We start from the raw sequence: 72,089 nt of genomic DNA on the forward strand, positions 1-72,089 counted from the left end.
AGAGTAGCAGGGTTTAATATTAGAACAGATCATGTAATTCCTCCTGAATTTATTCAGTGAGTTTAGCCACTTTTCTCCCTGTTCATACAATGCACATGACCAGAGTGAGATTCTTCATTCATTCATTATTTGAAATTACTGCTAAGCATTTTTCACAGGTTTTGTTTACTCTATTACTTTTAATTTGATGCCTGCAATTCAACATTCAAGCTGTGTAGCTTAGTCATAAAACGGTATTGTCTCTCTTCAATGAAGGATAGTAACTTCTACAGTCCAGTTTTCAGAGTGAATGCTCACACAGTGTTTGAATGTGATAGTATCAAATTCATCTTCCATGAGTAAGAGCAAAAGCAGGAATGGTTGGGGGAAGTGAATACAAAAGGGACACAGATGTAATCTCAAATAAATTCTTATTTACATTCAAACGAATATTAACTCGCTATTATAACACCCACTCACTAATGTGGCGCCTCCTGCTGGTTGTCCTGGGAATTAGCTCGATTCCAGCCCGGAGCACTCTCTGCTGGCTGGTGGCTCACCTGTCTCTTGCCCCCGTGTCCCTCCCAGACTCTGGTGCCCCTTTACCTCAGGGTCCTGCCCCAGCAGTACCCCCATGCTCTAGGTCTCCCCTCCCTGGGGAACCCCCAACCCTCTAAATCCACCTTGCCTCAGTGGCTACTCCCAGTCATCATCTAGCCCCCACTCACTGGGGCAGACTGCAGTCTGTAATGGCCACTCATCATTGGCAACGGGTTAGGACCTGCTGTCTTTGCCTGTTCCCAGGCTATATCTCTGCAGCCCCAGTACCCCTGTAGACCTTCAACAAGGTCTGCAGCCTAGGGTTTTATCAGGCTGGAGCTCCCCAGCTCCCCTGTCCTATTCCCCAGCACTGCTCCAGTTTTGGTACCTTGCTCCCAGGCAGCTAGCCCTTCTCCCTCCAGGGCTGGGAAGAGATAGACTCCCTCAGCTCCTGGCCCACAGCCCTCTTATCAGGGCCAGCTGGGCCCCCTTCGAGCTGGCCCCAGCTGTGGCTGCTTCCCCAAACAGCCTAGCTTGGTTGCTTTTAACTCCTGTTCTACGGGAGTGGAGCAGTCACCCCACTACACTCCCCCATCCAAGAAGACTCCTGGAAACACCTGAGGAACAAAGTCTGAACTGGGGGAAGTGCTGGACCCAGGCTAAAGGAATGTTTAGCCTGTGACTAGATCACCTGGGGATTCCAAGCTGTAAGCAGAGGGTGAGTATTTGCTATTCATATCCAATCTATGTTGTATATTAAGCTTAAATTGCATTGTCTGGTTTATTTGCTAGGTAATCTGTTTTGATCAGTTTGCTATCCCTTATAATCACTTAAAATCTCTCTTTTGTAGTTAATAAACATGCTTTTGCTTTATCTAAAACTACTGAGTGGTAGTCGTAACAGCTTTCTGCCCCGAGTTATATATCTCTCTCCACATTGAGGGAGGGGGTGAATTTCATGAGGTTATGCTGTAGTTTCCTGTGCAGCACAAGATGCTATAATTTTGGGTTTACACACCAGAGGTGGTGGGTCCCAACCAGTTCCTAAGGCACACTAGCTGGAGCCTTCAAATGCAGGGACTGGTCAGAGCATCTGCATGTAACTGCAGCTGGGTGTGTTCCTACCTGTATGTATGCTGGGAAAAGTGCAGGCTGGAGCCTGAAGAGGGCTTGGCAGCTTACCACAGCAGTATAGTATAAAAGGGAGCCCAGGCTGGTGGATGAGGGGGGCTCAGTTGTGGCACCCCACGGGAAAATCATTACAGACGGCACCTCCAGCATGCACAGTGCTCCATAACAATGCTGGAACACAGGTTCACATACAGAAGGATGAGTATCCAAACAAAGTCACAACAACCAGCAATATTAGCAGTGTCCACTGGTATTTTTTTTAAGACTATGAAAAAATACATGATGATTCCATAGATTTAAATGTATACAGTGTTTGTGTGTGTGCACGTGCTCCTCCACAGAAATGGGGATATTGTGAACCTTTTAAAAGATAAATCCAACCAACCATTCAATGAGAAATATATAGGCTGAAAAGCGAGACTAGGCGAGAACGTTTTACAGGATGGAACAAGGGCTGCAACTGATGTGTGAAGTATGGTGGCAATAAGCTTCCAGAAACATCAGGCAACAGTCACACATTTGGGAGCTCTGAAGCATAAGCACATGTGACTGACTGTCAGGCTGAGGTGTTGCCACAAGTGTCAATTGATCAATGTAAGGGACAAGCAGGCATGCAACCTGCAGTGGTAGGAATGTGGCAGAGTCCTTGGAGAAGAGTGTTACAGATTTATAGTCATTTGAAGTGGTAAGGAGGAAAATGAATAAAAGGAAAGGAAGATAGAAAGGTGAATCTCTTCTTAGCAACTTGGATGCTCGTCTTAACTGAAAAATGTATTGACCCATGCCAGGACTCCCATCCTATCCAGTCTCAATTCTCAAAGCAAAAAGGTTACAGTAATACAACAGTAATGCAAAAGTTGCTTGTAATGCTATATGTTTTTAAACTAAAGTAGAGCCATCTGAGATTGTACTGGTGCCTTGATTACTTTGTACCAGAGGCCAGAATTCTCTTTTTTGGTGTCTATATTAACTGCTACAAATAAGGAGTAATTCTATGGAATCCTAAGGAGCCACACCAGGGAAAAACTGGTGTGATCATGGCATGTGTGTGCACATGCACATGGCCTGGGCAATGGCGTCTGACCGATATCTTCCAGGGCATCAGCGCAAGATTTCTCAGTGCTTCAAAAGAGACCTGGGATCCACTTCCCATTGCACCAATTTAAATCAAGAAGCCAGTGGGCAGTTGGAATCATTCCTTAGGAGTGAGAGAGGAATTCTCTCTCCTTCTGCATTCGATGCTTTGCCTACCTAAGATGGCTAACAAAGGCATCAATGTAGTCAGCTCTGAGGACAGTTTTTATAACATGGACATCTGTCTATTGTAAATGAGCCACCTGAACCCACCAATTTATTTCATCCAAGCCATCAAGCAGGAATGGCTTTGTTATTGCCCAGACTTGAACCAGTGACTGAAAACCTAAAAATTACATCCTGTCCCTGGTCCCCTGAGCCAGCCAGACACCTTGAACTTTTCTGATGTTAATTTTTAAAAAGCAAAGCTGGGATTATAAAAAGATGAAATACGTTGAACAACCCCACAACAGAAGTTATCTGGTCAATTTATGACCCATTTCCACCAATTATTGCCTCTTGTAATAAGACCTCAGTGACAAACAGAAGATTTTTGTCTTAAAATGACTATGCTTGTTTCTATAGGAAAGCCATATTTTTGTAGCTGAAAATTAGAAATCTATTATTGATATGAACATTAATTTTAGGATTCCTACCCAAGATTTGAAGGATGATGTAAAATGTGAACATATATAGCCATCATCATCCTGTAAAACCTCCTTTTTATTATACATGGAGCCTATTTCCTCCCTGCATGAATATTTTATTCTGAATATGTATTTCAAATTCTTATTTAGCACTTTCCCCACAAGCTTCATTTTTGTTCCCTTCCAGCCACACATTATTCAGAAAGAAGGTAAGTAAGAGGACTTCCCACTGATATAATCTACAGCCCTCATCTTACACTTAGCAATCCAATATAAATCAAAACATCCCAAACAATTAAAGGACTCAAACTACCTGTGCAAATTGGGTATAACTTCATATCTCACTTGATATCATTTTCCTGAGGCTCTACAATCCTAATTGTAAATCACAGCACATGGGTAGCGTTTTGAGGTCTTGTAAAACTACTGCTAGTCCAGCTGATATATATTTTGGAGAATTCTTACATGGCATTCTTGTGCACGGTAATTTGCACGGTTTGTCACATGTATTTCTCTGTATCAGTGGATTCACTTGGTACTTGTCACATGAAAAAAGCCTTACCACTAAGCAGTAATGCAGAAAGACACAGTGTGTGTAGACTTGGATATTACATGGTTTTCTTTACTCTAACTAAGTTTCTTGTTCTGTGCTAGAAGAAAGGAACCCCTTCTATGATTTTTCACTGGACACTTACTGAATGGTATCACAAATTATTCATCTAGGGGATAAGTTGTCATCCCAAGATCTTAATGTGCTCCTTAAAGATCCTGAGTCTAATTCACTTCTTGCTTACACCCTATGGAATAAGAAATGTGCTTGATTTTTTTTCCACATCAAATTCTAACACTCCCTCACTAAGGTGAAATACCGCAGCGATGAGTACAGTATAGATCGCTACAAGGGTGAAGGTTCACATTTTAATGTCTCCAGCTACTGAGCACTAAATATACAATTTTGCCATCAACATTTTGACAACAACTAATTTTCAGAACAAGAGGAGCGCTCCCGTGTGAGTCCCCAGGTGCAGCTGAGTGACTATTTCAGAGAAGGAGGGTGGCCCTTGAGTTCAGCTACTCACTTGGCCCCAGACTTCCTGTGCAACGCTGGACAAGTCACTGTGCCTCAGTTCCCCCATCTGTAATAGGAGACTAACATGATGCTATTTCATTGTCTCACAGCGGTGGCAGTGGGAAGCTACATAAGTACCCATGACAGCTAGAAAGAATATTTTAGGGCAAGGCTGTTTGTGGATAGCCTGCTACAGTAACTGTAAGTGGGAACAAGAAGCTGATTTCCCCCAATTTTGTATTTAATTTCTCTAGGTTAAGTACACTAACAGAAGAAATTTAATTTAATGGATCTGGGAAACAGAATCTTCATGCTCTTTTATGTTTGCTTTTTTCATACTGCAGATACTAAAATTCCCTTTTTAGAGACTGAAGATACAACTTTGTTATTAAAATATATGTGCATCATGGCCTTACAAATCTCTAATAAACTGGGGATTAATCTAGGAGTGGAACAGATAGACAGTATATTTCATTCAATCTCTTTAAAATAATGATGCATGCAACTTCAGGTCATTACTTTTTAATGGTCTTAAGCCTATTCAACAGCACAGTAATATTCCAGAAAAGGAACAGGGAATTATTTCCACATTTAATTTTCATCGCAAAAGTGAAAGTGGTTCTATGGCAGATAAGCAGCTAAAGCTGCTTGGTACTTTAACTGGGATATGACTGCATTAGCTCTGCTACATTACAGCAGAGCTAATGAAACAAAACAAAACGATCAGTTTCAGACTCCTTAAAGCATTACAAAGTAAGGTTTGGCTTGCTCCCAGGGATTTCCACACAGGTTCTAGTGGCAGCAGGCAGTGCACCTGATTGTGCTTAAAGTGTGAACAACTTCGGCCTATGTGAATGGGCTGATTCATTACCCCATCTTCAACAGCCTACACCAATCCTGATTTAGGACTCTGTTGCCCCTGAGAAGGGGGAGCACATAGACACACAGCCCCAGGACCAGACTAGGGACAAACTGATGGGTCATAATCCGGTTTCTGGTTCTCCTCTTGCTCAGAGGAAGGGGTGGGCAAAGGAGGGGAAGAACATTATCTGGACCATCCCTCTATTTACGGATATTGCCCTTGGCACGCTGGCTCAGCTGTACTGGCTGGTGCATTGGCTCTGCCTGTTTCTTGACCCTGCTTCCTCACCAGCAAAGAAGGGGAAGTAGCAGCCCCACGAATTCTATTTTTCTCCTCCTCTGTGACCTATATATGAACAGCCAGCACAAAAGAGTAAGGAGGTACCTGATATCCCCTTAGTCTCCTATGTGGGCGCATAGCCAAGGTCACAACCTGGTCCTGCATCTCCAAACTCTTCTTGGGGGTCAGCTTTACTGGTTACCCAAAATAAACTCAGGGAAAACCTCAGTCTAAATTTCTTTCTCTGAACTAGGCTGTTGATGTAGTGTTCTAATCCTCCTCTGGCTTAGCTCCCTAATTCCTTCTGCCTCAGACAGGTGCCCCTCACTTCCACCCCTCCATCCTAGTTGGAATTAAGGGCACTCACCTGCAAGAATGGCTCACTTGCAATTGCTCTGAAACTTAACAACACTTGAGATTTTAGTGACAACGCAAGAGCCCTGCATTCCCACATAGGGCTTTAGGGTACATCTGCACTGCAGTAAAAGACTAGGAATTATTTGGGGGAAGTTCTATGGCTTGTTATACAGGAGGCCATACTAGATCACAAAGGTCCCTCCTGGCCTTTAAATCTGTCAATGACAAGTCACATACTCCCCTGGGTCTCTCTTCTTTCCCTTCCAAATGCAGATCTAAACTTCCCAGCATGGTCCCATCTCTCACAATCAGATTGATTTTCACCGCCCTGGCCCAGCCACTCATTTAAATAACTGCATGGGTCTCCCTCAGATTTTCCATGCTCATGCCCTATTCTCTGCTCATTTTATATGATGTCCAAGATGAACAAATAGATTTTGAGTTAAGTCTCACTCATTTTTTGTTACTGTGTACAAGTTCCAGTGCCTCCAGCATAATACAGATGGGCACAAGTGGTGAAATACAAATCTGGATCCAGATGTTAGATGCACTAAAATACTTGAGGCTGTTCGGGTTTTGGTTTTGTTTCAACTCACTGTAAAAAGGTTCCAGTTATAAAACGTGGCTATGGATCCAAGTTTGGATTTCAAACACACTAGAAGTTTAGTACTGTTCACAACAGAAATCTGTTTCTATCTAGGAACTTACATGGCCTCTAGCTGACTTAGGTCCATGTAGGAGCTGTGGAGAAACAGTTCACCAAAGAGTAGTGGAAAACCTTCGCCTTTATCCTATTCTTGTCCATGCAGCCAAAGTGTTGGAAAGGGGCTCAATTCTGCAGTGTGCTATGCATTCTGGCCCCGATGCAACAAAACACTTAAACACATGCTTACTTTTAAATACACCACTGCCTCGATATAACGGCATTTCACTTATAACGTGGTAGGGATTTTTGGCTCCCCACAAGCACATTATATCGGGGTAGTGGTGTACTTCCATTTAAGCCTCCCGCTGGTGACTCTGGGAATTAGCTCTATCCAGTGGAGTGCCCCCTCCTGCTGGTGTCCCATCCATTGTTCTGCCCTCGGTTGGCATCTCTGGACCCATGTTGCTCCCTGCTTGGCGGCCTCCTCTTCGAAGCCACTGCCCTCTGGCAGCGCCTCTTAGTCCATCCACACCCCCTTCCGGGGGTGGGTGATCAGCAGTCCTACACCCCAGCCACCATGCCTAACCACACCCTCTGAGTCCAATCCCTCTTGTCAAGGATCTGGCGTAGTCTATAATGGCCGCTCTCTACGGCCAATGGCTGGGTGTACTGCAAGGGGGAAGAGGGAAATCTAGGCCCGCCCTCTACTCTGGGTCCCAGCCCAGGGACCCTCTGGCGGCAGCCTCACTGTCCTCCTTCTCTCCCCTCATCTGTCTGCTTCCCTGGGCCACTTCCCCTACAGCCTCTTGCACCAGCTAGGCCCTTCCCTTCAGGGTCAGCAGCAAGGCAGGCTATGGGCTAGAGCTCCCTTTTGCTCCCTGAGCCTGGCCAGCACTGCGCTGTCTGTGGTGCTAGTCTCCCACACTTGGAGACTGACCTTCCCCTCTTGAAGGCCTGGGACAGACTGACTGCTCCCTGCCTGAGCAGCCTTTTTATAGGGCTGAGCCTGGCCCTGATTGGCTGTCTCCAAACTGGGCCCTGATTGGCTCATAATAAGCAATTTTTTAATTGGCTCCCTGTCTGCACAGGCTCTCTGGACTGCAGCAGCCCGCAGTCACCCCACTACAATAACTGTTTTGCTGGATCAAGACCAGAGGGTTCAGTAACTTGCAGAAAGAAGCACTAAGCTGTGCTGAAAGTGGTCTGAAAAAGTGAGGGGGGGAGCGGCACTACCATTTTCTTCAGAAATGAAACCAAGATCCCATCTACCTGTCCCTCTGCTCCCCCGCAATCAGTTCTGTCCTCACATCTTTTGTTCTGCCCCCTCCTGCCTCACCTCCAGGGCTTGTCCACAACATTTTGGCACCTGAGGCATGGAGCTCAAATGATGCCCCCATGCCTCCTCGCTTGGGCCAAAACTTTGAAAGGTTTCAATTCTGCCTTCTTCTTGCTCTACTCCTCGCATGGTACTGCTCTGCTACCTACCCCAATAAAGGAGAACTAACAACTTAAAATGCCTTGTTCAGAAATTTTAAGTAACACTTAACTTTCAAACGCCTGAACAGCAAAAGTAACTTTTCTTGTCTCATAGTAAACACTGGCATTTTTATATGTTTGAATACTCAAAGTGGCACTTTCTATGCCTTCTTGGTTGTAAAGATTTGCACTGCTTCCTTAAGGTCCACATTCTGGACCAGCTCGTGCTCTATTGAGATGGTTGCAAGGCCGACCAGCTTCTCCTGTGTCATTGTGGAGTGTAGATGTGTTTTTATTAACTTCAGCTTGGAAAAGCTGCGTTCTCCACTGGCAACTGTTACAAGAAGTGTTAGAAGTATGCGCAGAGCAACAAAACCATTTGGAAAGAGGGTGGTTATCTTATTTGTGCACATATATTCCAGAACAGCCTTTGGAGTTGATCCTGCTGAAATGTATCTTGAAAGGGCTTTCAGTTCATCACCTAAATCACTCGCATCAATATCACACATGTCATCATGTGTCCACACTGTCTCTAGTGCCCTGCATTGCTGGTGTAGGTCTTCTTCAGGTATAGTGAGGAGTTCTGGAATATCATACAACATCCCAAATATACTGCTGTGTTCCTTGAGCTGCATGAAACGTTCTTCAGCTGACTGTATTGCACAATCTAGCACCTGGTTAAAGAATTCACCTTTGAATTATTGTTTGGGGTCTCTTATGGGATTATTCTGTGCCTCATAATCAAAATGTCTTCTTCGGTGACTCTTGAATGGGTGGGAAAATAGCTTCAGTGTGAAGTTCCTCTGCCAATTTCTGTGCACTCTTCAGAATGTTTTGAAATCCCTCATCTGACCAGTAAGACTGTAGGGGTATGTCTACACTACAAAATTAGGTCGATTTTATAGAAGTTGATTTTTAGAAACCAATTTTATACAGTCAATTGCGTATGTCCACACTAAATGCATTAAGTCGACTCACTACCATGGCTAGCATCGAATTACAGAGTGGTGCACTGTGGGTAGCTATCCCACAGTTCCCGCAGTCTCCGCTGCCCGCTGGAATTCTGAGTTAAGCCCCCAATACCTGATGGGGCAAAAACATTGTCACAAGTGGTTTTGGGTACATCTTGTCAGGCTTCTCTCCCTCCCTGAAAGCAATGGCAGACAATCGTTTTGCGCCTTTTTTCCTGGGTTACCCATGCAGACCCCATACCATGGCAAGCATGAAGCCCGCTCAGCTCACCATCACTGTACATCCCTGGGTGCTGCTGGCAGATGCAGTACTGCATTGCTACACAGCAGCAGCTCCTTGCCTTCGTGGCAGACGGTGCTGTAGAACTGATAGCCATTGTACGTGTCATAAACAGATAGCTAAGGGTTAATGTCTCTTTCACCTGAAGCACCTGACCAAAGGACCAATCAGAAAACCGGATTTTTTCAACTTTGGGTGAAGGGAATTGAGTGTCTAAGTCTTTTGTGAGTCTGCCTGCTTTCTCTGAGCTTTGGAGAAGTACTTTCTACTTTCTAGTCTTCTGTTTCTAAGTGTAAGGACAAAGAGATCAGATAGTAAGTTCTATGGTTTCTTTTCTTTGGTATTTGCATGAATATAAGTGTTGGAGTGCTTTGATTTGTATTCTTTTTAAATAAGGCTGTTTATTCAATATTCTTTTAAGCAATTGACCCTGTATTGTATCATCTTAATATAGAGAGACATTTGGATGTATTTTTCTTTCTTTTTATATAAAGCTTTCTTTTAAGACCTGTTGGAGTTTTTCTTTACTTCAGGGAAATTGAGTCTGTACTCACCAGGGAATTGGTGGGAGGAAGAAGTCAAGGGGAGATCTGTGTGTTGGATTGCTAGCCTGATTTTGCATTCCCTCTGGGGGAATAGGAAAGTACTTTTTGTTTTATTTCCAGTTGTCGCCTGTGTTCAGCTTCTTTGATTTGTCCTTCGGCGTCAATTTTTGCCTTAGAAGTCATGGTTCCTGTTTTCTTGTGTTGGGGTGCCCTCCGGTGTTTATCTTCTGAACTGCAGGCTCTGTTCCCTCCTGGAGTCTGCCTAGCAACAGTGCTTTTTTCCTTTTCTCTCTCTAGCTAATGTTCAATGAAGGGAAACCAGAAAAACCACTTTATTTGCATGCATATAAGTGCTGGTACTTGCCTCCTAATGGGAGGGCTATTGCATGACAAAAGACCCTCAACAGTCTCTTAATGGCTTCTCGCTTAACATGCAAGCCACAAACTGCCAGAGAGAGCAGAAAAAAAAATTCTCTCTGGTTCCCTTTTAAAACCAACTGTTTCTCTCTGCTAAAAAGCCCTTAGCAGAGAAAAGAAAAATATAATATTCCTACTGGCTTCTGGATTCTGTCTATATCCCACCTGCTGCCACCATGTTATTACCTTAGTCCCAGATTTGGACCTTAGCGTCCAAAATATGGGGGTTAGCATGAAAACCTCCAAGCTTAGCCACCAGCCTGGACCTGGTACCTGCTGCCACCACCCAAAATATTAGAGTGTTTTGGGGCACTCTGGTCCCTCTGAAAAACCTTCCCTGGGGACCCCAAGACCCAAATCCCTTGAGTCTCACAACAAAGGGAAATAATCCTTTTTCCCTTCCCCCCCCTCCAGGTGCTCCTAGAGAGATACACAGACACAAGCTCTGTGAAACTACACAGAGAGACTCCCCCTCTCTGTTCCCAATCCTGAAAACAAAAAGTACTTTCCTATTCCCCCAGAGGGAATGCAAAATCAGGCTAGCAATCCAACACACAGATCTCCCCTTGACTTCTTCCTCCCACCAATTCCCTGGTGAGTACAGACTCAATTTCCCTGAAGTAAAGAAAAACTCCAACAGGTCTTAAAAGAAAGCTTTATATAAAAAGAAAGAAAAATACATCCAAATGTCTCTCTATATTAAGATGATACAATACAGGGTCAATTGCTTAAAAGAATATTGAATAAACAGCCTTATTTAAAAAGAATACAAATCAAAGCACTCCAGCACTTATATTCATGCAAATACCAAAGAAAAGAAACCATAGAACTTACTATCTGATCTCTTTGTCCTTACACTTAGAAACAGAAGACTAGAAAGTAGAAAGTACTTCTCCAAAGCTCAGAGAAAGCAGGCAGACTCACAAAAGACTTAGACACTCAATTCCCTTCACCCAAAGTTGAAAAAATCCGGTTTTCTGATTGGTCCTTTGGTCAGGTGCTTCAGGTGAAAGAGACATTAACCCTTAGCTATCTGTTTATGACAGTACGTCTCTTGGTGCTCCTGGCAGGCCTAGGTGAGGTCGAACAGGGGCGCCTGGACAGACATGGCTATCCTCCTCTTAGAGCACTGAATGGGAGCCAGAGATTCCAGGTAATTCTCTTCTTTAAGTTTTATCTCATGGAAATTCAGTTCTTCCTGGAATATCAAGTGAGCTGAGGTTTCTGCCTCAGGCTGCTCTGCCAGCTGGCAGCACCACGCGGTCGCACCTACCCCAGCCTGCCCCTTGTTCCCATGGCTCATGAAGCCTAGACAGCAGGCTGTGTACCTGGCCAGTGCATCGGAGTTCAAAGTAATGTCCAGAGTAGTCACAATGGAGCACTCTGGGATAGCTCCCAGAGGCCAATGCCATCGATTTGCATCCACACTACCCCAAATTCGACCAAACAAGGTCAATTTTAGCGCTACTCCCCTCACCGGGGAGGAGTACAGAAGTCAATTTTAAGAGCTCTAAGTCGATGGAACGGGGTTGGTTGTGTGGACGCAGTCATTTTAAAAATTGACCTAACACGGCTAAATTCGACCTAACCCCGTAGTGCAGACCAGGGCTAGGTATGACTTTGCTTTGTCCAGTTGTTCCATTGCTACAGATATTCAAGGTCAACACCTTGGAGCCTCTTGCTTATGACATTTATTTCAAACAGTACCTCATGCCACAACACTAAGCCACACAGAAATTTGAAGTTATGTATGTTTCTGGTGATTCCATTTCCGTCTGCCACTGTTCTCCCATGAACAGTTCCCGTCATAGCATTATCCTCCATAATGGCAACTAGGGCATCATCTATCTTCCCAATTTGGTGTTTTGAGTGGAGGCAATAAAGCCTATCACTTTCCCATCATGTGGCACTCAGTGGTTTCAGTGTCAGAGAGGATATTCCCAGATGTTGCCTCAAAATTTGCCATCCATGAGTTGATGCAGAGAAAAATACATAGATGCTTTGAATTACATTAAAAAATTCAGCAGCCTCACTAGAAGCTGATGCTGCATCACTGACCACCAAGTTCAATGAATGAGAACTGCATGGGACAAAAAAAAAGCTCAAAGGTTTAACTCTCAGATCCATGTCTGCACTCCTCTGTTCTTTCCTCTCATGTTGGCACCATTATTGTAGCCCTGACCTCTCACGTCAGCTATCGCAAGTCCCATATCTTCCAGCTTTATAGGAAGCACATTTGTCATACCAGCCCCTGTAGTATCATCCATGTCAATAAATTCTAGAAAATGCTCTCTGACAGTCACCATTGCAGGGACATTTTCACTAGGTTCTGTTGTTACAAAATGCACCATTAAAGTCGTTTGTTCCATATGGCTGATGTCAGGTGTGCAGTCCAGAACAACAGAGTAATATCTTGCTGACTTCAGATCAGCCACAATCGTCTGTTTGACTTTTGTTGCCTTTAACTGTATGATCTCATTTCAAATTGTTTTTCCAAGGTAGTGGTGTGTGTACATTTCTTGAGTGGTGACTCTTCTTAGATGCACCTGGAATACAGCATCAAACAGCCATCAGCTCCACAATTTTAAGGAAGTTTCCATTGTTTGGCACATATAGCTGACCTGAAGTGCCACGCAGTGATAGGTTTAGGTTAGCAAGCATTCTCACAATGGCAATGAGCCTTTTCAGAACATTTTGTGTCCGAGTCTCTTTACTGGCAATCTCCTCTTGATGCTGATAATCTATGGTGGCCTTTAACCTTAGCCTCATCTCAAGCTCTTTCCACCTATGGAATGCTCTCTGGTGATTTGCTGCCTTCTCATGGCATGCCAGATTTCTAGCCAGATTTTTCCAGTCCTTTGTTCCTGTAGAACCTAATGTGGCTGGAACATTAGACTGGAAGAGTTTGCAACAAAAACAATATTCTGCATTCTGGGTTTTTGAGTACATAAGCCATCACCTCTCCACTTTGTCACCATTGGGGATTTCATGCCAGTAACGTGTTGGATGGAAACTTCTATTTTCATTGTCTTTGGGGAACATGAAGATTTTCACTTGCTGTGGCCCTTGCAGTACAAGGAAGTCCCTCAGGCTACTGCTCAAATGGGTCCACAGTCCTGGACCATCTAGACTTAAGGAACTAAACTCAGGAGCAGCTGTTTCTTGAGCCTCCACCACACTCTTCTCTGATCTACACTTTTCTTCAGGAATGTGCATGGTTACCTCCATTTGAGATGGAGATATGGATGTTGCAGTAACTGCCAGGTCACCTGCACTCTGACTAACTGGAAGATCGGGCATCTCCTCACCACTCACATCCTCACTGGGGCCAGAAGGCTCACCGTGAACATTTGTGTCTATGTATCGCAGGAGAGCTCCTTCCTACTTAGATAGAAAAGCTTCCTTTGCTTTCTTTCTTTTTCTGAATGCTGCCCCAGAGGGGTGTTTTCTTCTTTCACTCATGACTGCTGTTCTGTGCCAGATATAGTGGTTCTCAACACTCAATTGAAGGGGACAAATAAGCAGGCTGGTAGCAGGGCCTGAGTGAGGAAAGATACCAGCATCTTAAGGGCCTAATTGGCTCCTACTGCTTCAGTTGACTGCCTGTTCTCCTCAAATGGGTTCAAGGAAGCAGCAGGAAACAGGAAGCTCCCTGAGAAGCTGGTGTTAATCAGTCCAGGCTCCTGGAGGTGCTAGAGAGGTACGTAAGAGTCTCCTCCTTCTCTTCTCTCCCCCTGAAGCTCCTGCTGCTTTCTCATATTCTCTCTCAGCTTTTCTCCTGCCTGCCTGTTATGTCTCTTGTGCCCTCCTTCCTCCAGCACAGCACTCCACCATCTCTGTGCATCGTGAGCAGAGAGAATACAGATGCACCAGCAGCAGACACAATTTTCTACACTCTGGGTCCTAGTGTTGCCCCCCCCCCCCCCACAGTCTGGCACCTGAGGCGGCCGCCTCAGTTTGCCTCATGGTAAGGCCAGCCCTGCTCAACCCTCTGCTCCTGGGGTTCTTCACCCTTCCCAGGCTTGAGGGTGGCAGCAGCAGAGTCCCCTCTCCTCCCTCCCAGGCTTGGAGTTGCGGGGAGGAACCATCCACTTGCTTACAGGTGCTCTGAGCTGCTGGCCTCCCTTCTTTCTGTTCCGGCCTTCCCACCTCTGAGAACAGCATCAGCATCATTTCCAGAGGAGATGGGAAAGAGCTCTGCTTATACCCCAGGAGATGGGGAAGTAGGAAAAGCAGCCAAAAGAGGTTTCCCCAAGGCAGGGCTGAAAATGTGCATCTCATAGCAATTTTATTTGCCTGAGAGCACTTTAACCACTGGCACTAATCCAGAGCTAGTTTAGTTGACATTTTATAGACAGGAAAAGCTTGGTATTAACACAGGAAGATTTTGCATTTGACCTCTGTGGGCCTGCTTCTCTTCTCATTTACTCTCAAGTACTGGAAATTCTTCTGGGTTCAATTGAGCTACTCCTGATTTACACTAGTAGAGAGGAGGAATCAGGTCTTTTAGCTTTTCTGCTAAAACATATACACTTCTCCTTTTCATAAAAAAAAATCCCACTGCAACATAATCCTGGCATTCTATGGACACACTCTTGCAGCTAATTTGACTTCGGGAAAAAAATCAGATTTAAGCAAAGATCACGTACCTTAGCAAACAAGGAGTATTTCTTTGGCTGAGGTTTAGAATCTTTTCCCCTTTACTATTATAACATGGTCAAAGTTCAAGCCATTTTTTTCTGGTAGACTCATAGACTCATAGGTCAGAAGGGACCAATATGATCATCTAGTCTGACCTTCTGCACAAGGCAGGCCACAGAACCCTACCTATCCACTTTTATAACAACCCCTAACCCAGGACTGAGTTATTGAAATCCTCATAATTGGTTTGAAGACCTCAAGCTGCAGAGAATCCACCAGCAAGCGACCCATGCCCCACGCTGCAGGGGAAGGCGAAAAACCTCCAGGGCCCCTGCCAATCCGCCCTGGAGGAAAATTCCTTCCCGACCCCAAATATGGCGATCAGCTAAACCCTGAGCATGTGGGCAAGACTCACCAGCCAGCACCCAAGAAGGAATTCTCTGCAGTAACTCAGTTCCCATCCCATCCAACATCTCCCCGCAGACCATTGAGCAGACTTATCTGGTGATAATCCAAGATCAATTGCCCAAATTAAACTATGCTATCATAACATCCCCTCCATATACTTATCAAGCTTAGTCTTAAAGCCAGATAAGTCTTTTGCCCCCACTACTTCCCTCGGAAGGCTGTTCCAGAACTTCACTCCCCTAATGGTTAGAAACCTTCATCTAATTTCAAGTCTAAACTTCCTAATATCCAGTTTGTACCCATTCGTCCTCGTGCCTACATTAGTACTAAACTTAAATAATTCCTCTCCCTCCCTAACGTTAACCCCCCTGATATATTTATATAGAGCAAGCATATCCCCACGCAGCCTTCTTTTGGCCAGGCTAAACAAGCCAAGCTCTTTGAGTCTCCTTTCATAAGGCAGGTTTTCCATTCCTCGGATCATCCTAGTAGCCCGTCTCTGGACCTGGACATTCCCATAGCCAGTGTTTCACCAATAATTGGTTTCTCCAGGACAGTCACTATTTCTGCAAGATCCCACTTTCAACGGTGTAATTACAGACTAGAATATCCTAGTGTTTGGAGATCTTTTACACTAGCACTTCAGTTTCATGCACAGAAAAATACTGGGGGGATAGCGAAGGAGTACATATCAAGCACTTAAATGGCGCACAGCAGCATCATGCCTCTCCAGTGCTTCTGTTCTAGAACACGCACATTCCTCTAGAGAAATTTACCTGTGCAGTAGAAAATAACCTGCTTATATTTTGAAGTAGTTACTTTAACCTGGCAAACCTCTGTCTAGTATTCAGCAGGGAAGTTATACATTTTCCTTAAAGCTTGTTAATAACACAAGAACCTACACTTCTCAGTGCTGTAGTCTGAGCCATCTGAGAATACAACACATGGAGATACCAAACATGGAGATTTTGGCTCCTTGGGTCTCACCAGCCACATGATGCAGAAGAGAACAAAGAAGTAAAGAGAAGGAGAGGGAGTAAATTTGTAAATTTACTCTTTACAATGGAATAAAATTCATGCTGGAGGAGAGGGAGTCGAGGGATACAAAGCACTCTAAGCCCCTTGAAGGAGAGGAACAGGACACACACAATTGGGCCTCTGTGGATTGTAGTGAAGAATGCTGAAAGCGCTAAGCTGTTCTGTGCATAATGCTTTCAGTTGGATTATTAGCTTGCAATTTGTGCTCTCTATTCCCCCCCCATTCAATAGTTAGCTCCCATTCCCTTTCTTCACGTTTTTTCTGAAGCAGGTTTTCTTATTGTCTTCTATCTGGTTCTCTTCAGAAAATGGAAACATATCAAAAAGCATTGGACAGTTCAAGGCTCCTCTTTTGGACTGCCATTGAGTGGGACAAAGGACTCTAGAGGACATCTGAGAAGAACCATGCATACTAACTGGATACGATGTTACAGGATGGAAAAAGGAGAAGATTTAGAGAAGCACAATTGAGGGCTGATACATGAGGGAAGCCTGGTTATGCTATTCCTCTCTCTCCATAATTTTACTCATTCTCCTTTCACATCAGTCCTTCAGCTAGCATTCCAAAATGGCAGCTACTCTACATTATTCTATAAGATGACTTCCATGGCACCTATCAATCATGGAGTGGTGTGTGTGTGTGTGTGTGTGTGTGTGTGTGTGTGTGTGTGTGTGTGTGTGTGTGTGTGTGTGTGTGTGTGTGTAAAATAGGGCTAAATCGTGAGCTGGTGTACATAGACTTCAGTGGAGTTCTGATTTACACTAACTGAGGAGATAGCCCTCAAAATATCACACACACACACACCACAGTCAAACCTTTTCCAATTTTGAGTAGGTAATGAAATAACATTGCCAGAGTATTTCCCTATGTTCCCTACTTGTAATTAGCTATACTTAAACAACACTACAAATAATGAAGTAATGTTATTTGTTGACTGGGGAAGGGATTTTCAAGAGTGCCTAAGGTGTTTGGAACCCAAGTTCCATTGACTGACAATGAGATTTGTGCTGCTACATTACAAAGGTGTTTTTGAAAGTCTTCCTTAAGCCATTATAAAGTTTTCCACAGTGATTACTGTGTATACATACACGCCTTAAAGCTGACCAATCATCTCTGTTGCTTCCTTGCTGTACCTGTTACTCTTTAAGTAATACAGAAATTTACTCTTTACAATGGAATAAAATTCATCTCACTCACTCATTAATGAATGAGGTTGGAATGGTCTGAGTGATTAGCAGTAAGGAGCTAAGACAATTTATACATGGTGAGTAATGCTATGTCAGACTGATATTTATATTCAGGTGAATGTCACATAATGAGTTACACATGCTAAAGATGAACATAAATATTTAGTATTCTAAGCTAAGTCTACTGGCATGATTAATTTGGTCTTAATTTTATATCTCACCATAGTCTTGCCTACCAGCTATTCATTTAAAGGAGTATTTCCTCCTTAATTTAAACACTTGAACAAATATTTGTATGAATTTTATTTTGCATTATTCACCCATGGGGGAAACAATGGATGGGAGCAATTTAGAAAGCAGCAATAATTGTTGCTTTAAATTTACTAAGTGGCTAAATCTTATTCTATATGGCATGCATCATGGGCTCTCAACAGGGGAATCAAAAATAGATGAGTCACCCATCCCTTTCAACTCTGCTAAATTGGAGGGGTATTGTGGTTAGGTCATGGCAGAGGAGACACATGGGGAGGGGGTCAAGTAGGGTCACGTCTCCCTCCCCCGATTTGTTGCTCTGTTTGGACGGAGCATGCTCACACAGAAGGAAGCTGCCCTCACTCTGTCCCTCCCCACACTCTACTATTAGCAGACATGCTTCATCTCTGCCTCATGGGTAGATGGAAAAGGAGATCCTGGGATGGAAAATGTTGAGAACTATTGGCTTATTTTACATGGTCCCTTCCACTAGTGTGAATGGGGAGGGGAGGGCGGACAGCACAGGGTTCGCACAAGTGGTAGAGGAGAGAGGGCTCCTGCTCCTTTAGCTAACAGTCTCCTCTGCCAAAAAATCTGTTTTGGAGTTGGGGCAGGGAGGGGAAGAGGAGAAGCTAGTCTTCAAATCATATTCTCCTCTAAGTCCAGTGGATAGCCTCAAAGAAGTTAAGGACTCTGTGTTTGTACCTCTCGAAGGTGGGAATAGGAGTTTGTGCAGGTGTGTGGGGAAAGCCAATGGCAGTTCAACTCCTAATTCAGCATGGGGCTGATAACGGTGGACTTTGAAAGAACTGATGAATCTATCTTTCTTCCAATTAAACCAGTTCCCTGAAAGGCTGGTACATGTTTATTCTAAAGCAAATTGAACAGTATAGGACGAGATCTTAAAGTATAACTTAACAAGATGTTGTCAGATAGCTGCAAACTAGCCAGCCAGGATCTTGTTAACTGATATGACTAGAGTTTACCACTCTAGGAAAGCACCAAGAGCTGCCATTATAGGGAGGACTTCCAAATTCATGTGATAAGGGTTTTCTGGAAATGGTCCTTTAAGCAAATAGCTGGTAGGCAAGACTGAGTGAGATGCATAGTTAAGCCCAAATTAATCATGGCAGTAGATTTATCTCTGAATACTAAATATTTATGTGCATATATATTTACTTTCCTCTAATGTCTGAATGGTTGAGCTTTACCAATAAAGCTCATAGAAAGCAAAATATTAAAGTCTCTGGGAGGTTATTTGCAGAAAATACATTTAAAAGGTGCACTCACTTTTGCTCTGGAAGTCCAATCCTACCGCTGCTGTGTGCACACAATTACAATGAGAGCCAGTAAGACAAGCACATGTGCAACAGAAAACACTATGATCAGGCCCTGGAGGTGTTCATGCCCTCACCCGGGTCACAAACTGAAACTATTCCATACAACTGATCTAACCAATTACAACAAACGAACACAGCTCAAACTTTGGAACACTCAGGTCAGCACCTTGCACTGGTGAATTTGGAATGATACGCTGAAACAACAAAGTCAAGGAAAACACAATCCACTTGTGTATAATGGGTGAGCAGAAGGGGCTAAATCAATTGAACGAAAATTTCATTGAGAACTACTCTTCTCTAACATTTTCCAACCTGAATCTCATTTAGTTACTTTCTGCCCCTATTTCACTGTCACTCTCCCTAGGTCCCTAAACAATTTACAAACTCTTTGCAATTTAGAATCATAGGGGTGAAATTGACCACTGGCAGAGGGCCAGCAGAGCAATGCATAAACCCCTCTGATCTTTAGCTAGTTTCCTTTGAATTCACACTGACCACATTTTGTCCCTTACATTCTTCATTTTTCAGAGACAGCTGCACATTGTGCTGCACATGTTTTTTTTTGTTTTGTTTTTTGTAAAAAGCATTCCTCACGTGGCTGGATTTTAATATTTCACCTGATTGCACCTCACTCACTAGATTTCTTATTTTCCTAAAATTTGCTTCTCTGAATACCTTTGTACTGCTACATTCTACAAGACCATTTCTTACTCTTCACATGGTCATTGACTCCAGGCTTCCTTGTAACTTTCATGTTCTCATTCGATTCCTTGCTGTAGATCCAGGGTGATTATGGTTAGATCTCCGCTGTGGATCATGTAACTCAGTTACCTCCTTAATGCATAGTTAGCAATCTTTTGACATTCAAGTGAAGTTGGAATAGTTACGTTTCTTCAATTAAAATTGTGTCTTGCTGCTTTGATAAATTGTCAGGATTCTCTATCTTGCTCTCTTCTTGTCCCACTAGTCTCTAGCAGATGCTCACTGTCCTTATCTTTTTTGTTTTTCCACTGTCTGCATCTTTCCCTGCCGATAGAATTTCATCGTCAAGTTCTTTCTTGTCAAATTACAGATTACTGGCGTTGGACATATTTTAAATAGACAGTGCTATTCCTCCACCTATTCTTCCCTTTCCATAAGCTCACACTATTGCAATCCAAAGAAGTTTTCCTCCTATGTCGCATCCATGGCGATACAGTACAAAAACAAAGTAAAAATGGATGTGCTGTACGGAAAAAGCAGCATGATGCAAGTAGTACATACACCTCTGACCCACATTAAGGTTGGTTGCCATGGGAGACTGAGATTTTCTGTGAAATCTTGAACCCTATTAAAAGGGAGACACACATGGGAATTTCATAACTGTGAAATTACTGTCATTAGCTTATTATTTACCTTGAAAGAGGCTGCTAGCTGAGATGTTTTGGTCACACTAACATGGTGGGGGGGTATGCTTAAAAAGAGAGCATCCAAGAACACATAACAAAACACAAACATACAAACACCTTACTGATTTTAGCATGTTCAAAAAAAAGATCTCTACAGAGGGGAAAAGCCCCTTCCTAAAAAATTCATGCCTGCAAACAAAGATACAAGAGTATCACCCTTATTGGCAATGGCAAATTAGTAGACATACATTAGCACACAGCTTTGGGAGTCTCTGTCTACCTATCATTATTTACAAGGGATACAGATAAGGAAATAACAGTTTATTCTATTCAAGCCTTCATTGCAACGGATAATGGAAAGAGAATAGCTCCTAAAGCGATCTGTTAACGTACATGAGTAAATATAATAGAAAGTTCAATCAAAGCAAAACTGGAATACATTATTCATACTCACATTCCTCCCTCTAAGGTCTAAAGAAACAGGAAGTTAGAGACAAAGGCAGCAAGACTATTATCTCGGTTTGATTAATTATCACGAATGCAGGTTAATTTGTTTTATATACTAGAACCACATTATGAGATTTTTCTCAGAAAATCCAGAATCAAAGAAATTGAGGCCCAATCCAACACATTTTGAAAGCAAGGCAGGGTGTCTTGACTTCAGTGGGCATCAAGGGAGGCCTTAAGTAGGGAAAAAGTAGCACTTATCTGAAAACCATAAGTGGGGAAATTAGTCCTTTATGACAATATACTGGCCTGTTCATCTTGTGCAGAGCTGTTTGTGAGCTATTTTTCTATAAGACGTGGACAAAATGGTTTAGACAAAATAATGACCCAACCTGACTGGGAACCAAACAAATACGAGGTACATAAATACTTGGATAATATGTTTTCCTCTTATTCTTCATTTTCATGGACCTCAGCCTTTCTGCCATTTCAGGCAGGGATTTGTAGGAGAAATGCTGTACTGTAAAAGGGTTCCTCTTGTAGAATTTCCAGCACAATTGAAGACAAAGTCCCAGAAATCTCTCAGGAAAACTTGCTCTAATGGAGGTTGCAGCTCAGTTTTGCAAAGCAAGACAGTGTGGGTTCATAGCCAAACTGTCTGAGGTTCATCCATCACTAGTTTCTACTTATAGGATTTTCCCAAACACAGCCTGTGCTTACTTTGTACCTGCATCTACTCCTACAGGTGCTCAACACGTTTACTCTCTACTGCCATCCAAGTCAAAGAGAACTGAGGTGCTAAGCACCTTGCAGAATCAGGACTACAAGGATTTCTTTTTTGGTATCTGATTGTGTGCGCCCATCTTGGGCAAAAACTCCCCTCTATGTTAATTTATGCACTTTGTCCTTGTCCTAAAAAGACATGCACAACCTCACTCTTTTTTGCCTCCCTGGTGCAGATCTTCCATCCTGCACCACCCCTCAGATCATGGCCCCTCTTCGTCTTTCTCTCCCACTCATCTTCATATCTCTGTCTATGGATTCCACTTCCTAGCCCGGTTTGCTGTCTTCTTCACTCTCTTTTCAAACAACTCCTCAAAATTCTCGTCTTCTATGAAGCCTATTAATCCCCCCATCTCCCATCCCCTCAAAAATAAAAAGTGTGTGTATTTTTAAAAAGTTTTCAACAAACCCATAAGGGAGTACAAGACACTTACAGCTCTTACCCCATCTAGCTGCTGTTTCTAGAGATCATATAGTCAAAGAAGCAAAGACTTTTTCCTTTTTGTTTATAAGATACCCAGCATCCTTTAGAAGTTATATAAAAGATATATTACTTATCAATATTATTAACACTGCGAGCTTTTACTGAGTAAGAAGTGTGGGACTAGGCCATTTGTGCAGAGGTTTATCATTCCTATCATATGCCTTATTTTCCTGTTCAATCAAGCACAAATTTTCTTGTCCATTGATTTTGCAGAAATACCACACTCGCATAGAGATTAAGATTACAGCAGAGCAGCAGGGATGAGCAGGGTGGAAAGGAAGGGGTCAGACCTGTGCAGTGGGGGTTGTTAGGGGGACTTCAGCTCTGTCGTCCCCCTCTAAAAAAATCCAAACCCATGGCTCCTGTCTGTCCTTCCCATCTCCTATATCCCCTCCCCAGATCCTCAATCTGTGGGTCCCATGCCAATGCCCACTTCTCCACGGGGAGCAGGGTGACGGAGGTAGAACTGGGCGGTGCTGGACAGGCAGGGAAACAGGAAAAGATGTGAGGCAGTGAAGGACCAATATGCAGTCAGTGCATTCTGTGGCTAGGTAACAACTGCCATAAGCAGTGGAGGTGGAGAGCTGGAGATGCTGAGAAGTTATGTTTAAAACCAAGCAAATTAAATGCTCCAGAACGTCATTAATACACAGTTAAGGTATCTCAGTGTTGTCTTGTGACCTTCCAGAACTCTGTCTTCTGCTACACTCAGTGACAGAGACAAGAAATACAACTTTTATGAACATGCCATTCCTGCACCACAACCTTAACTCAGACATCTGGAGCTGGCAGTAGCCACTGGGAATGGTTCAGTAAAGATGGTGCCATAAGGAGTGGATCTGAAGAAGGACCGGCAGTGCACAGGCACTAGTCAGGAGGATTGTCAGCAGTCTGGAGGCATACTTGACAGTGGTCTCTGGGGCTAACTGAGGTGAAAATGCCTCTGAGGGACTCATCAGGGCAAGAGGGAACGGGTAGAGTAGACTCAGTTGGAGTGTAGGCCAGGTGTAGATAGCTCTTGCTTGCTATGCTTGATCTAAACCCACATTTTACCTTGGAAAGAGAAGTTGTTAGTCTGTGTTCCACAATGCTTGCGTGTTCTGTTCCCAAAGCATTTTGTAGCGTCTGTATAGGCAGAGTGCTAGTAGGCACGTTATCAGCACATTGGGGCATCATGCAAAAAAGGCAATGATAAGGTTGTGTTGTAGGGGTGATATATGCCTTAACTTTGTGTTTCCTGGCTTTGAGGTTAGCTGAATTCCATGTTCTGAAAGGGTACAAGGCAGCTCTGGGCAATCTTAAGTCTACATTAAGCTTTTGCACATGTAATCAACATTACATGACCAATGCAAAATCTTTGGCTGCACTGCAGGCTACAAACAATTTAGCTAACATACATCAGAAGGACATACAATATATACATTTCCCAACATCTCTTATTATTTGTATTAAAGTACTGCCTAGAGAGCTCAGGTGGGATCAGGGCCTTACTGTGCCAGATGCTGTACAAACATAATGAAAGACAACCCCACTCTGAATATAATACAATCTAAATGGTCAAGACAGATAAACAAAGGCAAAATATATATTCCTTATACCCCATCTGCAGTATTTGCAACTACCAATTTTATATAGGAAGTCAGCAATTAGCTTTATCAATACAGTATGTATTGTCCTTCTGTTAGGTTTTTGGCATATCTTGGCTGTGACATGCTCAGACAAGCCAGAAGGACATGCTTTCAATTCACTGACAGGGGTGAGACATCACAGAAGTTTGCAAATACCTCACATTTGAATGAGCAATTTCCATTCAGTTGTGTTCTCACTTATAGGGTTTGTGAAGGTCTGAAACAGTTAAATAAAATAAAAAGACAATTTCACATATTTGTTGCTTATCCTGATTACTGGAGAGGTTTTTATTTTAGAGCGATGGTTCAAATTATGAAGATTGTTCATCCTTACGCTTCTATATATTCTTTGTTTAGATTTCAGATGCTTTAGATATTTTAGTATTGGAATTTTTGATGTTTATACTTACTTGTATTTGAAGAAGAAGTCAAGTCAAGGTCACAGACAACTTCCAATCAAATAATAGCCTCAGGATAGGACCGAAAGGAATAGAGGTGGTTTCCCCCGCTCCAAATGTGGTCTCATATTGGGAAGTGCACTAATGTCGGTGCTCTTTGGCTTAGGTTACACTGTTTTCTTCTTGCCAATACAGTTGTATAGCAGAATGAAACAAATTTAATACAGAGTCTTGACTTCAGTCCTGATTCAGCAAAGCTTTCAAGCACATTAAACTGAAACTCATGCTTAGTCTAGTTGATTTCAGTGAGATTATACAGGTACTTAAAGCTGCTGAATCAGAGCCCAATGTAGCTACTTAGCACAGAGTAACTGAAGAGGCCTCTGTGGGAAACAAAGTAAAAGATTGCTGCAAATTGGTGTGTGTCAACTCATCAACAGATTTTAAATGCAAATAAACTTTGATATTCATCAGAAGATCTGTTTACCTGGTTTCTTTTTGGCACATGCACCATAGCTGAAAGAGCCCCGTGTGATAACAAGGCTTTGCACCAGCTTTTTTATACTGTTTCTGAGCAATCCTCAGAGTTAGCCTTAAGCACAGGTATGCTTAGGGCCTTCACTTTTTGCAGCTTCCACACAGATTTGCAATTCATGGGCTCATCTGCTCCTCCCTTGCAAATCCATGTCCAATTCCACCCCATCTACAACAGCAGCTTAGGCTCACTACAAATCATAAAAGTCTTTCTGCGTGTGAAAAATGGATACTAGACTTATATAGTGGTGCAAATGAAGGCCTACAGATCCTTAATCATGTACCACAAATGCAGAATGTGTTCTGACAACGAATAATCTCTGTACTGAATGACTTGTAATTGTTGATATTATGCATCACAACTTCTGCTCAAGTGGCTTTTAGATCAGTTATTTGTCCATATGCACTGGTGAGCACACTCAGATCCAGCGCACTCACCAAAAACCACAACAATTTAGAGTTACTGTGACAGGGCTAAAGTGGAGACTGCGGTGTCTCAGTAAAAACAAGATGATTTGGTTCCTAGTTTCCTACTGTTAAGGTAAACACAACTCCAGCACATAAGAACTCCTTTGTATATTAGGAAATACACTAGATAGTCACATACAAAAGACAAGATATAAAACACAGAAAATAAAATTGGCTCAGTATTTAAAGAGATAGCAAGTCAATTTCCTCCTTCTGATGGCTTGATTTTGAAATAAGATAATTTGCAGTTTATGGCAGGATCACCCCCAAAGTAGCTTGTCTGAATTAAAAGAGTGAAAAAAATATATATTCTGAAAAAGAGAATTTTACATCCAGCCAAACACCTGCTCTGTTTTAATGGAATTTGGATATTTAAATACAAAGTAATGTCATTTAGGGACAGCAATGAATTACAGACGTTATAAATGAAAAAGAGCTATTGCTCTATGCAGTGCTGTTGTAGCCCTGTCGGTCCCAGGATATTAGAGAAATAAGATAGGCGAGGTAACACCTTTTATTGGACCAACTTCTGTTGGTGAGAGACGGGCGGCTCTTGCTTTTTTGCTGCCCCAAACACGGCAGTCAAGCCACCTTCAGCTGAGCTATACAATAGTCACACCCTGAAAATAAAGGACAACCAGTAAGTCACTTCTTGAAAAGTATGATTTCACAAATTAAGAGGAACTACAAAAGATATCCCTACCCTTTGTCTTCCTAGCAGTGATTCTCAAGGAAACTGGAAGACAGACAGAGATATGGGTTTATTTTAAAACATAGTACTCAGTGGCCACTTCTTTTCGCAGGAAAAATGAAAATGTGTTTATTCACACTCTTACCTGCTTATTACCTTTAATGTGCTGTGACTAATTCACCTAAACACAGGGTACCATAGCAATCATGCTCATCCTGAGGAGGTGCACTGTGCTAACACTAAAAATATGTATTTGTCAAATGCTGTAAATGTGATTTTATTTCACGGAAACTAAACATATCCACCTATGATATACGATTACCCTTTTGTAATTGTATTTGGACAAGTAAAATGAGTTTCCTGTAACCTTTGTGCTTTCAGTTTTAAAGGATCCTAGAAAAAGGCTAGTAAAATATAGTCCTGTACAGTTTTATCATTTTGAATATCCTTTTTAAAATTTACTCATAGCAGCATATTTCTGTGTTTATCCATTACTAATCCATAATTCTTTATGAACTGAACTCTCTCTCTCTCTCTTCATTAAGACTTTGTCATTCTAGTTGTCATGCCAATAGAGGGAAAAGTCATGTCATACATATGCATGAATAAACAAAGTAGGTGCTCATTTACTCATAACACATATTGAGCTAATATTTTGTTTCTGTTGATAAGTGTTTCCAGTTTTGTCTGCTATTAAATATTCCATTAAAATGAGTGGTCTAGTGTATCCTACTCTTTAGAAGATGATTTACAACACGAGATCTAAAGAAATGTGCAACATGATGTGGGGTTCATAGAAATCTAACATTTATTAAAACCCTTCCCACTCTATATTGTAAACATTTCTCAAAGTGAGGTTTCCTAATAATTTTGCCTACTAGCATTTCATATGAAAATAGCTTACAGTAAGAGATTTAAGGAACTCAATCTGTTTAGCTTACTGCAAAGGAAAATCAGGTGGTGACTTGATTGTGGGAGAAATTACCAACTCGCAAAGAGCTGTTTAATCTAGCAAGGGCAAGGCATAACAAGAACTATAGGCTTTTTGAGGCAAGGAACATCTCTTTGTTCTGTGTTTGTACAGCCTCTAGCACACCAATGACTAGCACTCCTCATCACTAGCATACTCCTCCTCCTCACCAGCATCATCAGTGGCAGGAAATTACACCCAGACAAAGTCAACCTAGAAATAAGAGACAGATTTTCAGAACAAAGAGTGATTACTTTTGGAACTAGCTACCCAAGCAAGTGGTGGATTCTCCATCTCTCAAACTACTGGCCCTGCAAACTCAACCTGGGATGTGTAAGTCAAGCTGCATTCCTCCCTTCTCATATTTCAATATTAGGAATGAGACCCTTGGAAGCTAAATTGGCTCCTCATTGACACCAATGCACTATTGTACCTTCGGTGAGTTTGCACAAGTGTAACAAACAGATTAGACAATTCTGTTGATGACACGCATGAATGAAAGAATCCAGCGACCTCTTTCATAACCGTGCTGGATCAATAGCAGTAACAAGGATACAGCCAGACCGACTTGCATGCTCTGGCTGCTTTGCAATGCTGGTGAATCTGGCCCTTACTTTGTTGTTGAAGTCAGCAGATATAATACACTCACAGAGCAAGTCTGTTGAGTAAAAAGGGGCCATTTTTCCCCCTACTCATCTTCCATGGCATAACCATACAAACACAGAGAGGATCTAACTGTGATCAAAGAGGAAGTAATTTCATAACATAAATGATAGTGGCAATACATACTTGTGTGAGTGATATCAGAATTTGTCATTACATCTACAGTCAATGAAAGTTTTCCTGTGTTCTTACCTGGCACTCACTCATGCCCTTAATGTAGGATAAAGTTTGCAAACGGTTATTACTCTTGTCAAAGATGGTCAGATACCAATATTTGTCTGTAGCAAGAGACAATTAAGGAAAAAGTGAATACAATTCTGAAACAAGTCCCTTTCATCCTTGAAATACATCCATAACACGACTATTATTAGTGACCAGGCTCAAAAATGTGCCACCTTGTATGATCCGAATGGGTCCAGTAAAGAATTCTTTGAAAAATACCATTAAGATGATTTATAGCCTAATTTTGGTTGCTATTGCATTTAGAGAGTCAGACTCATGACTGGGATGCGGGAGGGAAGAGTCTCCCACTCACTTGAAATTCAGGAAAAGATTTCAGTATTGTGAGAGAAGCTCGAATGGCTGAAAAGTCATATTTTTAAGTTTACAGCAGTTACTCCTAGTTTGGTGTTGCTATGGTGACAAAGACAACCTATAGTGGTTTTGCAGCTGTGAGGTTATGGAGCTCCAAATGATACCTCTCAAGAATGCAGTTTTAGCCAGTTTAGTCCAACATCCATCTCACAGGAGTTTATATTGCCACTTGCACTTCTCTGCACAGTTTTAAAAGCGGATTATTATAATAGCCATTTACTCTGCAAAATTAACTAATGTGGATTAACAGCATGCAAACAATGAATATATAATGCAAGAAAGCTGTGTACACCTTAGAGGCAGGTAATCTTCATTATTGCTATCAACCCTTTCTATTGCTAAAGTTTAAAAGATAGTGATCTAGACCACTCCATCTTAGCATTTCAAACTCTGATCCAAAGAAGCACAGAGATCCATTGGATCATAAAAACACAAGTCAGGTCATAAAAACACAAGTCAGGTCAGAATTCAAAGCAGATGGAGAACGAGGATAAATCTAGTTGATCCTCACTCTCCATTTTAATACTTTAATTGTAATATCTTAATTTATGTAGCAGCTTTTAACAGAGGTTCTCAAAGCACCATATTTGTGAGGTGAGGTGTGTACACACCCCAACTCCCAGCCGTCCCTCTCAATTTCACCACGTGACCTCATGAGGTGCGTAATTTTTATCCTCACTTTATGATGAGGAAAGTCTCAAATTCCAAAGGTTTCAGTTTTGGGGTTCTGAATCCAACATACCTTAAATGTTATTTTCTAAATGCTGAGCCTCAACATGGGCCATCATTCAGCACCTCTGAAAAATGACTCTAGTTATTGAAGTGTCTAAATATGAGGCCAGCACTCAGGTTTTTGATACTCGGTTTCAACATTACCAACCCAAGTGTTTAAAAATCATGAGTCATGAGCCCCAAAATCATGAGTTTTAAAAAATAAAATAAAACGGATTCTTTTTGTTTGCTTTGTTATGTTTAAGCCTTTCAGATACACGTGTGTACATTTCCAAGGTTTCCTCTGCTACGATGAGGGCTAGAAACTTAAGGCTTCTCTACACCCTCCCTCTCAACTCCCCACTCCTTTCCCCAGAATGGATACAATTATATAGGTATAAATGTGCTTTATACTGGTTGGGGACATACCAGCTCAGAAAGGGGTAGACAGCATCTTTATACTGGTAGAATGCAGGGCCGGTGCAACCATTTAGGCAAACTAGACGGCCCCTAAAAGCCCCCTCAGGCAAGGAGGTGGAGGTGAGCTGGGTGGGTGGGCGCGCGGAGAGGGTTGCCCACAATAACGAGAGGAGGGCGCACAGGGGAACTGCTCTCTGCCCCAGCTCACCTTCGCTCTGCCTCCTCCACTGAGCACACAGCCCCCGCTTTAAGTCTATTCCAATCAGCGCCGCAAGCCTGGGTGGGCAGGAGAATTAGAGCAGTGACTACGTGCTCAGTGGAGGAGGTGGAGCTGAGGTGAGCTGGGGCGGGCTACTCAGGCAGGCTTAGTTTCTGCAGGAGGTCTCCCCTGGCAGGGTTAGCTGCCAGAGGAAGGGGAGAAGTCTCCCCAGGCAGGGTTAGTTGCCATGGGAGGATGGAGGGGAGAGGGGTTAGCTGTTGCGGTGGGGGCTCCCTGGGTGGGGGGCTGAGTTAGCTGCCATGGGAGGGGCGGGGTTAGCTGGGGGGGGTGCAAGGTGGAAGTTTCGCCTAGGGCGCAAAAATTCCTTGCACTGGCCCTGGTAGAACAGCATCCACACAGCATCCACAGTATAATTATGTCAGTTAAAAAAAAAAAAGTCATACCCCTCACAGACCTATACTTTTTATAGATCAGATCTAATTTTTTTTCATTAAAAATAAGATTCTCAAATTAATCTTATGACTTCAGGACCTTGGGATTTAAAAAACACAGCAAATATCCACCTGAAATTTGCACACGCACACACACACAAAGTCATGAGAGCTGGTAACTGCAATTTTGGGTCATAAAGTCAAATCCTGTCTTGCCCAATCTCTACACATTTAAACATCTCCATTTTCTTCAGGTCTGCAGGATTTATCCCAGAATGATTTGATGATACATGTTTGGAAACCATACTAACGGATTAGTCTTTCAAATGAAATGCAGTGCCATAACCCCACTCCCACCGCAGACACAGATGCAGACGCCCTAGCCAGTTCAGCATAACTGTATGTGAAATATTGTTCTCTCTAGCAATGCTTCTTTGAAATATGTCTCTTGCAGATCAGTTCACTTTGCGACTTCCTGTACCAGACTTCTTCCTTTCTACCACCTTGCTGCCCCAATATCAGCCTGAAAACCATTCTCACAACTGTATTTCAAATAGAACCACAGTATCATCCAGTGGCCATTTAAGCTAATTCATACTGCATAACTCCTCTGAATGTTTCCAAGAACCATCAGCTCCTACACTCTGACTTACTCATAGACTCATAGACTCCAGGACTGGAAGGGACCTCGAGAGGTCAGCGAGTCCAGTCCCCTGCCCTCATGGCAGGACCAAATATTGTCTAGACCATCCCTAATAGCCATTTATCTAACCTACTCTTAAATATCTCCAGAGATGGAGATTCCACAACTTCCCTAGGCAATCTATTCCAGTGTTTAACTACCCTGACAGTTAGGAACTTTTTCCTAATGTCCAACCTAAATCTCTCTTGCTGCAGTTTAAGCCCATTGCTTCTTGTTCTATCATTGGAGGCTAAGGTGAACAAGTTTTTTCCCTCCTCCTGATGACACCCTTTTAGATACCTGAAAACTGCTATCATGTCCCCTCTCAGTCTTCTCTTTTCCAAACTAAACAAACCCAATTCCTTCAGCCTTCCTTCATAGGTCATGTTCTCAAGACCTTTAATCATTCTTGTAGCTCTTCTCTGGACCCTCTCCAATTTTTCCACATCTTTCTTGAAATGCGGTGCCCAGAACTGGACACAATACTCCAGCTGAGGCCTGACCAGTGCAGAGTAAAGCGGAAGAATGACTTCTCATGTCTTGTTTACAACACACCTGTTAATGCATCCTAGAATCATGTTTGCTTTTTTTGCAACAGTATCACACTGTTGACTCATATTAAGCTTGTGGTCTACTATGACCCCTAGATCTTTTTCTGCCATACTCCTTCCTAGACAGTCTCTTCCCATTCTGTATGTGTGAAACTGATGGTTCCTTCCTAAGTGGAGCACTTTGCATTTATCTTTATTGAACTTCATCCTGTTTACCTCAGACCATTTCTCCAATTTGTCCAGATCAGTTTGAATTTTGACCCTGTCCTCCAAAGCAGTTGCAATCCCTCCCAGTTTGGTATTGTCCGCAAACTTAATAAGCGTACTTTCTATGCCAACATCTAAATCGTTGATGAAGATATTGAACAGAACCGGTCCCAAAACAGACCCCTGCGGAACCCCACTTGTTATACCTTTCCAGCAGGATTGGGAGCCATTAACAACTACTCTCTGAGTACGGTTATCCAGCCAGTTATGCACCCACCTTATAGTAGCCCCATCTAAATTGTACTTTCCTAGTTTATCTATAAGAATATCATGCGAGACCGTATCAATTATTGACCCTGCTAGACTCATTGGTGGGATTCCACCCCCACCACTTTCTCCTTTTTAATTTCCATGGGATTCTACTTTTTCCTCTTTTGCAGAAGTCCTAGAACTAGATTTCAATCTAGCCTCAAGTCAATATATAGTTTATAGATCTATGTCTGACAGCAAGATTTTATTGCAAAGAATAGGCACATGTTGTTTGAATGTACCAAATATGGTTGTGTATTTGCATCCACAAAGTGGACTGGCCCAGCAAACACAAGTGCGTATGTCTGCTACCATTCCTCAATGTAGGCAGAGCAACACGATCATAATTCTGCTATGATACCAATGGTTCTGTATTATGCCTCACAGATGTCGTACATGGATGCAAGGATGTGCGTTCCTTGATGATGAAACATTTCATCACAGTAGAATATCTACAAAGCTGTATTCTCTGCAATCACTGTAAATACTGTTAATACTCTTCCATCTCATCTCTAAATCCCCCTTAGACTCCTCATAAAAGAGCAGAGGTAATAGTGGGTTCAGTTATTCTCGGGGTTGGTTTGATTTTTTTGGTCAAATCCTTATGTGAAAAACCCACTCCTCTTCTGAATCTAAAAAGGAAGAGCCTTAATTACCAACCCTGTTACAGTAATACCCTCCATGAGCCTTTTTCTCTACCTCCACTGCAAAGTATTATTTTTCTCTGCGATACCAGCTGCACCCTTACTTTTAAGCTCTAAATTGAGCAAATCAAATCAACCTAACAATTGCTTAGGCATGTGTCAAATACATCTAACATTATTCACAATTACTCTCATGTGATCTCAATGAAAATTCACAATGCTAATTTCACATAGTTTAGCATCATGTGTTCCTAGCATTTTTTTTGTTCTGTTTTGGCCCAGCAAAATAACCAATGTGTTTAAACATATGCCTAATTGTCGCTGGTTTTAAATTAGTATATGTCTCTTGCTGTATTTTTGGTTTTCTAAACTTGCACCTGTGGATGAAATGCCTGTGGTTTACAGCATGCATATGGCATACAATTAGTCCCTGGCATTTTTCTCATTCCACAGAAGCTTGTAATAAATGCCTATTAACATTACTATAATGAAAGATGACTTTCTGACCCTAAATGCTGGACCCTAGGAAGCACGGTGAAGAACAGAAGTGTCCCATAGAGAGCAAAAGTTGGGGATAAAAGGACTGCTGGTGAACTTTTCATTTTCCCCCCATTCGGATTGTACAGTACCATGGGATTTCAAATATTCGAACATATCGAATTAAAATGTACAGTTACAAAGTTCTTATCAAAGAGAATTATGCTCTTATTTCAAATTTACCTTAGAACCACCAAGCATGGCACATGAATTCTCTCAATAGGACACTTCCCTTGACTCACGTCATCCTCTTTATTGCCTCCTTCCCCATCCCACACAACTCTTTACCGCTGCATAAGTGCTCATGTTCCTAGCACTTAAGTGTTACCAACCAATGCATCTAAATATAACACAGTTTCCAGCACAGTGCTCAAATGGTAAACAGAGAATTTAGAATCCTGAGGTTTGGTGCAAACCCGCATTTACAGTACACATGCAAGGAAATTTTGTTTTGTAAGCTATCTATAAATTTGGAAAAGAAAACTATTATTGGATTACTGTAAGTTTTTTGCTTGGTTTTGTTTCTAAAATAGATTTTTGGAAATCCTGATCTGTTTCCCAGCACTTGTTTCAGAAAGCGTATTTTGGCAGAACATGACATGATCCATAGGAGTCTAATATAGGGTAGCCAATTTTGGTTGGACATATTCCTAGAGGTTTCATCACATGACACTCTTTAATTAAAAATTAATCTTTAATTCCTGGAGACTCTAGGACAATCCTGGAGGGTTGGCAACCCTATTATTAAGAAAGCAGACTGCTAAATGCTTTTATTTTCTGCTTAGATAAGGTGTTTGTGTTTTTTCTTATTTTTAATCTTCCAAGTTTCCCCAGTAGCTCTAATGTGTAATAGAATATTAAACTGCAAAACATCTCATGTAGCTTTGTTTGTCATAGTTACTGATAAGATTTGATTCCTACTGTTCTTAAAAGCCAAGTGACAGGCTTTGTCAGTGCTTACATGACCTTTCTTAAGTAGCGGCCCAGTAGGAACTGCGTCAATTGCACTAACCTGTCAATGAACAATACACTGCGGAATCAGTGGGAGGACAAGTCTTGATGCGTGTACTTGAATAAGAGCACTTTAGGAGAACACATTTATGAAATAGCTACAGGTCTGAAAGGTCATTCTCAACATAGCTACTATTTCTCAGAAGTAAGTATGGTTGTTTTCCAGCAACGCTCTTTCTGATTGGATTGGGCTATTACGTTGGGGCCTGAATCTGAAGGAGCAGGATGACAGCAATGATTTATTTGAGACGGTCTTTATATATGAAGCCTTTGTTCATGCTATTTTACTGTACTTAGGTACAGTAAAGTTACATGAAGAACTGACAAAAGCTGGGAACTTGAAGGCCTGCTGCTCTCTAAGTTGTGTGTGGAATAAAAGGTATGCTGGTGTATCTGAAGTGCACATCTTTTCAATCTGCTATATCTTACTCTCTCCCTCAAATTTACTCAGACACAGAAGCCAGCCTACAATGAAGGAGTCCCCCTGCATCATAGACCTTTTTTGGCTAAAGATAAGGGCCCCCTTTTTTGCCTGCAGTGATTCTTACACTTTTGCAAACACTCTACAAATGGAGTTTACAAATGTAAAGTGTCTAAAGTTTACCATAAAACTCAGACTCCAAAATTATTCCCAGTGGTTTGACTCAGCAGACTCCATACAACTTGGAAGCTCTCTCAGCTAAGCTAAAGCACAACACGTGCCTGAGTTTGAGCTAAAACAAAATCCAGTCCTGCCCACTGAAGTCATTGCAAGGATTGTCACTAACTTCAATTGGAGCAGGATCAAGCTCCAATCCGAGTGAAGTCACTGCAGGTGCACAGTAGTTCTTCACATTCCTGATTCAGTGAAGGAAAACATAAGCAGAAAAGGAAGGGAACCCTGGCAACAGAAAATCAGGTAGAAGAGTCCAGGCATTAGGATCTTGGCAATGAACATCTTATTTCAGAACTCGATGCCGTCTGGGATACCATGTAGAATGTTGCAAGTCATGCTGGGGTAACTCAAACCCACAAAAAAATGCTCTCATCTTATACAAATTGTTATCCCTTTTGGCTCAAGTGGTTGGCAAATATTCATGGAATGGTGGGTTGGTTTCATAATCAATTTATTCTTTTAACAGAGAGAAAAGGTATTTCTTTGGTGCAATCCTATTTATGTACAAAGAATGTACAAAGAGTCCCATTTCCATGAACACAGTAGGAACAGACAACCTGAAGCAGTTTCCTTGTTCACAGTTCTAAGCCTACCTTTCCAGCCAGCTCTCTGCCCAGAAAAGTCTCTTGCTTGGCTTTCTCTCATGGCTACACTACAAACACTTCTGTTGCTGTCTCCTGCTTTCAGGCTGCTCTCTCGGTCTTCCTGCACAGCTTTCTGCCTGCTTCTGACCTCCACATAGATAGTCAGATGCAGACAAATCAATGCCCAACTCCAGACTAGTCTTTGGACAGTGGTTTCCCTTGTTTCAGCTATTGCTAAACAAAAGAACATTTAATTGTTCCTTCATCTAGTCTGAATGGAAGGTGGCTGGTATGCCCCATGAGTTTCAACAAGATCTGTGACTGCCCACAGATCAAAGAAATGCTTGCTGAGAGCCACCCAACCTCCAGCAGAACATTATTAATAGCCAGAAACTGAACTAGCCATTAAAAGTTTTCAAAACCTACCTGGTTTCTTTGCCAACCCAGAATAAAGACCATGTATGGGAAGAAGGACTAAATCTGCAAGAGTAGACCCCTGATAGAAGAGTAGACCCCGGTAGTAAAACTTACACTGTAAAATAGTGGGAATTTGAAGCAACAAAATCCAGATATTTACTTTTTTACTTCTTCCAATCTCCAGTTCGGCATTTTCCCTCCCCTTGGACAAAAGTAGGTCTGTAGTCTGGGGTGGTGTAATAAACTCAACACTGAAGTGTGCAGAGTCAAGTCCAGCTGGTTACATGGCAGCACTGTCATGATTAGTGTTTTTCTAAACACATTAGCACATTCTCCTAATGTTCCAGGGAGTAGAAGAAATAAAATAAAACCTAAACTGTGCAACCTCTAAAATCCTGGAGCTCACCTGGCACAATCACACAATTCAAAATGGGATTTTTATCAAAGTATTTTCATCCCAGTCAATAAGGGACTGTATTTATAGATCATTTCTCATGTACATAGGCCACCGACTGCTCCTTCTATCTCTACACTGGTAAATATTTTTTCCTTGTACAAAGGAAATAAGAACATCATAACCAAGATGAATTCCTGCATTAGAGCCTGGTAGCTGAGATGACAGTGACATACAGCATGATTTTAGAGTACTGTAGTATCAGAAGTGTACAGTAAATTTGAGTTAGAGATGTAGCCTTGAGTTTTGATAGCTACAGTCCAAGGAGAACAAAGATGAAGAGCGTGCCTACTCCGGCAACGCAGAGTCAAGTTGGCTCGTTAAGAATAATCTGCCATGTCAATTAAATGTAACCTATAGATTGATCTTCCTGCAGGGGCCAGTCCAGGTGCTGTAGCTAGCATTTTGGCCTGTTTCATACAATCCTCCAAAATGCATCAATAAAAGGAAGGTAGAGTGCAATATATGGTGCCTATGTGTCTGGCTAAAAGAATTAATTGGCTCAGTAAACGCTGTTTAGCCACTTGAGTCCTGCTAGATAAATAGAGGTATTATATGGTTTATTCCATACGATGTAATTTAAAGGATTTAGTACTGAATAAAAGGTGCATTTTTCAAATGGGTGGGGACAGGGGAGGTATAATTTTGTACCTCTGCTTTGTGGGAGACTTTTCAGTATCAGTTTTATTTCCAAACCATAGCTAGTTGAAAGGCAGGCAGAGTACATTACATATATAAGTGAAGAGTATTCAGTTGTTAATACACTTATAGTAGGTCTCAATTTTTCAACAGACATGAAGCCTGGGTCTTAGGAAATTAGAATTATTTAGGAGGCAGACAGTAGATTAAACCATCTTTTGCTTCTCTTGTCATGTACATAAATAAATGACTACAGCCCTGTTTATGTTCCAAGTTGCATCAATGTAATCAAAGCTGTGATTTTTAAACTCATTTATTTAAGTTATGAAAAATCCTGAGTGTGGACACTCTTAAATCAGTGCAAATCTACCTTATATTGATCAACTGTATTTATAAGACAGCTTTATACCCAATTAAGAGCGTCCATACTGGAATGTGCACTGGTGTAACTAAACTGTTCTAAAAAAAAAAAAAACAAACAAAAAAAAAAAAACAGACACACCTTTAGGGCATGTCTACACTACGAAATTAGGTCAATTTTATAGAAGTCGATCTTTAGCAACTGATTTCATACAGTCAACCATACATGTCCCCACTAAGCGCATTAGGTCGGCGGAGCGTGTCCTCAATACTGTGGCTAGCATCAACTCACGGAGTAGTGCGCTGTGGGTAGCTATCCCACAGTCCCTGCTGCCCATTGGAATTCTGGCTTAAACTCCCAATGCCTGATGGGGCAAACACATTGTCACGGGTGATTTTGGGTACACGTCGTCAGTCTCCCCCCACCCTCTCCCTGAAAGCAACAGCAAACAATCGTTTCATGCCTTTTTTTCCTGGGTTATCCATGCAGACGCCATAGCACAGCAAGCATGGAGCCCGCTCAGCTGTGCACTGCTTTTGTGAGCATTGTAAACACCTCGCACATTATCCTGCAGTATGTGCAGAGCCTAGCTAGGAGCCGCCAGCACAAGGATGACTGTGAGGAGAACATGGACACAGACATTCCTGAAAGCACGGGATGGGGCAATTGGGATATCATGGTGGCAGTGGGGCTGGTTGATACAGTGGAACGCCGATTCTGGGCTCAGAAAACAAGCACAGAATGGTGGGACCGTATAGTGTCGCGGGTATGGGATGATTCTCAGTGGCTGTGAAACTTTTGCATGCGTAAGGCCACTTTCATGGAACTTTGTGAGTTGCTTTCCCCCGCTCTGAAGAGCAGGAATACCATGCTGAAACCTACCCTGACAGTTGAGAAGTGAGTGGTGATAGCCCTGTGGAAGCTTGAAATGCCTGACTGGTACCAGTCAGTTGTGAATCAATTCAGAGTGGGCAAATCTACCGTGAGGGCTGCTGTGATCCAAGTAGACAAGGCAATCTATAACCTTCTGCTAACAAGCGTAGTGACTCTGGGAAATCATAGAATATCAGGGTTGGAAGGGACCTCAGGAGATCATCTAGTCCAACCCTCTGCTCAAAGCAGGACCAATTCCCAACTAAATCATTGTAGCCTGACCTTAAAAACCTCTAAGGAAGTAGATTCCACCACCTCCCTAGGTAACCCATTCCAGCGCTTCACTCCATTCATGTGCAGATCAGAGTGGATGGCTTTGCTGCAATGGGGTTCCCTAACTGTGGTGGGGCGATAGAACGCATATCCCTATCTTGGGACTGGACCACCTTGGCAGCCAGTAAGTAAACCACAAGAGGTACTTTTCAATGATGCTGCAAGCACTGATGGATCACAAAGGATGTTTCATCAACATCAACGTGGGATGGCTGGGAAAGATGTGTGACGCTCGCATCCTTCAGACCTCTGGGCTGTTCAGAAAAATGCAAGATAGATCTTTCTTCCCAAACCAGAAAATTACCATTGGGGATGTTGAAATGCCAATAGTTATCCTTGGGGACCCAGCCTACCCCTTGATCCCATGGCTCATGAAGCCGTACACAGGCAGCCTGGACATCAGTAAGGAGCAGTTCAACTATAGGCTGAGCAAGTGCAGAATGGTGCTAGAATGTGCCTTTGGACATTTAAAAGTGTGCTGGTGCTGTTTGCAGAGTAGGTTATTCCTCAGCAAAAGCAATATTCCCATTGCTATTGGTGCTTGCTGTGTGCTCCATAATATCTGAGAGAGTAAGGGGGAAGACGTTTGTGGTGGGATGGGAGGTTGAGGCAAATTGCCTGGTGGTCAATTTTGAACAGTCAGACACCAGAGCAATTAGAAAAGCACACTGAGGTGCGCTGCACATCAGAGAGGCTTTGAAAAAGAGTTGCATGACTGACCAGGCTACAGTGTGACAGTTGTGTGTGCATCAAGGCCAAACAAAGCCGCCCCCTTTGGTGAATGTACTTCCCTGTAAGCCAATCCCCTTGCCCCCTTCAACCACAGTTGGCAAAGGAAATAAAGTCCCCATTGTTTTGAATCCAATCATTATTTATTAAAAAAAATTGAGATCACTGACAATGCTGACTAGTAAAAGGTAGCCTGGGTGGGGTGGGGGAGGAGGGAAGGACAAAGTGTCCATGGACGGTGGTGGGGTAGTGGTAGGGTCCCCCCCTAGAATGGCATGCAGCTGATCAAAGAAGCGGCATGTCTAGGGCTCTGACCCAGAGCAACGGTTTGCATCCTGTCTTTTGGTAGGCTTGCCTGAGCTCCTTAATTTTCAGGCAGCAGTGCTGTGTGTCCCTGGTGTAGCCTCTGTCCACTATGCCCTGTGTGATTTTGGCATATATGTTAGCCTTTCTTCAGTTGGATCGGAGTTCTGCCAGCACAGATTCTTCTCCCCATACAGCAGTCAGAGCCAGTGTCTCCCATTCACTCCATGCTGGAGCTTGTTTGCTTGGTCACCTGTTCTGCTGAGCTTGCCAGGCTAACCAAACAGCAAATGAAATTCAAAAGTTCCCAAGGCTTTTCCTGTGTACCTCGCTAGTGCATCGGAGTTGAAAGTGTTGTCTAGAGTGTTCACATTGGAGCATTCTGGGATAGCTCCTGAAGGCCAATACCATCAAATTGCACAGAGCTGTGTCTGCACTACCCCAAATTCGACCCAGGAAGGTTGATTTTAGCGCTACTCCCCTCATCGGGGAGGAGTACAGCAATAGATTTTAGGAGCCCTTGAGATCGGCAGAACAGGGTTGGTTGTGTAGCCGCATTGCTTATAAAATTGACCTAACATGGCTAAATTCGACCTAATCTTGTAGTGTAGACCAGACCTTAATTAAACTGCTGCAACTCTGAGTATAGATCAGGGGTCGGCAACCTCTGGCATGCATGCCAAAGATGGCACGCGAGCCGTTTTTTAATGGCACGCGACTGCCTGCTGGGACTCCGCGTGCCATTAAAAATCCTGCAGACGCGGCAAGCTGCAGGGTCCGCGCTCCCCGGCCAGAGCGTCCAGCTGAGCGCAGCAAGCCGCTGGCCCCTCCTCCGCCTTCCCCTGGAGCCCTGCCGCCGCTTGCGCAGTGCTCTGGGGGCCGGGGCTGCATGCTCCCGCGTGGCAGCATTTGCATCCGTGGGGAGGGAGACGCTCCCCGCTTATCCGGAGCCCTGCTGCCACGCATGCAGCACTCTGAGGGGCGGAGCAGGGCTGCGCGCACGTGGAGGCAGGGCTCCGGATGAGCGGGGAGTCTCATGGTAAGGGGTCTGGGTCTGGGTCTGGGTCTGGGTCCGGGGCCAGGGCTTGGGTAAGGGGTGGAGGCAGTCAAGTATAGGCAGCAGGGTGGGTTGGATGGGTGGGTGGGATCCCAGGGGGATGGTTAGGGGCAGGAGTCTCTGGAGGGGGCAGTCAGGGAGCAGGGGGGGTTGGATGGGGATGGGAGTCCCGGGGTCTGTTAGGCGGTGGGTAGGGGTCAGGGCAGTCAGGGGACAGGGAGCAAGGAGGGTCGGGGGGGCAGTTAGGGTGGGGGGAGGTTCTCTGGAGGGTGTGGTCAGGAGACAAGGAGCTGGGGAGGTTGGATGAGTCGGGAGTTCTGGGGAAGCTGTCAGGAGGAAAGGGTGTGGAGCGGGGTTGGGCAAGCAGGGAGCAGGGTGGGGTTGTATGGGTCCAGAGTTCTGGGGGAGTCCTGTCAGGGGGCAGGGAGCGGTTGGATGGGACATGAGAGTCCAGGGGGTTCTGTCTGGGTGCGGGGGTGTGGGTAAGGGTTGAGGCAGTCAGGGGGACAGGTAGGGAGTAGGGTCCTAGGGGAGCAATCAGGGGACAAGGGGCAGGGAGGCTTAGATAAGGGGTGGGGTCCCAGGAGGGGGGAGTCTGGACAAGGAGCAAGGGGGATTGAGGGTTCGGGGGGGCAGCCCTCTGTTGACTCCTTCACCCCCCACCCATGACCCCAGCCCTGACTCTGGCACCCCCACACATACCCAGCCCCTCTACCTTGACACCTGCACCCCAACATCCCCAGCCCCCCCACATCCCATGCACCCCGCACATCCCTACCCCCACCCTGAGCACCAAACGGGAGCTCCTGCACCCCTACTCACATTCCCACCTGCACCCCTCACACCAAATGGGAGCTGCCCAGGTAAGTGCCCCCACACCCAAACCTCCTGCCCCAGTCCTGAGCCCCCTCCCTCATTTTAGCTCCTGGCCAGACCCTTCAACCCCAGCCCTGTTCTCGGTCCACTCCCACCCTCAGCTCAGTGCAGAGAGAGGAAGAGAATGGGCCAGAACCAGGGAGAAGGTAGGTACCCACTGTATGTGGGCAGGGCTGGGACCCCAGACTGGCAGCGGCCTGAGCGGGTCCGGCAGCCGGGATCCTGGCTGGCAGGAGCCAGTGGATGGAACCCCTGAGCGGTAGTGCGCTGAGCGGCTCAGCCCGCTGCCGGTCTGGGGTCCCAGCTGCTGGCCCCGCACAGCCCGCTGCCGGTCTGGGGTTCTGGCTCCCAGACCCTTCCCAATGGGGGTGCTGGCCGCAGGCCCCACCCAGCCCACTGTCGGCCTAGGTGAACAGAACCCCAGACCAGCAGCAGGCTGAGCGGGCTGGTGGCGTAAGATCAACATTTTAATTTAATTTTAAATGAAGCTTCTTAAACATTTTGAAAACCTTGTTTATTTTACAATACAACAATAGTTTAGTTATATAATATATAGACTTGTAGAGAGAGACCTTCTTAAAAACATTAAAATGTATTACCGGCACGCGAAACCTTAAATTAGAGTGAATAAATAGACTCGGCACTCCACTTCTGAAAGGCTGTCGACCCCTGATATAGACCAAGCCTAACAGCCAGTCTTGCTAGCTGCCTTGCATAAGCTGATGCATGCGCAAGCCTGGGCCCCCAAGGACATCAGTGGAGCTCTGTGCAGGTGTCTGCCCACCTAAAGCAACTTGCAGGATTAGGGCCTAACATTTTCCATTTGAAAATCTTGACATTTATTCAGGCTTCTTCCTGCTGGGATGTAGCAGAACCTTGCTCACCTGCAGAGTTATAGTCGTCATTAAAAACCTGGTTATATTTTCCCCCATCTCTCAGCCATGATTTAATGCAATTACTGAGATTTCATCATTACAATGCACACACAGCGCAATGCACCCTGACTAGTCTACCATACATTACAAATTATATAAACTAAACTACAAACTATAAAAATCAACAGAGTACATTTACGGGAGGCAACATCTCCCCTTTTCAGAGCTGTGCTTCTTCACTTCTTTGATCATGCTTAAAATACCTTACCTCAAACTTAGGTCACCAGCACTACATTGTGCCATCAGGGGAGTTCTGCTTAAAAACTGATGTTGCATTACAGCTCCCATTTATTAGTAGTAAGGTTCTATCTTAGTTGCCTTTCAATAAAAAAAAATTGCCATTATTCATGGATACCAAACAAACATTCAAGATCAATTAGTTAGAAATACCTGATATACTTGGATTTACACTAAAGAGCACAGGATAAATGGCTGTCATGGGCATTTGTCATTTAAAAGTCTACCAACAAAACAGCAGTGCATTTTTCTAGCTCATTACAAATCAAGATCCAAATCTTGTGAAGACATGTGTACATGCTTAACTTCACAAACTGCAAGTAACCCCATTGATTCAATGGGACAAACAGAATGTAAAGTAAAGCATTAAGTCTGCATAGCCCAAAAAAAACTCTACCGCCCACATTCATCTCAGCCCTCTCCAAATACTCTTCTTCCTGATTATATGAGAGAGGAAAATTAGGTGTTACTTGTACCCAGATATGTTTATGGCAATAAACTCTACCCTACATTAAACTCCTTCCACTGGAACTCTCTCCAAACAGGGCAGAGGTTACTGTTCCACATGGAATCTGATCAGCATTCAGAGCTAAATGTTTGCGTCTGCTCAATGCCGTTATATAAGAATTCGCAGTCATCTGGCATGCAGAACTGTTATTGACATCAGAGGAAGCTATCTACCCTGAACAAGTGCAGTTTATGCACCAGTGCCTATGGAAAATCCCCGTGTGTCCTAAATTAGGGAGAGACACTTACATGATTTTGAAAGAGAAGAAGAACAGTACCTTTAGCATCATATTAGTCAACTCACTAACATGATGCAGATGGACGATTTTGGGACATGGAGCCTGAGTAAAGTGGATATTGAATTCTCCTAATAAGATTGCTGCACTCTGCTCTTCATATTTGTAAGTTTATATAAAATGTCATAAATGTAGGTATAAATAATAAAGAAACATTTCTTGCGGTTTGAAATAATCCATACAAATCTTATCACAACAACAGCCTCTCCAAATTTTACCCCTAGGGTTTCTGATAACTCTGTCCAATAAAGAGTACAATAATTTCATCAGGCAAGAACCAAAAAGGCAGGGTGGTAACTGGATTTGGGAAGTAAATGGTAATGAAACTCTGCACATGCAGCTCTTCAAAATGGGGGTGATTTGATAAAAATGGAAGTGTAAAGTCATTTTAGGCTCATTTTTCTACATCTTTCAGAGAGTTAAAATACTTTAAAAGTGATTGCTTGAAACCCTGGGCTTTCTAATAAAAATCTCTTTATGAGCTAGACAGACAAAGACGTTACTGGGAGCATTTCTAATCAAGCTTGGACCATGGGCTCTATCCTTCTTCATTCCTTTCTCAGTCTAAACTCCCATTGGCTTAACTGCCACATATCCCTTGGTGGAATTTCAACAGCCTCAGTTGGAACTTGGGCAGCCTCCTCAGAGATAACGAAGACTGAACTAATTTATTTTCTCACTCACAGGGGTGGCCTTTCTAGGCAGAAGTTGAGATGTACTGGCAGGGTGGTATGTGGAGACTTGTACTTCTGCGGCCCATGTTGTATGTACTCTATAGATTAACAGGGGTTTTATTATTATTTGTGTTGCAATAGCACCTGGAAGCCCAATGGAGAACAGAGCCCCATTTGATTAGGCACTGGCCATATTGTTATATACCCAGGTACAATCTTGACTAATGAGCAGCTGTGCCATTCTTGTCCTGCAGCCTTGGGTGCCTTACGACGTCTTGTGGAAAGAGTTTCCAGCTGGGCTCCTCACAAGCAGACTTCTAGCTTGCAAGCCACACTCTGAATGTTTGTGTGAAACTGCAGCCTGCCAGCCACACTTGGGTTACACTTTGGCTCTCACCAGTCTTGGTTATACTGCAGACCCCAACGTACTCCCGGTCTTAGATTTCCCCCTCAGAAATGTACATCCTATACTGCCCAGCCCTCCCCTGGCCAAGACACGTCCATTATTCTTGACTAGAAATAATATGCACACATCTTGCCACCACAAATGGAGTTTCCCAGACACTTCAATTTAACTTAAACACATTGAATTAGAAAAAGGGCATGTCCACACTACACATTTAAGTTGACCTGAGTTAGGTTGATTTACAGCCACTGCATTAATTACTGCAGTTTTGCACATCCACACTACCCTCTTTCTGTCAGTGTTGTGCATCCTCAGCAGGAACGTTTCCACTGATTTAAGAGGGGCAAAGTGGGGGCTGCTCTCTGGGATCTTGGCTCCCGGCTCCCCACTGGGAGCCTGGGTGGCAGCCCGGCTGGGGGTCAGGAAGGCTCTAGCTGGAATGCCCCACCTGGTCCAGGATGACTGCCTGTGCTGTGAGCCTGGCACATGGTTCACAGCAGGGAGCCTACCAGCCTTACTTGTCAGTTTCACGGCTCCAGCAGGGAACTGTAAAATTGACAAGAAGGACAGTCCACAGAGCACGTAAGTATATTGCCCTAACTACACTGATATAAGCCCTATGCCCCTTGTGGAGGTGGACTTAGTATGTTGCTGTAGTCAGGGCCAGCTCCAGGCACCAGCCCAGCAAGCAGCTGCTGGGGATGGCCAACGGTGAGGGGCGGCACACCTGGGTCTTTGGCAGCAATTCTGCGGCGGGTCCCTCACTCCCTCTTGGAGTGAAGGACCAGCCGCCGAATTGCCGCCGAAGACTGAAGTGGTGGCGGTAGAGCTGCAGATCGCGGACTTGTTCCCTCTCTACTTTTTTTTTTCCCTTTTCTTTTTGCTGCTTGGGGCAGCAAAAACCCTGGAGCCGGCCCCGGCTGTAGTAGGGCACTTACACAGGCGGGAACAAGGCTGTAGTGTAGACACTGACATAATTATGTTGACATAAGCTGGGAATAGAAACTAGGTCTCCTAACTCCCTGTCCAGTAGACCATGTCACATAGGGCCATAAACATGTCATCAGCACTAAGCTCACTTCACTACTTTGGGAGGTTAGGGGTTTTGGGAGAAAGCTTTAGCACCAGAGGAAATAAATGGAGAGCCAGATCCTTCGCTCTTATTTACATCACAGCATGAGGACCACACACTGCCATCACCTCTGTCCAATGCCTTTGCCAAAAGATACAAACGTTTTCAGAATCCTTAGACCAGAATTATTCAGAAAAATATGGTAGGTAGTCTCCAAATGGATAGGAAAGTGCTGGTTTGACATTAACTGATGTCATCTACTATCAGGTACAGCATGAACTCAGCATTCAATAAAAATAAGTCTAGAATCACTCTACAGCTGGCCCACATTCAACTGACAAATATCCAGCTCTGCATTTCTATGCAGCAAACATGCATAGCAGCGTCTTTACTACTGAATTTCATTGGGACAACATTTTTCCTACTTTACTTGTTTTGTTTTTTGAACATACATTACACATTTCTCTTTCATTTTATGTTCTTCCCTCAAACATATGCAAGAATAAATCATTCCTTCTATGTCTCTAATATGAGTTTGTCACATTCTAAAAGGTCAGAGCATATAACTGGTAATAGAGCGAGAGAGAGAAAATTAATGTTTATAGAGGATCGAGTTAGAGGAGTATTGTCATGCCAGTTTCAGACTTTATATTTATATTGCCTTTCTACAAACCTTTGCAACAGGAAAGTAATTCATAGGTGACCTAGCAAGTAGAGGTGTGCAAATCTCTCTTCTTTTGGTTTGCTGGCAGTTCCAAAAAGTTTCATTTTATTAGATATAAAATGTTTTGTTCAGATTTCGAGCATTTTAAAATTTAGATAAGATTGGAGATTTCTAAACAAAAAGTTGTTTTAATCAAAACATTTTTCTTTAAAAATATTGAGATAAAATAGTCTTTCTGAAAGTTTTCTCCCTTTTTTTTTGAACTGAAACTATTCAGCAAAACTGATCCGAATTCACAAAAAACATGTTCGCGTCACCAAAATCTGCATTATTTTGCCCAGCTCTACTGGCAACGGAGACTTGTACAAGCTTGCAAGTAGAAACATTTTCACTGTTTGCTCTTTTGTCATTCCCTCACTTGTGTTGATCAAGTGCAATACACAACTAACTCTGATTTGTATAAAACACTACATGCATTTGAATTATGTAGTTATCACTAATGTAATATATTTTGTTTAAACCAGTGGCTCTCAACCTTTCCAGGCTACTGTATCCCTTTCAGGAATCTGATTGGCCTTGTGTACCCCAAGTTTAATCTCACTTAAAAACGATTTGCTTACAAACTCAGACATAAAAATACAAAAGTGCCTCAGCACATTATTACTGATAAACTTCCTGCTTTTTCATTTTTACCAGATAATTATAAAATAAAGCAATTGGAATATAAATATTGTAGTTACGTTTCAGTGTATAGTATATATACACACACTATACTACAGAGCAGTATAAACAAGTCATTGTCTGTATGAAATTTTTATTCAAATTGACTTCACTAGTGCTTTTTATGTAGCTGGTTGTAAAACTAGGCAAATATCTAGATGAACTGATGTACTCCTGGGAAGACTTCTGTGCACTCCTAGTTGAGAACCACTGGTTTAGATTATATAGTTCCCCCGGATGGCTAATTTAAAACATTACTTGGATTTTTCTTTGTCGTATCCATACTTGACAACTCCCTGAAGAGCTTGGATAGGAGAGAAGTAGAGACAGCCATTCCCACTTATAAACATACTAGCCACTTGGAAAGGAGGCATCTGGCCCAGGGCAGAGTAGGCGGCCATGGCCTGAGTCCTAAAGACAAGAGTGGTTGGAGGCATGGGTAGCTCTTACAGAAACCTCTCCATGAAAACTAGCAGGGGAGGGACAAATACCAAAACCCTCCCTCTGAGCGAATCTGCATGGTTCCATTCACATAACCCACCAGAAACACACTGCAAGACTTGTGTTGTCTTGGCTACTTCTGAACCATCACCTATTCTTTCTTGCTTCTTTGGTCTATTATTGAGTTAGTTAACTCATTGAAGAAACCAATTGGATTTTTCTATTATTCAACTTATACCCTTGGGGCATCACTTACAAACTTAACTGAGTATCCTGTGTTAAATGGAAAAAAATGGATGTTTCTCTGTTTATAGCAAAGTGACTTTTATGGACATTGTTCCTAGTTAGAGGCACTGATGTATTTATCCTAACAGTTTTGGATACTGAGGTGACCCCGGAGCACTGCTAAGGAGGTAGGCTGGAAAGAATTATCCTACCTTTCTAATTCAGGAATGAGGGGAACAGAGCTGAGCTGGTATTAAGACAATAAGATAAGAAAAGAAGCTTAAAACTAACAGAGACTGACTGACAACCAGTGCCGCCGAGTCAAACAACCTACATTCTTATTCCATCTGACACTAGGCACTCGAGATCCTAGCAGCACTTTCTACCAAGCCGTAATCTCTTAATTGCACATTCAGGAATCTTATTAGAAAAAAAATTACAGTAATCAAAAGAGCAGATGAAACAAAAGCATGAAGGAGGACCTGAACATCAGCAAGAATGAGACAAGGACATGCTTTGGCTAGGTGACAGAAAACAGATTAACACATCAGTGAGGAATGGGATTCAAATAATGGAGAGAATGTGTCTAGACCCCTGTGGTTAATTGATCTGTTTAAATGGATTTAATGTTTGTCAATGGTACTGGATTGATGGTCCTATGAACCAAATTTCTCTAATTTTATCCATTTATTTCTATAGCAAAGATGCATCTGTTCAGAGATGTCAGCTGCCTGCTATCACATACAGTGTTATGATGGGGTCTAGTAGCGCCTCTGGAGAGATCCTAGCAGTATGGTGGCACTACTACTCCTCAGCATATGCACAACATTCTTCAAGTGATATGTGACCAGGATTCATCACCTAATTTGATTTGCTGGTTGTATCAGTATGAGTGCAATGTGAACGCAGATCCCTGACCCTCATTGCTGGCACTAGTTCTCCTTGATTGCAAGGGTGAAGCATCCCAGCCAGGAGGCATGCAGCATTCTACAAGCACAAGATGGTGCATACAAGACTATGCATCACCGACAAGATCATTGGGAGCTCATGATACATTTTCCCATCAATAGTGCTTAGAAGCACTGTATAATATGTTTCCTTCATGGCTTCCTGAGGCATTCTCCCTGGATCCACCCTGGGCAGAAAGAGTGTTCTAAACTCCATTACTCAACCAGTACAACACTGAATCCAGACTAGTGCTACTCAGATAGCTGTCACAGCAATAATTATAATCAGTGCTCCGGTGAAAGAGTTAATAAGATGGTTGTCTAAAGCCATTGTCTATGAGCTACAAAGCTTGCAGGAAATATCTGGCATAATCCCATACAAATATGTGGTAGAAGAAATGTTAAGACTAATTACTGATTCTTCAGCGTATGAAGGACATTTAAACCTATTTACTAATAACGAGGAAACCTTCACAGATTAAGGAGTCAAGTTATAAATACAGAAGCCTTTGTAACATCGGAGATAACAGTTTTGCTGGAGTAAACCTGAAGCCATTTTACAAAGACATAATTTTACTACTGTTGAGTCTATAGAAGCTAAACGAAGAGAAACAGTAGCATATAAGTCACCCAATGTCTCAGAAGTGCCCAAGGAGGGCAGAGTGGTAGACTGTGTTGAAATATGGTTTGTCTGAACACAGGAGTACCTTTGTGAAATTGCTATAGGATATCATATTACAATTTCATATTGGTCTCTCCGCATGTGGTTACTATTGTTTGTTCAGAATTCAAAAGCCACTGGTGTGGAACAATACACATTATAAATGGGTTGCGATATATTTTTTCTAGTCTAAAAATATCTCTAGGTACTGTAGATAGGAGTTTAACCTTTGGCAAACAATTCATCTTTGCCCTAATCAATTAACTATTGGTTTTCTGGTTTTGACAAAGTATATAGAAATAATGGGAATACAAACTCTGTATATACAAAGAAGGTACAACTTAGGAAATACTTCAGTGTAGCAGTCCGCTGTTGGGGGGCAGGGGGGTTCACCCCTCTCTGGGGTGGCTGGGAGCCAAGCCGCCCTACTACCTGGGTTGACAACAACAGTTCCAGACTCAGACCCTCAGGCAGGGGCTGAGCAAGCAGTTCAATTTATAGAGCCCAGACCCTGGATCAGGATGGGACAACAAACACTGGTGCAGAGCTCAGACCCTCAGGCAGGGGCTGAGCAAGCAGTTCAGTTTATACAAGGTAAGAGGCCCAGGCTTCTGGGCCTGAGCGTTGGGGCAAGGGGGAGACTGCCATTCATGAGTGGGGTGGCAGGGGGGACGCAGGCCCGCCCACTCCTCTGCGTCCCAGCCCGGGGCCCTAACAGCAGCAGGCAACCTGCTGCTGTGTCAGTGGGGATCCTGGCTGCAACACACTGACATTGGCTCTGGTTCGGCTGCAGCCAGACTAGGGTTGGCTGCCCCCGGGCTACTTCCCAACTCCCCCTCTGGGCTTACCTGGGTCCTGGGGTCGTCCTCCGCAGGGTCCAGGTGTATGGTTTCATCCCAGCTGGGGCTGGAGGGTAGGTCCGGCAGCTCCTCGGGGTAGCGAGCACGGGGAAGTTCGGGTCACTCTGGGCAGCTACCCTGGGTTGCAGGAGTCTCCCAGTCCGGAGCTCCCGGAGGGACGTCCGCTCGCTCCGGCCGCTGGGGCCTCACTGAGCTCAGAGGGCCCACCTTTATACTTCCAGGTCAGCGCTTGACTCTTTGCGGGGCGGGCTCAGAGCTCTGTAGCTCCGCCCAGTCCAGCCTCCGGCTGGGTTCTTCGTCCTCCGGGGTAGCTGGGAGCCAGGCTGCCCTACTACATCCACCTATAGGGATGTTAAATACCACTATTTATTTTCACTCTTACGTTAGGCATCCTGGAAACACTGATGGCTAATAAGCAGATTTAATTCCCAAATTAGATCCATATCTCCAAACTGTAATTTCACTTCTGTAATTTCAGCTGCTTAAGAGAATGAAGGTGAAAAGTCTGATGGGCTGATGTAATTTCAAGAACAAAATTACAGGAATGATGAGAAGGCTCCAGAAAAAAAAACAAACCCAAAACTAATAATTTCCCTTCCTCCCAACTCATAGGTGCCTCTGGGTCAGGAACCGGAACAGGCAGGAAACTATCCATCTTACTTATGTATTTATTATGAAAGCATTCTCATGTACTAGGTCTTCATCACCATAGTAACCAAGCACCTATGTGCCTGGGTATGCACTTTTGATACCTGAAGTTTAATGCATTGGTTTAGCTTCTAACCAATTATAATAATCAAATCTTATCAATTATGACTGAACACAAATTTAATTGTTGTTCCTTCTTAATGTAATATTTCGTTGTTTGTTCAAAGTGAATTAGCACAGTAGTCTTAGAATAGTTTGCACAACAATACTGTCCCTTTAGAATTGCTCTCATCCTGCAAAGTAATTGCTATTAAATAACAGAGAGTTCCCTAAAAGAGGAACTTGCAGTATATGAGAAATTATGAAGAACTAGGACTTTATTTAATTCAAAGTCCATAACAGACCATATTAATGGGTCCCCGCTAGTCAAACTGTCCCTTATGGGCTGTGGCATCTTACTCATGTGAGCAGTTATTCACTCAATGGGACTGCTCATGTAAGCAATATGAGTAAGCGATTCACAATCTGACCATATGAATGTAGATCCTTCTCTTCCTCCCCCACCATAAACTGATCCGCATTTCCTTCAGTCATACTCGTTATTTGTAAATATTGGCCAAATAGTTTGGATGAACAATTTTCAGGTTATGGGTGAATTCACATTAGTTTGTGAATTGATTCCATAATGCTGGGAGTTTGTTCCTTTAGTGTAATTAGTTAAAAAAATGTAGGTGAAGATTGGATTAAAAAAAAATGGGTCTATGCTCCTAAACAATTGACAATGCATTTGAAAACAAAGCCTTTGGGGCGGGGGGAGGGGAATCTAGAAAGTCTACATTAAAAGAATGGACAACCAACATTTGGATGCCCTGGGCAATCTGTTACAAATACACTAATAAGCAAAACAGACCTTCATGTAAACTCTTTGGGATGGGGATTGTCTCTGTTTGTACAGTGCTCAGTATAATGAAGCCCCCATAATATTGAGGCCATTGGGAGTTCCCATAATATAACTGTTCAGTAACAACAAGATAACATTAATGTTAATATACTCCACAGAATCCCCACTGGACTCTTAGAACACTGTTACCCATAGCAAACTCAGTTCACTTCTATTATTTATTGAAATAGCCACGAGTCAGGGTTTGTTTTTATTATGGAACCAAATGAACTAAAACAAGAAAAAGTGTAGTAACTAGACCTCTAAGATGGGCTAGCCAAGAAAGCCAAGGGTTCTTTGTGTCCTCCAGTATCTGCCAAGTGCCTGACCTCCTAAAGGCACTCCAGGCTGGTATTCTTGGAAATACCACCTACAGATAATAGCTCATCTTGGAAGACAATCGAGTGACAGAGAATCAGCATCTGGTAGTATCTCAATGTCATTTCCAGAAATACAACCCCTTTTGCACAGTTGTGCCATCAACATGAGTTGCAAAAGGGTGAAACTCATTCAGTTGGAGAGTTCTACAGTTTGGTTACCAATACACTTAGCTCCCTACTCTCTCCCAAATTACTCACATTTTGCCAAAACAGTTCACTTACTAATCTGTGTTACATATTTAGGAAAAGAATGATGACTCTTTGCCCAATTAAACTGAATACAAGAAGCTATGGTACAACCAGTGGAGTGTTGTTAAAACAAAACATAAGCTTCCAACTGATCTCACTGATGATCAATAATCAGACATAGCATGTTTCTTACTTGCAGAGAGTGAGTAGGCATTCAGTTACTGTTTTAAATTAAAAGTAACTTGGTTAAGGTATTGGTTCAATGTAAATAAATGGAATGCGTTTTGTAGGAGTGTCTTGGATGAAACCTTAAAAACCACAGGTCCAAGTGTCAACTGAATAAAGTATTAAATATGCCCTTTGAGGCTCACAATATACACAGACTGAATCTATTTCCCCATGTTAAGTATCCTCACACTTCTTGTCAACTGTCTGAAATGGCCAATCTTGATTATCACTAAAAAAAATTTTTTTCCCCTTGCTGATAATTGCTCATCTTAATTAGCCTCTTAGGGTTGATATGGCTACGTCCACCTTTTCATGTTCTGTATATATAGATCTCTTTACTATATGATCCATTCTATGTATCTGATGAAGTGGGCTGTAGCCCACGAAAGCTTATGCTCAAATAAACGTGTTAGTCTCTAAGGTGCCACAAGTACTCCTGTTCAGTTTTCAGTGAGTCATGTTCATACAATCTCCAGTTTCGCATGAAATCGTTCTCAATTATAAATCACAAATTTCAGGGAGGGGGAAGGAGCCTAGGAGATCTGGATCCTTACTTCCAAGTCTATCTCAGACTTCCCAGGTGGCCTGGGCAAGTGATTTAACCTAAGATCATCCATTAGTAAAGTGGGGGTAACAGTACACATTTCTCTCAAGGGAACGGGGAGGCAGAGTTCATTTGTAAAACTTGAGATCCTTGGATGGACAGGTTATACAAGTGCGATCCATTCTTATTTATGTGGGCTAGTCAGCTAATAATAATAATAATAATAATAAACAGCACCCTCAATAATTCCAATAAGACTGGTGTGGAAATAGGGATTTCAGCCTTTTTTTTTTTAAAATGAGAATAATGTAGAGTAATGAAAGCATAGTATGGCCCAGAGCCTGCTAGTCATTTTGGACAGGTGACAGCGAGGCTGATGCTGCATGGCTGCCCAGGTCAGTTCTTCACAGATTAATTTATATTAGCTGAACCAAGCTACTTCTGTTTTCCCAACCTATGATTTTAATTCCAAACACTCTGCTTTTTTCTTAAAGCTCCAGGCCCTGGAATCACATGAGAATCTCACTTTTCATTTTTTAAAAAGAAGACATTGTTCCACATCCATGAGGGCTAGCAAAGTTTGAAAACGTGAACATTAAAGTCCTCCAAACCCATCAGGCAAATAAAAATATCTAAAGCATGTAGTTTTAGTGAAGTCTCATGACATTTTGTGGCACAGATCATGGGTTTTTTTTAAAACATTTGTGGTTGGCAATGTTGCAGCTTGAATTTTCTTTTCATAACTATTTACTCAATTCAGCTATAAATCCTCTGTAATTTGATGTTTCAAACCCCATAACTATCATCTCCAAGCCTTTCTGCCAGGAAATGGAAGAGCATTTGTCTCCTAGATTTTGACTATAAGACAACAGTGGGTATCCGAGTGGTCAAAGCCACTTCCTAGGTCACTAAAAGTTTGCTGTCTAGTGGAGCCAGCTGAAAAATGCTCCTCTGGTACAAAGGGACTGAAGAATCCTACAGAAAATCAATGGCACCTCCATTAAAGTGCAGTCTCTTGCAGTGAAGAATTTGCGAACTCACAGGGAAGCAACTTTTTCTACCACAGTTAGTTTCTAGTCTCTTGTAACAGGTAACTCTATAGCCTGGTTTGAACCCTCGGACATATACCTGACATCGCCTTCTGTTTTACAAGACTAGTGTTTAGTCTCCCCAGATGTTCATACTTTCTACAGTGGCAAAGTATGACCAGGCTGCACATATTGCTGTCTTGAATGAAATCTCTAGCGTTTCCTTCTTCAGTGTTGTTCCACATGACAGAACCCTTCTCTTTTGGTAAGGGCTTCTTGACATACTAGTCCTGCCTTTCTACTTCTTTAGTTGTTGCCGCCTCTGTTAAGCTAAGGTGACGAATTCATGAAAGACAGTTTTGTCTTGTGATTTGAGCAATGAATGAGGAGCAATAAACTACCAAGTTCTGATTCTAGCTCTACCTGTCATGTAAGTGGCCTCAGATAAATCTATTAACTTCTGATAGGAAAATTCTGCCCTCAACTGCTCCATTGTCAATCCAGAGTAACTTCTGTCCCTCGACAAGTCATCACCTCAAGGTGAATCTTAGTGTAGCAAAGACTGAGCAGTTGTTCTAGTGAGTCACCCAAAAGACAACAACATATAAAATTTTAAAGCATTTTGCACACATGCTCAGTTACTTAGGCAACTGACTGCCCTGACACTAGTTAAACAAATTAATAAAGTTCAGCAAGAAGTCAAGGAAAAAGTCATTTAACTAATTTCCCTAAATTAATTGACAATGTTATCAGCATACATCAAAATCTTATTAAAATTCAGCAAACTTGGATACAAAACTTCTGGTTTCACATATGCCCAACTTAAAATTCACAATGTACTTTGTATAGATGGTAAAATTGCTAAGAGGAAACCAGAGGAGGCAGACAGCATCACTTATTGCATGCTATACCAGCTTTTCCACATAACATTGAATTTCTCTTCATTGTTACAGTTAACATGTTCTCCAGGAACAAAGCATCATTAGAAAAATCCAAATATCTCCTCACCCAAAATAGCTATTCTCCCAGAAAGAATGAAAAGTATTTAGACAGGATATGCAGTAAATATCTAATTTAGCCATTTGACTTGTTTGGAGAGAGAGAGAGAAAGATGAGCCATGGCAAACATAGCAACTGGACAGTGCTGATAATTATTCAGCATAAGCCAAACCAACCAGATGGGCACTATGAATTGGTTAGAAGGACAGGTGGTCATAGTGCTTTCATATAACTATCCTCAAAGCACTACATCCAAAGAACAGTGCCAACTGATAGTGTATTATTACAAGAAAACCCACTTTCAGAGAGCTTCATTCTGCCAGTTTAACTCCTGTTAAGTAGCACTTATTCACAAAGGGGATAAAAAGTCCAGCAGGAGGTAATATCCGCTAATGAACAGCTAGTGTGGTGGACTTACTGTCCCAGGAGGAGGGTGGGTAGGGAAATAGCTTGTTGCATCTTACCTCAAGGCCTGAAAACAACCACAAGCTCTAAATTCATTGAACCTAATGCTGCTTTGACCTAGAAGTAGTCATACCCTTTACATAACAGTATAACCACTCACAGCCTCATGGTGTTTCTAAAACAAAACATTTGTCACAGCAGGAGAAATTTAATCTCTGACCTTTATTTACGTTTCTCCCAATTCCCCAAACAATCAGCCTGTAACTGGAACAGGGAGGTATTGACAGGTTGATTTCTATTCCCAAACAATAGAGAGTCTGTCACTCCTCATCCTTGCTGGTATATTGAAATCAGTGTGGAATTACAAGGTCATGTTGATTTGCAGCCCCTTGGGGGTTACAGAAGACACAATCATCTGTCATAGCCCTCAGCATTCCATTAGAAGCTTGCAAATCTATCTCCAAATTTGCTAGTATGGCGAACATCTGTAGAGGAATCTCATTGTCTGCAACAGGAGAGAGAGAGAGAGAGAGAGAGTGTGTCAGTGAAAATTAAGTTTCCAAGAGGCATGAGGAGATAATGTTATCACTTGTGATCTGTTAGATGAGCAGAATTATGTTACACCCTCAATTTTTACTTAATTTTCTAAAGACAACGTGGGGGTCCTTGCACATAGTCAGTTGGAAGTGGGACAGTGGCACTGATCTGAGAATAGGCTGGTTAGTCAAGGTACTTTTGATGTTCCCCACCCCACAGTCACAGAACACATCTGTGATGGATTAGGATAAGAACAGCCATACTGGGTCAGACCAAAGGCCCATCAAGCCCAGTATCCTGTCTTCTGACAGTGGTCAATGCCAGGTACTTCAGAGCAAATGAACAAGTAATCATGAAGTGAGCCATTCCCAATCTTCTGGCAAACATCCTGACTAATAGCTATTGATGGACTTATCCTTCATTATTTTATCTAGTTCTTTTTTGAACCCTGTTATAGTCTTGTCCTTCGCAACATTGTCTGGCAAAGAGTTGCACAGGTTAACTGTGTGTTGTGTGACAAAATACTTTCTTTTGTTTTAAACTGGCTGCCTATTAATTTCACTTGGTGACCCTTAGTTCTTCTGCTATGAGGAGTAAATAACACTTCCTTATTTATTTTCTCCACACCAATCATGATTTTATAGACCTCTATCATATTTCCCCCCCCCCCCATCATCCCTTTTCTCTCTCTCCTCATATGGAAGCTCTTCTATACCCCAAATAATTTTTGTTGCCCTTTTCTGTACCTTTTCCAATTCCAATATATCTTTTTTGAGATGGGGTGACCACATCTGCATGCAGTATTCAAGTTGTTGATATACCATGGATTTATATAGCAGCATTCTGATATTTACTGCCTGTCTATCTCTTTCGTAACATTGCTAGCTTTTATGACTGTCGCTGGCCATAGAGTGGATGTTTTCAGAGAACTATCCCTAATGACTCCAAGATCTTTTTTTGAGTGGTAGCAGCTAATCTAGATACCATCATTTTATATGCATAGTAGAGTTTATGTTTTACAATGTGTATTACTTTGCCTTTATCAACACTGAATTTCATCTGCCATTTTGTTGTCCAGTCACCCAGGTTTGTGAGATCCCTTTGTAACTCTTCATGGTCCGCTTTGGACTTAACTATCTTGAGTAGTTTTGTATCATCTGCAAATTTTGCCACCTCAGTGTTTACCCCCTTTTTCCAGATCATTTAGGAATATGTTGAATAGGACTGGTCCCAGTACAGACCCCTGGGAGACACCATTGTATACACCTCTCTCCATTCTGAAAACTGACTATGTATTCCTGCCCTTTGTTTACTATCTTTTAACCATTCCCTTAAGGGGTCGTTCTGCTCTGAAGTATTTCTGTGAAAACAGTATTGTGGGACTCCATGTTCATTGCATCCGCAATTTCTCCATCAGAGGTGCTCAGTTTCCAGCAGCCCTCTGACTCAGAAGGGAAGGAAGTGGATTCTTTCCTTCTCATGTATTGGGACAAATATTAGGACTTTAACAGGCCAAATTATACCTCCATTGATGGAGTGGCTTACCTGGTCTAGCATCATGTTGTTCAAGTCTCAGTTTCCCCTCCATCAGTGCCACACTTTCTCCTCAGAGGTCAGCAGTCTCCCTCTGGCTGGGCAGTTGATTTAGGGTTTATCCCTTTAGTTAAACCAATGAATCTTCCCCTCCAGGGGCACAACCAAGTCCAGCAAAGAGTCCAAGTCTTCCACCCGCCTCTTTGTTGGGTTACAGCACTTTTGAAGGCCTGCCATTCTTCTCCCCTCTGCAGGCCATGACAATTTTCTGTCCGAGGACTTCCGTTGGCTGCAGGAGTTTTTCCACTGCCATTTAGTGTTAGCATTAGAGAGCTCAGGGCCTGCCTCTACTCAAGGTTCTAGCCATGGGACTCTATTCTGTGCGCAGCTGTCATACTCCAGGATGCATGCTTCTGTGCTTCCATGGCCACCTCCTCCAAAGCTTTGCTTGCCAGCTTTCTTCTTTCCAGACAACCCATCTCAGGACCTTTCTCCCTAGATCATTCTCTGGCCCTTACCCAATCCCTCTTCAGCTCATTTCCCCAGGTCACCATGAGTCTGGTCTCTCCTTGAAATGAGCAGGCAGTTCTTGTACAGTCCAGCCTCTTTTCCCAGCAGGCCTCGTTGTAGGCTGTGGTCCCATTCTGGGGAATTACAAGTCTCAGATTGCCTCTGGTAAAGAGCCAGAATTTAGAGCAGAGATTGGCTGGATCCAGGCCTGACTCGAAAGGGACAGCTCACCTTATGATGCCTATGCAAGCCTCATTTTCTTCAAATTATGCCCTTTGATACCTTTGCGTAACTTTATTGCTAATGATTTAATAAATGGAGCTTTGTGACAAATGAACATAAGAGACGAGAACAAAGCTGAAGCAAAATTCATTAAAAAGTTTGGCTCTGAAGTGTTTTCTGAAACTTTTTTGCAGCATTTGCCCAGCTCCCATACTGAAAGAAGATTGTAAAACAAAAAGCCATGAAGGGGAGAAAAAAAATCTGGTTTTGCAGGATTTATTGAAATCAAAACCTTTTAATACGTGGAGGAACTTGAGGCCTCCTCATGAAGGCAAAAGGAATTTGGGGGAAGCCAATGGGAGTTTGACATGCATTGGGAGTATAAGTTGTGGCCTAAAAACAGTTACAGAAGTGACTTAGTGAACTGAGATGGAAAAAGAAGGTCAAATATAGCAAAGGAAACTGTTCATGATGATATGATCAAACTGAGATGAGAGATCACAAATGGTCTGTGCACAGAAGAGGACAATTCCAGTTACTCTAAAAAATGACAACAACTCAGGGAAGGTGCCTGGACATACAAGAGAGCTATTTACTTCTAAAATGCTTGAGGGGAAAAAAAAATCAGAGCTGTACTGGAAAAGAGGCAGTTATGATGGAACATGTAGGTACAAAGTGACCTTAGGGAATAAAGATTAGATACTTATAGGGAGGAGGAAGCCGTGTCTATATCAAGGAATGACATACCCAGTTTAACAACCACAGCATAGACCTAGTGACAGGAAATAAGCCAGGTCTGATAAATAAGATATATGGAAAACTTCCAAGGTTTAGTGATCAAGATAATGTGAGCTGTAATATTTTCTTGAGGGTGTTATTTCAAAGAGAGCAATTTAAACAGGTTTTTTAAAAAACTGACTGTACTCAATTTGTCTACAACACTTGGGAGTGTAAAAGTGGAAAGCATTTAAGTCCTGGTTAAAGAGTGTGTGCACTACACTCAGCTCAGTAACATCAGCTGAGTAATTTCAAATAGGCCAAATCATGCAGCCGTTCAGGCACAACTCAGACTGAAATTGCTGGATTTGGGTTTAGTATCTAGAGGAGTATGTACTAAGCATCACAAACCAGCATAGGCTGAAATGAGTGTTCGTGTGAACAGATTAACAACATTCATGCAGTGGAGGACATTGACTACTAGGCCAAGGGGAGATAAAACAGCAACATCCTGAAGAAATAAGTAATGAATATTAAATAGAGCATCCTGACTTCGGGCTAAATTTGAGTTTGTTTGTTTAAACTTAGACTGATTTACCCTTTTCCTTGTGTAGCGGCTGATTTACATTGACACCATCTGGCAGCATTAAGGAGCATTACATTCACACCTATGTTACGGCTCCTTTACACTGCCAGTGCAATGGAGACGGGCTGCCTGATTTTGTGCTCAGGGAGGGATTCTGGCAAAATAATGGCCCATTTACTCAGTGACACCAGCTACAGTTTGGAAGATGATCCTGACGAAACCTAGGTTAATGTCATCATTTGATTCAATTCCACAATATCATCAACTTGAAAACAGGGAAAGAAAAGGCCAGACCTGAGCCTTCATCTCTCTTTTTTCCATTGCAGTTTCCTGTTTCCTCTCTTATACCCTGGGGCCATGTCAGCTACACATTAGTGAGAATGTATTTCTTTGTGCTGATGACAAAGAATTCAGCCATCATACACTCCCTTAAAAAAAAAGTGTGGGGGAGATATTTACAGTTAAAATTGAATAGTGGGGCATCTTCTCCTCTAGCTGGGTTTTTCTAAGTGCCTTAAATATATATAATGTATTTAAGTGGACACATAAGGGATCAGACGTCCAGCTAGTATAAATCAAAATAGGTTTACTGACTTCAGTAGAACTACTCCAGTAAGTTCCAAATGGTCCAACGTTCTCTGTGTCAGCAGGGAGCGTCTCATGGTTATTATGGGAAACATTATGTCAAACCAACGGGGTACTTCTTTAAATTGGTAAACTGTCATAATTTGGCCACAAAACAGGTGCATGTTAGTGGAGCTGAAGTAGAATTTATGTGGCTTTCTGGCACAGTTGCCAATATTTGAGATTTTCTCAGGGGACCATAGAGGCTAAGACTCTGTGGATGGCAAGGAAGTTGTGTGCAAAATATGGTGAATTTTTTGAAACTTTAAAATTACAACTATCTTATTAGAGACTCAAAAATTATGGTATTTTCAGGCTGTTCTGCTCTCTTGCCAGCCCAGAGGTCCACTCAGTACTTTTTTTGCACCTTAGGTAGCATCACCACGTGATGTTTCATCACTAAAAGGCAATGCCAGAAAGACCCAGCAAAAAAAATATATGCATGTATAGAGGAGGCAGAGAATACTCGAGGTTTGGAGCTCAGAGATGCAAGCTGAAATCTAGAGATTTTCTCATTTCTACACCAGTCCTGGCAGGCTCAGGGAGCCTGCATCTGGAACAGCTCCGCCTCTCAACACAACCTGGCTCCCACTTTATTTCTTAGAGGGAAAATGTTGTAGCCTCCTATTGGGAAGCCCATAGGCCTACCATCTCTTCTGTGCCCAATGTGGATGTTTTATCCCTCTCCTGTGGTATTTTTTTAAACTCACTTATCCAGTGCCTCCTTGCTCCACTCACTCAAGGAACAGAGCTAGATGTGATGACACTGCCCACTGGCTTGTAGTCAGCAGTGAAGAACAGCAGCTTCAAGTGACCAGCTTCAAGAGGTTTTTGGTTTTCTTCCAATCCCAGCCACTCAGTATAGATAGGGGACATAGAGGAGGGCTATGTCTCAAGACTGTCCACCTCATAGTAGTGCTATGTTTTAGCTGACAGAGTCTCAAGAGACGTTCCCTCTAAGGAGGGTGACCCTATGTCCTGTTTTTGTTCGGACAGTCCACTTTTTAAGTTCTGTCCCAAACGTCACAATTTTTTTTCACAACAATGGGCATTTATCCCATTTGCTGTTGCCTTAGGGGGCTGCAGAGGACCGTTTGGGCAAGAGCAAATGGGACAAATGCTTGGTTTTGCCAAAATAGTTGTGACGTCCATGATGTCGGCTTGGGTGAGCGGTAATGCCAGGTGGGGTTGGCCTGAGTCACCTAGCATCACTGCTTTCCCGGTGTCCCATTTTCACTGTAGGGAAATATGATCACCCTACCTCTAAGCAACATATTTTTTTCCTGACAATAGCAGGATATTCTACAAAGGGAAGTGTCATGGTCTAATTCTCCACTCTGAACCTTAGAGTCCAAAAGATGGGGTACCAGCATGAATTCCTCTAAGCTTAATTACCAGCTTAGAAACTGTAGCGCTGCCACCAACAGGAATTCCAGTGCCTGGTACACTCTGGTCCCCCCAAAACCTTGCCCGGGGACCCCCAAGACCCAGACCCTCTGGATCTTAACACAAGGAGAGTAAACCCTTTCCCTCACTGTTGCCTCTCCCAGGCTTCCCCTCCCTGGGTTACCCTGGAAGATCACTGTGATTCAAACTCCTTGAATCTTAAAACAGAGAGGAAAATCCACCTTCCCCTCTCCTTCTCTCTCTCCCTCCCAGACTCTCCCTGAGAGAGAAAGTAATCCTAAAACAGACAGAAAATAACCTCTCTCTCCCCCTTCCCTCCTTTCTCCACACCAATTCCCTGGTGAATCCAGACTCCATCCCCTGGGGTCTCACACCAGAATACAAAAACAATCAGGTTCTTAAACAAGAAAAACTTTTAATTAAAGAGAGAAAAACAGTAAAAATTATCTTTGTAAATTTAAGATGGATTAGGTACAGGGTTTTTCAGCTATAGACACTGGGAATACCCTCCCAGCCTAAGTATACAAGTACAAATTAAAATCTTTTCAGCCAAATACACATTTGAACTCCTCCCAGCCAAATACACATTTGCAAATAAAGAAAACAACCATAAGCCTAACTCGCTTTATCTACCTAGTACTCACTATTCTGAACTTATAAGAGCCTGTATCGGAGAGATTGGAGAGAAAACTGGTTGCACGTCTGGTCCCTCTGAGCCCCCAGAGTGAACAACCACCAAAAACTAACAGCACACACAAAAACTTCCCTCCCTCAAGATTTGAAAGTATCCTGTCCTCTGATTGGTCCTCTGGTCAGGTGACAGCCAGGCTCACTGTTCTTGTTAACCCTTTCCAGGCAAAAGAGATATGAAGTACTTTTGTTCTATTAACTCTTACCTATCTGTTTATGACAGGGAGAGACTGGAGAAGATCAGTCTTATAGGATATTATGCTCCCCCATCTGTATGAAGGTGCCCTATTAAGTATGCCCAGCAGCCTTCTAGTATTTGGGCCATGATGCTTAATATCAACTCCAGACATTACATCTGCAAAACAAGGTTAAAAGAGACAGAATATGAATGGAAAGCCATATGTCTATCCAGGCAATTTGAGAACAGCCTCCTTTGTAACACTGTTCCAACACTTCTACTCGAGCCACTCACTTTTTTTGTGAGACAGTCAAGGACAAATAAGAGAAACCAGTAACACTCCATTTCTGTACCTAGTACACAGACAGAGTGGATAGATGTTGCTTTGCTGGAGCACTAAAATGGAACGCAGGAGATCTGGGTATGATTCCCAGGATCTGCCACAGTTAACCTCTTGGGCAGAGACCTGTTGTGTAAATTGCATGCTCGGATCTTTTTTTCAGATGACAGAATCGTCCTCCGGTTACCTCAAAACCAACTTCCCCAGCTGTGTGCTGTTCTGACCCAGGCTTCAGAGGACTCAATCCTGCCTGCGGACCCGATCCTACCCGAGCGACTCAGACAGGAGGTAAAAGCCTCCCCACCGGGCACTTTAAAAACAGACTTGGGCACTCTCCAGACAGAACCAGTGCGTATGACCTTGAAGCCAGGCATTGTAATTCCTTAAATTCATCAGTACTTCATCCCCTAAGAAGCTCTTCTAGGCCTCCGGAATCTTATCACCACATTCCTGTGGTTGGGAGTGCTAGTTCACACCAAGTCTCCTTTCAACACCCTCATTCTGCCAGTCAGAAAACCTGACGCGTCAGGTTAGGCTACTGTAAGAGTTAGGTACCACGTTGTGTCTAGCCTGAACAACTTTATTCACTGCACACAAGTCCTGGACAAAATCGGTATACCGGTTTTCCCTCTGGATCCGTGTGTGACAGTCAACAGCGATCCCCGAACAGCTAGTAGCCTTATAATAGCTGGCAACCATTAGGGGAAATTGGACACCTCACAGACACAGTAGCCTGAACTTTTGAACTGTCTTCCCTTATTGGTCTTGAGGCAGTTGAAGCTGGTCCTAAGCCGGTTTTTGCTGAACAGATTGCAGAAGTGCAGGGTTTGCTAACCACCAATCAAATGCTAACATGACCGAAGCCTGTGTGTGAATGTGTATAAAAGATTCTTGGTTTTTGTATGGAGTAGAGTCTTTGCACCAAGGTACAAAACTCTTTCTTCTGCAGAATAAAGCAACCTTTCCTTATCCCAGTTTGGCTGTCACTGGCTCTCAGCTAGATGGATCCGACATTTCGGTAACATGGGTATGATTCCCAGGATCTGTCAGAGATTTCCTCTCTCTGGCCTCAGTTCCCCATTTTAACATGGGGATAATACTTCATTTGTCCTAACCATTGTCCATCTCATCTACCTATACTGGAAGCTCATCAGGAAGGGGCGGTCTCTTACTATGTTTTGGTATGGGGTAGTCAATTGTGGGGGGAGGCGGGGGTGGTGTCAGGATCCAAATTTCTTGGTCAAGGTATAGTCAAGATCCAGACTCCAGAGAAAATAATAAAAACAACAACAGCAATAATGATAATAAGTAAACAAAAAGATTTTGTGGTCCATTCAAGAGCATCTGGCAGTCTGAATTTGTCCCATAGCCTGCCTATTGACTACCCATGGCCTAGGACAATGGGGTCCTGAACATGGTTTGGGTCTCTGGGGAAGCCAGCGTAATACAAACATGTGCACATTATGTAATTCTGAAGTGGGCACCATTAAAACATGAGTATACTTGAAAACATTTTCCTATATTGACAGTGGTCGATACTGCTGCACCACAACTGCTGCAGAATGCCAAAGGTTAATAGTATGGAACCTACCATACTATTAAAAAGGAATTGGGAGGTGGAGGGTGAAATTATAAATAGAAACATTTATGTAAAATAAATAGGCAATATAGGTGGAGCCGGCAAAGGAACTGAACTTCAGAATTAAGGCCACGTTTCTATAATCCTTCAATTTTGTTTCATTATGACAGCACACATGATGATGTAGGATGGACAGTAAGATCACTTATGGTTTTACGAAAGCCAGTTCCAAACGTATGCTGAGCCAATAGGAAAATAATGTTGGCTAGCCTGCAGACTGTCTCATTCTTCAACTGCACAAAAACCAGGGCACTATATGAGAGTAATTTGTTTTTGTCATGATGCAGTCATCTAGAAATCGTATTTGTTCATCTGTTATTCGGCATCCTTCTTTTTCCTAAGGCACAGCACATATTGCCTTTATGCTGGAAGGAATTTAGGATTCTAGGTTGGCAAATGAGTTCATTGATCATAATGAAATATGGCAAAATATCAAAAGTTCCTGTGCTGAGAGATTACAAGGATTCACAGCGACAGGTTCCATGAACAGTAAAAAAAAAATTCTGTTTCAACTTTTATTTGGAGTTTGATTGTCACCAGTGTAACTTAACTATTTGCAAAATTTAATTTTCTCCTACTAGTAAAGTACAATGTGGGGTCCAGCTGGACAAAGCTTTAGCTACATGACTACATGAGCTACTCACGTACATAGGTCCACTGCTTAATACAGCTACTTGACTCACAGGAATAATCTTTACTCTTGAAAGGTTTGCGTGATCTGGTCTCATATCTTCTAATTATGGGCTATGGTGACCACAAAGAAGGAGGATCCATTTCTACAGTGTCCATTGACTCTTAAAAGGTGAAATTCGCCCTTATGCAGAAGGCCAGTACAAGACCTATGCACACTGCATAGACCTTGTGTTGGTCCTCTGGGGATGAATTTCACTGAAATGGAGCCAAAAACTGCTCATAAGTTATTACTTCCACCACTTTTTTCATTTTCCAAGCCAGCAAAATCAGTTCGTAATAATGCCAAGAGAGAAAGGAATTTATTGCTGGATTAGTGCTGTATACCTAAAACACCTGAAAGGAACTGCAGTCCAGATTCACTGTGGTTAAAATCTCTCTCCACTCAGATTTTTAAAAAATGATTGGCCTGATTTTCAGAAGTGCTGAGTACTCAGAGCTCCCATTGACCTGGCTGGGAACTATAGGTGCTCAGCACCTCTGAAGCCATCGGGTTACAGGGGACAAGCTCCGCAAGAAACGTAAGTGTGATGTTTATCTAGAAGCCTTCAACACGGGCAGTGGCACAGTGCATTCGAGGTTATCAGTAATGATTTTAACCTAGTCTAGATGGACCAATCTTTCAAGTGGAAAGAGGTGATTTCGATTACATGCTAATTTATATCTGGGCCTCTCCTGTGAGCAGCTTGTGCCAAATTGAATATGGTGCTTTCGTGATATGGGATTACAGTTAAAAGAATTACGGAGGAACTACCTAATTAATTTCAGTTAATTTTATTAAAAGAGACTTATGTCTGTATGTGAACCAGCCTCCCAGAGGTGAAAGAGTGCAGTAGTATTTCATTCACAAGTTCAGCCAGCCTCCAGAACACATTATAATTAATAGAATTGTTACCAGTGCAGATGATCTGTATTTGCATATCTAAATAGCACACATAGGTACCCCGTCTTCTCTTTTAGTGCAGAACTCCAGAGCAGATACTGCTGTCTACTCAAAATACTGTGGGCAGCCCAGTCTTTGCTGAGGGTGACATATCTTTATGTGTTTGATTGCTATTGTTTTGCTATAGACTACTGTTTTCAAATATCATGACATACACAAAATGACAATAGCTCTAATTATACTGAGTAAAGAGGTAACATTCTGTGGTAAGGTGCTATTTATAACTAGGATGACACTTTATAAGAGCTAAGACACAGTCCTGGTATGAAGCAGAGTAAACAGGCTGTATGTGGACTAATTACCTGTAGGCTTGGGAAGGTCTGAACTTTCTTCTCCTAGCTAGGGGCACAGCACAGAGCATCTACATGCCCTCTCCATGACTTCTATAAGACTTTAACACTGCTCAATCCACAGCTACTCCATGCAGGGTTATGCCCCAGGTATAACCTGCCTAGTTGCAGGCCTATTGACCCCTCCTGCATCCATCAAGCCCTTCCCACAGTCTGACAGTGCCATGTCCTCAAAAGTCCCCTTTGAAGGTCTGCTAATGTATTCTTTGTGATCCTGCAACTCTGGATGCTGTTTGAACCCTGACCGGCTGCATGCAGTGGAAGTCTAGTGATTTTACTATGGTTCTGTCTTACCAAGGCCCTTACTGAACTAATCATGTCTACTAAGGGTAGTTACACACTGGAACAAATTACATAGTGAGATTGTGGAATTGCTGTCCTTGGAAGTTTTTAGGAACAGGTTAGACAAACACCTGTCAAGGATGGTCTAGATAATATGTAGGCCTGCCTCAGTGCAGAGGACAGCACTAAATGATCCATCAAGATCCCATCCAGTCCTACATTTCTTCAATTCTATGTGCCACCCCTACAAACACTGACGCACATGCGTAACTTCAGATGTAGAAGAAGTCAAGTTATACATTGATGTCAACTAAACTATTCACAGTATGCAAGATTCAGCATTTGTGAAAGCGTTTGCAGGACTGGAGCCTCAGGGAGTGCTTCTTACAATATTCCGTTAGACCATATGTCCACTGTAAATGCAAAATATAACAATTGACTGTGGGGTCCACCCTGTTGTTCTTTGCTCCTCCCCAAATCTAGCCTTCTTGCCTTTTTCCATCCCTCGTTGTGGCACCTTTCCTTCCAGCAGGAAAAGTAGAATTTATAATGAGATTGGTGTCAATGCCAGAAGTCAAATCAATTCTTTTTAAATGGAATAAAAGGTATTATGAAAGGTACTGTGCAAAAGACATAAAAGGGAGCCACGTTCAACTAATGAACAAGATCACCTACAGAAATTGATGTGTGCATTAGCATTATTTCTTCATGTGATACCAGTTCTGTATAAAAATACCCTTTGCAGAAATTCAGCTTTGTGCAATTTTCCTAAAGGTTTAGAAGATATGCCTGTCCAGAGACATCGGGATTATTATTTAAAATGCTAGCCAAACCAGACTGTAGCATTCATGGAGTTATTTATAATACTCATAGTCCAGCCTGCCAAGAGCCTTGACCTGCTATCACTAGTCATTGTCATTCTACTCTTAATGTACCAAGTTCCAAACTTGGCGATATGGTTAAGCCTACTGTCATAACCTTAGTCCCAGATTTGGACCTTAGCGTCCAAAATATGGGGGTTAGCATGAAAACCTCCAAGCTTAGTTACCAGCTTGGACCTGGTACCTGCTGCCACCACCCAAAAAATTAGAGTGTTTTGGGGCACTCTGGTCCCCCTGAAAAACCTTCCCCGGGGACCCCAAGACCCAAATCCCTTGAGTCTCACAACCAAGGGAAATAATCCTTTTTCCCTTCCCCCCTCCAGGTGCTCCTGGAGAGATACACAGACACAAGCTCTGTGAATCCAAACAGAGTGACTCCCCCTCTCCGTTCCCAGTCCTGGAAACCAAAAGCACTTTCCTATTCCCCCAGAGGGAATGCAAAATCAGGCTGGCAAATCCAACACACAGATCTCCCCTGATTTCTTCCTCCCACCAATTCCCTGGTGAGTACAGACCCAATTTCCCTGAAGTAAAGAAAAACTCCAACAGGTCTTAAAAGAAAGCTTTATATAAAAAAGAAAGGAAAAATACATACAAATGGTCTCTCTGTATTAAGGTGACAAAATACAGGGTTGATTGCTTAAAAGAATATTGAATAAACAGCCTTATTCCAAAAGAATACAAATCAAAGCACTCCAGCACTTATATTCATGCAAATACCAAAGAAAAGAAACCATATAACTTACTATCTGATCTCTTTGTCCTTACACTTAGAAACAGAAGACTAGAAAGTAGAAACTACTTCTCCAAAGCTCAGAGAAAGCAGGCAGACAGAAAACAAAGACTCAGACACAAAATTCCCTCCACCCAAAGTTGAAAAAATCCGGTTTCCTGATTGGTCCTCTGGTCAGGTGCTTCAGGTGAAAGAGACATTAACCCTTAGCTATCTGTTTATGACACGCCCCCCAAATTGCAGACAGTGGGGAAGCTCACTGGCGGCGATTTCCTTCTAGAACTTTAAAATAAACAGATTAATACAACACATGCACCTTTACATATACCCCTAAGTATATAACTAACAGACTTCTACATTTTAAGAACACTTTTTAACTACTGAATTCTGGGAAACTCTCACGGGAGAGTGCATCAGCTACTTTGTTAGAAGCTCCTGTGATGTGCTGAATTTCAAAATCAAAATCTTGGAGAGCTAAACTCCAACGAAGAAGTTTCTTGTTGTTCCCCTTGGCAGTATGAAGCCACTTTAGTGCAGCATGGTCAGTTTGTAGTTGGAACCGCCGTCCCCAAACATATGGGCGTAGCTTTTCCAGGGCGTACACAATGGCATAGCATTCCTTTTCACTGACTGACCAGTGACTTTCCCTCTCAGACAGTTTCTTGCTGAGAAACACGACAGGATGGAAGTTGTGATCTGTTGCTTCCTGCATGAGCACTGCTCCTATACCACGCTCAGATGCATCCGTGGTTACTAGGAATGGCTTGTCAAAGTTCAGGGCCCTGAGCACAGGGTCAGACATGAGCATTGCCTTAAGTTGGGTAAAGGCCTTTTGACACTCATCAGTCCACTTAACTGCATTTGGCTGGGTCTTTTTGGTTAGGTCGGTCAGTAGGGCAGCGATTTGGCTGTAGTGTGGTACAAATCGCCTGTAGTATCCGGCCAAGCCTAAGAAGGATTGGACCTGCTTCTTGGACCGTGGGACAGGCCACTTTTGGATAGCATCCACCTTGGCCTGTAGGGGGTTTATGGTTCCTCGACCCACCTGGTGCCCCAGGTAAGTCACTCTGTTTTGGCCTATTTGACACTTTTTGGCCTTAACAGTTAGTGCTGCCTGCCTGATGCGCTCAAAGACCTTTTCCAGGTGTAGTAGGTGTTCGGGCCAGGAGTCTGAAAAAATGGCCACATCATCGAGGTAGGCAACTGCAAATTCTCCCAGTCCAGCTAGTAGACCATCTACCAGCCTCTGGAAGGTGGCGGGTGCATTTCGAAGGCCGAAAGGAAGGACATTGAATTCATACACCCCCGCATGGGTGACGAATGCTGACCTCTCCTTGGCAGGTTCATCTAGCGGTACTTGCCAGTACCCCTTGGTTAAGTCTATTGTAGAGATGAACTGGGCACGTCCCAACTTCTCCAATAGCTCATCGGTACGTGGCATTGGATAGTTGTCCGGACGAGTTACAGCATTTAGCTTACGGTAGTCCACGCAAAAGCGTATTTCCCCATCTGGTTTGGGTACCAGAACCACTGGAGATGCCCATGCACTGGTAGATGGGTGGATTATACCCATCTGTAGCATGTTCTGGATCTCCTGTTCTATAGCAGCTTGGGCATGAGGAGACACCCGGTAGGGTGGGGTTCTGATTGGGTGAGCATTACCTGTATCAATGGAGTGGTATGCCCGTTCAGTCCGTCCTGGGGTGGCTGAGAACAATGGGGCGAAGCTAGTGCACAGCTCCTTGATTTGTCGCCGCTGCAGACGTTCCAGGGTGGTTGAGAGGTTCACCTCTTCCACGCCACCGTCTTTTTTCCCGTCGTAGTAGACACCGTCAGGCCACTCAGCATCATCTCCCTGGACTGTAAACTGACAAACCTGTAAGTCTCTGGAATAGAAAGGCTTGAGAGAATTAATATGGTACACTTTAGGCTTTAGTGAGGAATTGGGAAATGCTATGAGGTAGTTTACAGCTCCCAGGCGCTCTTGGACCGTGAATGGCCCTTCCCATGATGCTTCCATCTTATGGGCCTGTTGCGCCTTCAAGACCATAACCTGGTCTCCTACCTTGAAGGAACGTTCTCTGGCATGTCTGTCATACCAGGCCTTTTGCTCTTCCTGAGCATCCTTTAGGTTCTCTCTAGCAAGGGCTAAAGAGTGTCGGAGGGTGCTTTGTAGGTTGCTTACAAAGTCCAGAATGTTAGTTCCTGGAGAAGGCGTAAACCCCTCCCATTGCTGCTTCACCAACTGTAATGGCCCCTTAACCTCGTGACCATACACAAGTTCAAATGGTGAAAACCCTAAACTGGGATGTGGTACAGCCCTGTAGGCAAACAGCAACTGCTGCAACACTAGGTCCCAATTATTGGAGAATTCGTTGATGAATTTTCGTATCATGGCCCCCAAAGTTCCATTGAACCTTTCCACCAGGCCATTGGTTTGATGGTGGTAAGGGGTGGCAACCAAGTGATTCACCCCATGAGTTTCCCACAGTTTTTCCATGGTCCCTGCCAGGAAATTAGACCCTGAATCTGTAAGGATGTCGGAGGGCCAACCTACCCTGGCAAAGATGTCTGTTAAGGCCAGGCACACAGTGTTAGCCCTGGTGTTGCCTAGAGCTACTGCTTCCGGCCATCGGGTAGCAAAGTCCACTAAAGTCAGTACGTACTGCTTTCCTCTGGGCGTCTTTTTTGGGAAAGGGCCCAGAATATCCACAGCTACTCGCTGAAATGGGACCTCAATTATGGGGAGTGGCTGGAGAGGGGCCTTGACCTGGTCTTGAGGCTTTCCCACTCTTTGGCATACCTCACAAGACCGGACATACTTGGCAACGTCCTTGCCCATCCCCTCCCAGTGGAAGGACTTCCCCAACCAGTCCTTGGTTCTGTTCACCCCAGCATGGCCACTGGGATGATCATGGGCTAAGCTTAAGAGCTTCCCCCGGTACTTAGTTGGAACCACCAACTGTTTTTGCGGCTGCCATTCTTCCCGGTGTCCACCAGAAAGAATTTCCTTGTATAAAAGTCCTTGGTCTATAACAAACCGGGATCGATTAGAAGAGCTGAGAGGCGGTGGGGTTCTCCGTGCCGCCGCCCAAGCTTTTTGAAGGCTGTCATCCGCTTCCTGCTCAGTCTGGAACTGTTCCCTTGAGGCTGGGGTCACCAGTTCTTCCTCAGACTGTGGACTTGGGCTTGGTCCCTCTGGAAGCGATGTAGGTGATGGGGTTGTTTCCAGTGCTGGTGAACCGCTCTCCGCTGGTGCACCTGAGGGTATTTCAGGCTCTGGCTGAGCCTTTTGAGTATGGCTGTCTTTTGCTTCTGCCAGTTCTGGCTTGCTGGCGCCCTCTGGCGTTGAGTTTGAAGATGTGGTTGCACTTGCTGGTGCTGGTTGCTGTTCCAGTTCCGGGCCTGGGACTGGAGATGCTGTGGCTGTTTCAGTGGTAGGCATGGAATCCGGGTCCACTACCTCTGTCTGGGTCTCTGGTAACACAGATGGGGCCTCTGTGGACGGCTCAGGAACAGGAATGGGTCTGGAAGCTTGCCTGGTTTGGCTATGTGTAACCATTCCCACTCTCTTGGCCCGCCTCACCTGGTTGGCCAAGTCTTCCCCCAGTAGCATGGGGATAGGATAATTGTCATAGACTGCAAAAGTCCACATTCCTGACCAGCCTTTGTACTGGACAGGCAGTTGAGCTGTAGGCAAGTCTACAGCTTGTGACATGAAGGGGTAAATTGTAACTTTGGCCTTTGGGTTGATGAATTTGGGGTCAACGAAGGATTGGTGGATAGCTGACACTTGTGCCCCCGTGTCTCTCCACGCAGTAACCTTCTTTCCGCCCACTCTCAAATTTTCCCTTCGCTCCAAGGGTATTTGAGAGGCATCCGGGCCTGGGGATCTTTGGTGTGATGGTGGTGTAATGAATTGCACTCGCATGGTGTTCTTGGGACAGTTGGCCTTGATATGTCCCAGTTCATTACACTTAAAGCATCTTCCATCTGATGGGTCACTGGGCCGAGGTGAGTTACTGGAGA

This window comes from Gopherus flavomarginatus, chromosome 9 (assembly GCF_025201925.1).
Source record: "Gopherus flavomarginatus isolate rGopFla2 chromosome 9, rGopFla2.mat.asm, whole genome shotgun sequence".
In the NCBI taxonomy this organism is placed as follows: Eukaryota; Metazoa; Chordata; order Testudines; family Testudinidae; genus Gopherus; species Gopherus flavomarginatus.